General features: G+C 34.0%; 1 protein-coding gene across 3 annotated transcripts; it reads left to right on the top strand.

The window, feature by feature from the left end:
• Positions 1–25,595: 25,595 nt before the first annotated feature.
• Positions 25,596–68,328, top strand: LOC121410118 (IQ motif and SEC7 domain-containing protein 1-like). 3 transcript variants are annotated; one of them, XM_041601998.1, is made up of 13 exons: positions 25,596–27,222; positions 43,988–44,669; positions 45,560–47,550; positions 51,011–51,172; positions 54,623–54,737; positions 58,585–58,759; positions 59,162–59,307; positions 60,341–60,457; positions 60,969–61,065; positions 61,374–61,523; positions 63,747–63,944; positions 64,930–64,976; positions 65,340–68,328. In XM_041601998.1, the coding sequence occupies exons 1-13, from the start codon at positions 27,062–27,064 to the stop codon at positions 65,484–65,486; spliced, it is 4,188 nt and encodes a 1,395-aa protein (XP_041457932.1). In that variant the 5' UTR covers positions 25,596–27,061; the 3' UTR covers positions 65,487–68,328. The 3 variants fall into 3 exon arrangements, with proteins under 3 accessions (XP_041457932.1, XP_041457934.1, XP_041457935.1); XM_041602000.1 differs by lacking the exon at positions 25,596–27,222 and adding an exon at positions 30,991–31,599; XM_041602001.1 differs by lacking the exon at positions 25,596–27,222 and adding an exon at positions 35,808–36,373.
• Positions 68,329–72,089: the final 3,761 nt, after the last annotated feature.

Below are 72,089 nucleotides of genomic sequence, written 5' to 3'. Positions count from 1 at the left end.
AGTAAAAAATGAAAATCAATCTTGGAATTGTTGCAGAAAAATGAAAGTACAAGTCCTATTCTATTCACAACTAAATTTCTAGGATACAATTCATTTCAGTTTCTGAGATATGAGGGGATTTTCACGGCGATGTCATACAAATTTTTGAAAAAAATGTGCAAATCCCATTGGAAATGTGTACTGTACACAAAACCAAGGATTGGAGAAAATATTGCAAAAGGGCTACATGCTTGTAATTTTGGTTTCAGCAGTTAAGGTTTTCCCTGTACAAAAACACCATAGGGAAAAAGCGATTCAACGTTTTGAATGACTGTGATTTCAATGTGCATGGTCAGCCAAAGCATCGTGTCAGCACTGCATTGACTTTGCATGTGAAAAAGGGACACAACGCTTTGACTGATTGCGTGCATTGAAATCGCGTCAGTCAAAACGCTGTATCGCTTTTTCCCTATGGCATCTTTGTACAGAGAAAAAAATCTTTTTGTGTAAAATAAGGATTCCAATGTCAAGCAATTGTCTTGGTCTTTCCAACCATGTATTTTTCTAGCAATGAATCTGTTGTAAGGCTGGTGAACTAAGTGTGAAAATTATAGTAAACTTTTAAGTCGATTTTCTCTGAAATGGGTTTGCACCATAGTCGTATGAGTGATAGGACGGTTCAGATGACCGCCAACGAATTTAGTGTTGCCTTCAGTTGAAACATTCTTCAGAGAAATTCATTATTTCAAATCAAATTACTTCTTTTCCCAGGAGAACTTGAAGGCAGAAATCGCCCAGAGGGTGATATTGTGTCTGACATTTGAGGGCTTGGATAACAGAAATATTTTTCATCTGTGATATTTTCTCGAACATGTTTGTTCAATCATAGTAGAACTCACCTAGGGTAACAAGAATTCAATTGCTGATAGGTACAGGTTGAGAAGTGTCCCTGAAATCACTGATTTTTAAGTTAAAGCTAGACTTTTCCCAGCTATCCAGTTTGTATTGGTTGATTATATATCTTTAAAAACTTGATTACAAAGCAAATCAAAATGCTAGATGCTTTAAAATGCTAGAACAGATATATTCCAAAGACATTTTAATTTCTTTTTGAGTTGAGTGGACAAGAGATTGAGAGGGTGTGACAGGGGCTATTCTGTATCATGATGGGTTGGTATGCAGACCTTTGATGCAGATAACTGTCAGATAGTTATTGTGGAGAGGTTGATGAAATAGGTATCAGAGGATGAGAGTTAACATTCCATGGCCAATCCATGATGATGAGGGTGATGATTAGAATGAGTTTGAAAAAATTAATGTCATTTGACATGGGTGTCAGAAATTGTGTATTGTGAGGCATTGATGGGAAGAAAAGGTTTGATGAGGATAAATATTTTTATGGTTAAGGTGATGATGGTGAAAAGAAGAAAAGAGCTAGATGTGACAAACAATTAGATGGTATGGAAATTATGGAGTAAGATGGGCAGGGGATATAAGGCTAATTAAATCAAAGTGGAACAGAATGAGATTATTGGAATATGAGATTTGGTAAAGGTTGATACATTGTAGGCAGAGTTTAGAAAGAAAGTGAACATAGAAGGAAAGCGTATGGCAGAAAAGTCATTCAATGGATAATTAATGGGCTCTGCCATTAAGCTCTTGTATAATAAAGGAGGTCAAATACTATATGAAAATCAAAACATTAATCAATAATAGTTAGACTCAAAGTTCAATGAAGAAACTTAAAAAATGTTACATGAAATTGCAATGGAGACTAGTTTGGCTTATTAGTTAAAGACAAGCTGTCAATAACATGATATGAATGGCCAAAGACCTATATAGTCAAGTAAACTTTGCTTGATTGAATGTCATGTGCATTATGGATATGTTGTATGATCATTGTAAGGAGAGAAAGGATCTGTACTTTATCTTGGCTGGCATATGGTGTATCTGAATCAGGACTCCAAAGAATTTTGAGAAGTTTAAATTACCTGTATCACTTCTACAGCCCATGTGATCTTTTCCATGTCACATCTTGGTTTATTCTCAGCTCAACTGTACGTAGGGGGCCATAGTGGGGTATTGAGGGAGGGTTAGCATAGCCATGCACCCAGAAACGACAGCTTTGAACCATTGAGATGTCCCTGGCTTAGGTTTGTATTTGGAATTCAGGCTAGTCTAAACATCACATTAATCTTCAGTAGATGACGACATACCGTACCTTGGCTTGCCCTCAAATTTCGCCAGCTTATAGTTCTCGCCATCTTTTTTTTTCACTGGAGAACATCAAGATTATACAAATACCAAACCTGTGACTGCACTAGGGTTCGTAAAGCTACCATATATGGATGGGTGCATGATGTGTTCACTAAAAGAATATTATTCTTCTCCAACATTCATGATTTTAAATTGAATTCTGTAGACCTTTATTTTATCTTGTTGGATCTTATTTAAAAAGCTGTCAGACTATTATTTGTTATGAATTCAATATGTAGACTCTTAACATCTGAGGAGTTCTTGCAAGTTTGGTTTGTAGTAGTTGCATACAAATGCCTTTAATGAACTCTATAACAACAGTCAGACCATTATTTCGTAAGATAAGACTAACCTAAGAAATTTGCTGTCTCCAAATGTTTCTTAAAGTACTTCACGAAAGTTAATCTATGGGACTGCATTATCCATTTCCATTATTCCATTCTTTCTAGAATCTCCTTGTTTTTGTGTAATTGAATTGTTTTGATTTTTTTAATATCTATTTAAAAATTTATTAGCATCTTCATTCCTGAGAAATTAACATGCTAAAGGATTATTGTATTTTAATAAAGTGAGGAAAAAACATTGTTAGGGGTAGAGTATCTCTAATGGATTTAAAGGTTTATTTAAGGCTTATTTCTTTACTTTCAAGCTAAAAAATGTGTAGCATTTGGAATTCAAATATTTGTATTAAATATTTTGAAATACTAATTGACCCACAAATTTGAGATTATTATAATGAAAGTGCAAAGAAACAGATAATTATTCACCTTAAAGTTAAAGCAGCTATATTCATTTCATTAACTGTATTATCTTATCAGTTGCTTAAATGATAACTCTTTTGGGTTAAAGACTAATAGGTCTACAGAATTCCAACTTTTTTATGATCGATCAATTATTGATATTTTGATTGAATTCAGGTTGATAGTGATAAATTACAAACAAATCATACTCATATGAGATCAAGCATGTTCTAAAGCTTTCTTCTTCCTGAAATTGAGGATACATTTTTCTTAAGATACATATTATGTTCCAGAGATGAATGTTGTCTTAGCTGCCATCAGCAATGAAAAAACTATGTTTGCTATTACACAATCAGATGAAAGTAAGTTGGGTAGACAGATGAGTCAGATATATTTATTGTATCTGATCATTAGAGAACCCTTTCAGGTGAGGTCTGGTATATCATTTATTTAGGACCAGAAGGACATAACTCTCCAGAATCATCAATGACCTTCATGCTCTTCTGAGATGATAAAGGAATGCTTTTTGGAATGCCTTAGACTGTCCCCTTTAATTGGATCATGTTATGATGCCTTTTATCTTGTCACCAGACTGCCCTGGTGATGAAAGAATTTGTTCTTGATGACTGGCTATATGCAATCCGATAGAACTTTATAGAAGGTACTGATTAACGCCCAATGGGATTTTACTCTAAGCATCTGTACAAAGTTTTCTAAGAAGCTGCTGGTTGTTTTTTTAATCTTGATTTTGTATATTTGGGGAAAGTGGTAATCTCCTTTATCTAATCTGACATTGTTTTGTTGTAATATTGAATGTTTGTATTACACTGATTTGATGAGCAATCACCATTTCCTCAATATTCTGCTAGCCATTGGGATTTTAGATGCACTTCATGTACACCAACTTCACTTTGTGTGTCTGATGTAAGAGTTAATTTTCTTATCTGTAGAATTAGTACAGTCACATAGTTTATATCTAGATTTTCATCTTAGAATTATAGCCTACATTCCATGTCTTTGTGAACATCAGTTACAATTTATTATTATCTTTCTCCATCATCATCATCATCACCATCATTTTCATCCTGTAGAAAATCTCTTGCTTTGATTAAGGTCAAGTTATCAGTAGTAGATATGGACATAGTCAGCATCTTTTCTAAAATTCTATTATTACTAGAAGATGAATGATATCAATGAATTTCAGTTTTTTAATTGAAATTTCCAATTTTCCTGTCATTCACATCTCTTGAAATGCAAGGTATATTACATTGCACTAGGAGATATCTGCATATATGTATATTGCAGTTGCACACAAGAAAAATTGTTAAGGATCACCTCGCACACATGACAATATTTGTGTCTTTTTCTGCTGCCTTTAGGATATTCCTCTTCATACCATCATCTCCCTATCTGCTCTCCTTTCCCTGCTTCCCCCTCTCTCTCTCTCTATTCCTCCCCCCCCCCCTATGTTGCTTTTACTCTTCACTCTGTTTCTGGCTTGCTTCCAATTTCTCACTTCTGTTCTCTCAGATTTCCAAATTTTATAAGTAAAAGGAAGGAAATGTCATTGGTGGCTCGAGAAAGTAAGGGATAGCAGGAGACATACGCCCCTCTAACCCTGGCTAACTCATTCATCGGGTTCCCATAAGAAGGCTAGTGCCCTGTTGCTTGTGAACTGATTTTAGTTTGACTAAATGTTTGAGCTACTAGTACGCCCTACTGTCCTATTAGTGTTCATGATTGACAGAGTCCTTTCATGCCCATCTTCATTATGAGGTGTGATTATTATCAGTTTGCTCCATCCTTACTTTGACCTCTAACCATTTCTCATCCCAGCAAACTTTTTCATCCAATGCCTCATGGACAGATGAAAGGGAAATAGGGCACAAAATTATAATTCTTTAATTCAAAATTCAGTTTTCTAATTTGACCTCTTAAAACTCTTAAAAAGCTACTTTGAAATGAGACTACCTCTGATGGCATTGATCTGTTTGAAGATGGCTATCTTTCTCACTCATCAAAGTGTCATCTAGATGGTCAAAGTATTCTAAACATAGATGAGGACATGGTCTTTGTCCTTAGTTCACAGATTATCACAGTATACCAGCTGTGTTTCTTGATTGATGGAAGAGGGTTTTCTAGAGGAGAATATTACATGTTTTGTAGCTTGAGTTTAGGATGTACCAAATATGACATTCCTGACTGATTCTTTTGTAACTGTGTACTTCATTAAATTTTAACACAATAAATTTTTACCAGAGCATGTTAAATCATTTGGTCTCATAAATTTCTCAAAGTTTTCCTCTTGCTCACTATTTTTCTAACCTTTCTCCTGTAATTTCTTCTGTGTAGTCACACTGTCTTTCATCAGTTTGTGCTTACTTCCTCATCTCAATGTTTAATCATAGATCTATCTCTGTTAGCTCCATGGTTTAATGATATTCTATGGTACTGTATCCTTAGGCCCTAGATTTACCAAGCTGGAACAACATGGCTACTATCGATCAATAGAGCAACCTCACAAAACATTGTCATTTTTGTTTAGTCAACTGCATGCCTTATCTACATCATGATGCAAAGGAAGAATTACAGCCTGTGAAAAAGCTAAGAATTTATGAGATCCAGATATAAATAGACAAATTGGATAGTTATAATGGCACATCCACATCTTCACAGGGGATGTCACGTTTGTAGGTTGTCAGTTATCTTGTGGCGTGATTGGAATTGATTTTCATGGCAGTGGATTGGCAAAGACAAGAAATGTTATTGATGTGGTTTGATATATAATATTACTAGGCATGATCTTTGGGAATTGACCCTACAGTGTTGTTATTGATGATTTGAAATTGAAGGAATATAAATGATTATAAACAGTTACAGCTGACATGAAATATTTGTTGTACAATACCTGATAGATTTATTAGGGAGAAGTGATATACTCTATGAGTTAATTTGATATATTATTGTCTGTTTTTAACTTTATACTGTTTCAAACAAACAAAACATGGGCTGTAATTCTGTCTTTATCCATTTCCTGAAGATAGCAATATCATCTGGTTACTCTGTGTCCTTGTTTTTCAGTACAATGGATAAAACAACCCCACATGTGTAGCTTCTGAATCTGTATGTCAGAGCAAGTCATATTTTACTCCAACCCACACTATCCATGCAGGGTCTGAAGTGCCATATATGGCATGTATGGAAGCAGCTCCTGCCAGCGCGCCTCTTAAAATTCCCCTGATTATACCAATCTTGTGCTCTTGCTATCTCTCATGCAGACGCTTGGCCTCTCAATGCAACTTCAAGTTCTCATTCTGTCCAAGTGTATAATATTGAGGATAAATCATGTCTAGATTTGTAATGGCTCAAACCTTACTGGTAACAAAGTATAAACTGTGTGTACTGAGTAATGTTTGCGTATGTTGGGGCTTTCTCTTCTTGGCCCGCTCAGCACCCCCCCCCCCTTATACAGTAGGCTACATACATACAGTGCCATATTCAACATTGGAAAATTATTAAACTGATGGAACACTGCAGGACAAACTAAATAACAAACTACTGAATCTTATTTTTTTATCTGTTTACAATGGAAACCTAAAATGAAAATAAAAATCTTTACAAAATCTTTATCTTTTGAAGTACTTGGTAAATGTCCCTTTAATGAATTTACGAAAATAAAAAGAATCCCAAATTGCCTTGTTTTACTTTGTTCTATTCATGTCAACAAGGAAGTTGGAAGCACTTTTTACTTTAAAATGTATACATCATTTATCAAATTGCAATTTATCAAAGATAGAGTGTAACTTTTGTTGATATATGTCTCTGATTGATTAAGGGTGTACTTATCTGTAATCATAACTCATTTCATACAAGACTTATTTAAACTCTGTTATTATCTTGTTTGGTTAAGTGGTTATATAAACAAGGAAACATAAGGGAAAGAGGGAGAGATGAAAGTGTAATTTAAACAACATTACAACATTATAGACTTTCAGTTTCCTCTGCAATCAGACAGCCATTCTAGTTCACCCCTGGCAATGTTAGCAATTGGCAGCATGCAAGACAAGAGCGCTACTTGTATCAGAGATATATTGAATTTATTTAGGAAGAGTTGCCTTTCCTATGATTGTATTGACGAGGTTCATCAGTGAACCATCTCATCAGCAAGCCTACCAGGCGCGTAAGAGCTATTGAGCACCCTTCTAGCTGGTATCATGCCCAGGCATGAAAGGAGGAGGTAATTGTCTTTGATTAAACTGCTTCTTTCTCTTTGGTGTCTTATTGCTTTATAGCATGCACAACATGGTATTTGGAAACAAAATTTATTTCTTTTAAGCTTTAATTGTGCAATTGCAATCTCTCTTGTGAACTGGATCTGGTTTAGTTGGAATCATTATAGGGAAGGTGAGTGGGGTCTAACAACATTGTCTGCTTAAAACAGGAATATTACATTATATTTTTATTACTGCAATGGTGATTTCAAAATATTGATCGATAATGGTAAGGTGTATAAGCAAAAAATCTTGCTGCTAATGTTTGTTAAACCAAAGGAGCTATTACTCTTATGAAAATAATCTTACAAAAGCCAAGGATAAGATACTCTATCTTCTTAGGAAGATTTCAAGTTTAATTCAGGTCCTTTTGTGCAGACTATTATACTACAACAGAGGGATTTCTTGTCCTTTCTAGTAAAGGATTATTGATGCATACCTATTAAGCTTTTGGTTTCACTTAAGAAGAAATTTAGTACAATCCTTCGAAGCTTGGTCACAGCTTCAAAATAAATTACTATTTTGAGAAATTCCCAGGTACGTATTGTGTGCAATTTGTGATGACTCATGGGATGAAATGGGCCTGTTGAAATTTGATTGTTACTTCTATAGTCAAGATATTGAATCAGCAACCATATCATTAGAAGTAACCTAAAAACACCCATGTACTTTATCAATCTATTAATGCATATTCAGTGAAGTGAATAAGTTGAAAAATATAGAAAAAAATATTGAAACCCTTAAACTCACAATTTCATCAGACAACATCAAACAAAACGCAGAATTTGAAATTCCAAAAGAAAACATATTTAGTATAGTTTTGAAAGAGATTCAAGAATGTGAGTATTGTGTGTCATGGGATTATACCTATTAATTATGTCAGGGAAAGGTCCCTGTCAATTATCTAATCCACCTAATAATCCAATTGACTTATTTTCCTCCTCTCTAGCTGTCCAATACACCTTTAATTACATTAAGAAGGGGAGCTTATAAGTCACACTTTAAGGCATTGACCTTAGGAAACATCTAGATATGACTCCGCCCTTACTTTGTTGCCATGGTGATAGTGTAGGAAGAGGATTACTGCTTGACACCCTTGCTAATGTTGAAAGATGAGATAAAGAGTATTTGGTATCACTAAGATTTATACATAAGCTTCTGGAGATATAGCCTTTACACCTTTCTCTCCATATGATAATTACCAAGAAGGTTTGTTATGCCATGAATATTTACAAACACTTACATAATTAAGAGCATAAAGCATAACTTTCATCAACAGAGACTTATATTAAACAGGCAAATAACACAATATTTTTGTTTTGTCTGTATATTTTATTTGGCAATGGATTATGTAAATTACACCATGATCCTACTACTTACATTAACTCTGTAATCTGCTAGTTTAAACATTCAAACATTCTATCATTTTTTGTCTCTGATCTGGATTTTGGAAATTTCCTACATGTGTGCCATTTCTTTCTCAATGCATATAAGCTGTGTTTTTCCCATCAGCCTCTAATGATGATGACCTCTCCTAGCAACAAATTACTTCCTATTGACCTTGATGTACACATCAATCAAAATCAAATGCAGTTATGCATATTTGTTAATGACAATGGCATATTTATTGTGGAGCATTCATTAAATTAATCATGAGATCACAATCACCACTGCCAAAAGTTTTTATATAGCCCTATATATTCATAACAATGAAATCATGTATCATGCACAAATATTTTTTGTATCATTATCCTTTATTATGTCAATGCAAACCGCAACATTTTTCGCTCATTCTGTTTTCACTTTTTTTATTTTTTATAGCCCAAATTCAAAATTTCCCTTTAATGATATACATTGAACCTGAATTGAATTATATAATAGTAATCTTATGTTAATACCCTCCTCATAATTTTTATAGCTATTGAATTTTAGTTTGTTAATTTGCAAATATTTTTTTAAAAAGTATTTTTGTATATTTTGTTAACTTCATACGTGTCAGTATTCTGACTGTAATATACAATGAACCAAATTGAATTGACTTGAATTGAATAACCCCCTATTCATATGTGACATTTTAATGAAATCTGTATTATTTTTCCACTTGCTAAATCATGTCATGATTAAAAATGAAAATGTTTGTATTTTAACATCAATTTGACCTTAATTGTTACCAAACTTCCTGGTGTACATAGATACATACTGTTGTAATGATTGCCTTGAAATCATTGTTGATATCCATGGTAACCCATGTTAGGAGCTCAAGAAGTATGGGAGTAGAGTCATGATAAAAAGGAAATAATCTTCATCCTATTCCTCCCCCTCATCCGCCTTCACTCAGTCTACTTCAAATCACATCTTATGAAAATCAATGCTTAGATCTGTACGAAGGACCTCCTCAAAATAGTTTTAAATCACAAATTGATAGAATTTCACCTTGAGCTTGAAAAGAAAATAACTTTGTGGCAATAATTTATATTTTTAAATATTAGAAATGTTTCCTCACAACATTCAAGTTTAGATTTTGTTTGTCATATCTGTTAGGATTGTATTATACTAAGTGCACCATTACAAAGTTTAGCTCTCATTTCCTATTGCTTCATCTTATTACAGGGGATGATTATATATTTAGTGTTTTTTTTTTTTTTTTTTTTTTGGGGGGGGGTATTTGTCTTTTTTGTCTCCTGGTCATTCAATGAGAACATTTTGGGTCAAACATTACCTTTAACTATGTGGGTTTGAAGCCTGTTAGCAGCTTGAATGGGAGGAAATATCTAAGGATCAATGTCATAATGTTGGCTGGCAAGTTTTCTGTTTCTTCAAGTGCTTTTAATTTCCTGTAATGTCATTTTCTATTATGAACCACTGTCTTAATCAAGAGGACATGAAATCTATTGAAGACGGTTAAAGTTCATTCATCAACTGGATAACTTGCTGAAAGGTGTAGGAAAAAGTAATATCTGCTATTGAGCTATATTGTGCTATATTGTTCATCACAAGGAAATGAAATCACATATTTACGCTAGATTTTTTTCATGAACATCTCATGCATGTTGTCCTTTTGCTTCCTTGTGTGTTTGATATTAATTGAAAACTCACATATTGAGATCTGGTTTTTAATTGGCACCGAGATGAACAAATCAGATTGATGTCATGGTTAGGCTAAAGCATCATGGGAGTTTCCTCTCACTTCCTGCCAAGGTCACATGATTCATATCCTCCAATCCTTTGAGGTGTCTTGAAGATCTTAACATGACTTTATGCTGGTCTGGAATTGAGGTTACTGGTATTTCATTTTGTGATCGTTTTGTCCAATCAATCCTCAATAATGTAGACTTTTTTTGCTGTTTAAATGTATTTCACTTTTCGTTATTTTTGTTTTCTCTCACAGACCATATCATAAATGATCAAATCAGATATGAAGCAATTTGATATGGGGACAGTTATTTGTCAGCACATCATATAACCAGTCCAGTACCTTACTTTACAACAATGAACAATATTGGAAACCAAGGCAATCAGGGAAATGAATTGTGTAACTCTAGAAATATATAGATAGAATTATTGAGATAAATGTTTTGAATACAATGACTTTCAGAAACTGAAAGTATGCACAAGATACAATGTTTAATTAATTTTTTTTCCTGGATAAGAAATCTAAGCCTGATCCCACATGATTGTTTCCCTTTAGTTGCATTGTTGAATAAATATCTGCTCAACTCGTCTGTAAACCAAATTTGGGGGCGTTTGGAAACCTATAATTATCATAGAAGAAAAACAATGATTAAGAATGTAAATTACTGGAAAGGTGATTGGTGTTGAAATGCACAATATAGATATACTGTGCAGATAAACTGCCCCATATCTGGATATCTATTCTGTACTAGAAACATCCTGAGGATGAAAACAAAATTATCTTGTTAAGATTAATTTTCTAGAAATGTAAAAACCAGTCACATGTTGATACATGTGATGATGTACTTATCATCTTGGACTAGATATTTGCATTATGCTATTTTATTTAGTTATACTCTCATAATGTAATCTCTTTTTGTCTTCCATTTCTTTGTGAAAATTATTGCCAAGAATAAGTGAGAGAATTTCAGCCTATGGTGTTGCAAATTTTTATGAGTAAGCTATAATTGTTATTAGACTGAAGCAGTGCCATGCTCGGAGCACCTTACTATTTTGAAAGGTGCTCAAAGTCAAAAGGTGCAAAGTTGCAGTAGCAAGGTGCTCCCTGTGTGGCATTAGAATGTATTGTTCATAAGATTCTTTTCCCCAGATACTCTCTTCATAAAATATGCATATACAATGAAATATATTTCATGAAAAAAATAGATATAAGCTTACTTAGTGGACCTTTACTCAAAGTAATAGGATTTTGAAGTGATTTTCCCAAGAATCCAATTTATCATCTCAGTCATTTACATGCATGTTTGTGTCATGACTCAAAACACATTTCCAAGATAGCAGTAGGGAACCAATAGTACTTAAATTATCATGCAGATGTAACACAAACATTACGTTTGGATTTTTGTGCAGGCTTTATGGCTGTCCCCTAAAACAAAAAGGAGTTGTACCAACAAAGATACTGGTTCTCCATTTCTACGAAAATCAATAATTCAGCCAGCCAATTAAATGGTCTGTTCCATTGCAGGCTCATTTTTGCTGTCCAGAGAACATACCTTTGATGTAGTCTTTGCATATAATTTGCCTAAAAAGCAAACCCGTCGCTCAATTTTGTCAGGTACCCCGCATAGGAATTCTACAGATCTAACGAGTATAATTGATTTGGCAAATAGATAGAAAACCCATCTGCCGTTGCCGTGCGGTAACATCACCATTGCATCTCACTGCCTTGATGATGATGCAGTTTATCCCTCCAGTTGTTATGATTTATCTCCCCCCATCATGTTAGAGGTTTGGTAGAGTCCAATAATACCTAATGGACAGTGATGGAAGTGTGTGTATGTGTGTGGTATGATACACTCAACATCAATCTCAAATTCACCTGCATTGGACCCTACCATCTCAAACCAATTTTTAAAATCCCCCTTCTTGTTTTCCCTTGGTTTTTTTCTCAGTCCCTGAGATATGTCATTCAGCGCTTACCCATAGTGCACCTGTTCGGCCTCTGCTGTCTCTCTGCCAACATCCATCATAAAATCTAGTTTTGAGAGAAGAAAGGGAACAAAAACTAATATTCTCATTTATTTGTTTCCTGTCAGGCATTCTGTATTTGGCAATGAAAGAGACTAGATAAATTGTTTGTTGTCAGGAATGGAAATATTGTTGCCAATATTACTATGTGATCTTTATGTAGTTCAGATGGAGATGGATCTCATGTTTCTATAGACTACTGTCTTAACTTTCTTATGCAATAGTGCTTGTATTGGATGATATTTGAGGATTATAATATTGATGCTGCAAAACTTGCTTCATAATGGATCATAAGCCAATAGCATAAGCTGTTGTTGAGAGGTAAGGAAACTAACAATCATGTTTTTTTTTTTGGGGGGGGGGGTAATGCTGCTGCAGTTTAACAGATCTTAAAAAAGTGACATTCAATGATTTTATGGATTTACACCCTCTATGTTTTTGCAATGCATTTTACTATGAAATTTGGTACCCATTTGCTGATGATTGGGCCTCTATATTAATTTTAAAGAATGTAATGAAAAATATTAGGATGTATAATGTCATGTCGGTAAGTTTAAGTTATGAGCTACAATCACTTGAGAATATTAACAATAGATTTATGTTGTGATTATGCAGGATAATGCCTATCAAAAATTGAATTGATGGTTTAACATTGTGAGTTTCATTTTCGTTCAGCCATTATATAAAGAAAAATAATGACAATGAATTACTGGCTTCATGTATTTGCAAGAAGTTTACAAGTATTTGTGTTAAATGCTCATTTATGAAATAGAGATTATTGTCACTTGGTCTTAACATATTATTAGTTTGCCCCCCTTACCCCTGTTCAAAATATCAGTTACTATAATAATAATAATGCAGTTTTTGTATAGCGCATATCACATTATGTCATAATGTCCCTATGCGCTTCCAAAAGACTTTGATATTATTATTCTATACTCAAAGCATACCATGTATTCACCACTTGATATCTGTTCGATATGATAATCTCATAAGAACTGTCAATTAATTATTCATAAAAACAAAAATATATCTTTCATAACAAAATCTGTTATTTTGGTAATGCAATCTGAATCTAATGAATTGCTATGAACTCACCTGAACTAAGTTCAATTCAGTTTTCATTTCATTCAAAGAAATCATGACTCCACAAAACTGATACTTTTTTTTCAAAGTCATCATCACGTTTCAATATAGACTTATACTCCCAGGGAGGGTGATGAAAAGTCTGGAAGTCTGAAATGGACTTTCAAGGTGAAAGGTTATTGGATGATGGTTGACTTTAGCATCTGACATGAAAAACCCAAGTTCAACAATTTGTGGTATAATATCACAGGTTCCTGGAGTACAGGGATGGAGGGGTAATATTGTGGTTTGTGGTATCGGAAAGGGGGTCCATTTTAGTATTTTGATTTCTTATGGGGGGGTGGAGTAAATACACCTTTAGCTGAAAATCAGTGATGAAATAATCTACAAATTGTGTTTGTCTATCACGGTATCTATGTGCCCTGTTGTAGATAACTTGCTTTTGAGTGCAACTCAGAAGATTGAACATATCTTCATCTTGTCAGATGAGTCCTTTAAGGACTTGTAGGTTTTTTTTTCTTCTTGAGGTAATATTCAACTATGTATGAACTCATATTTCTTGATTTCAGACATTTTGCATCGTTGCCATGGTATATCAAATATTTACAGGGTAAAAGTAAGTTTAGGAAACAGAATCTTAAGTTCAAATGTTCACCTTTATTTTGTGATCTCAACGAGTGGCCAAACTTAAATGACTAATTTTAGGGTAGCCTCAGAGGTATCTCTTCCAATCAGTCTTTAAAACCATTGCTGATCATGCTGGGATGGTTCATGACCTAAGGTTAGTATAGGGTCATGTACAAGGTTTCATTTGTCTGCTCTTATTTTTCAGTTTTATCAGAGTCATATGATTTTTTGATTCTCAGGGAAAAGGATGGATGAAGATCAAAACAACCAGCTTTCAATTTCAGTTAGTTTGTACTTGTATTCCTTGCTTTCCCATACTTATAGTCTATAGACCCTGACTGTTTAGTATCTGGTCACAATACAAAAGATTTGGTGCAATAAAGCCATTGAGCAAAACATTTTTGCTCCCTGTTTCAGTGCAGGAAAGGCAGGACTCCACACTCACCCTTTTTTCTACTGGCCCAATCTGATCATGTCAGACCAGTAGATAGTCAGTTCTACCATTTTTTACTGATCCAACCTAATATTTACTAGTCTCTAAAATTAAAGAAAAACATTAAAAAGGCTTGAAATAACTTTGTCGTCTTTTATCGCTTATAAAATGAAAAAGGCTTGAGTTTATTTTGCTGTCTTTTATTGCTTATTGTTACCCCCACCCCCCCACATAAAAAGAAAACAATCAAACAGTACACACATGCACAACATAATTCATGAGAGCCAATTTCTCAATTTTGTAGAGCATTTTTAGTGAGACACCAGAGCTATAATTCATAAAAGAAAATATAATTTTTACTAATTATTTCGGACCAGTAAATCTGGCTATTTCAGTGCCAGTGTCGTGCGCTGACTAAGGGCATTTTTGCGTGCATTCGATGCATGAAAATGTGGTTTTAAGGATGTTCTTGCAATGGACACATTGATTTCCATTTGCTTGTTGTTAGATAAGATATAGCTTACATAACGATCATTAGCTCATCATATGAATCTCTTTGCAATCAAAAGTAAACCATGAGCTCTAAACATGATATAAATACCAAATTGTACTGATTATAAGAAGTTTGTATTGAAGATCTACTATATGAGGCTATTTTCAATGCCCATCAAACAGACTTTTCACACTTGTCTATTTAAAAAATATATTAAATGATTCCCGGGTGTACAGTATTATTCAATGTTCTTAGATTATCATGGTTTGCCAAATTATGTAAATAGTAGGCATGCATAATTGTGTTGTTTATTAAAGTAATGACAGCAAAAACTAGCAAAATTGTACCCCACATTTTGCAATTATCTGTTGCTGATTAGAAACAAACATTTGACACATCACAGGTGTTACCATGTTCATAGTATTATTCATAGCATGCCATCTTGAGATACTATGTGTCATCATGTAGTCATCACCTTCTTTCAACAAAGAACATTAATGCTCATTCTCCTACCCTAACATCTTCTCTTTGTTATTGTAATGAAGGATGTTTGCTCTAAATTATAGTCACAAAATGTGATGGTGTCATCTTTAAATGCTCTTTTTATATGGTTTCAGTTATTACAAAAAATATTCAGCATTTACATGATTCATCCATAAGTTGAGCTTTATCACCCAGTTTCTTCTTATTGTTTTTGCTCACTTTTCATGAATCACTCGTTTTCCCCTTTTCACCCCCCCCCCCCTCTGTCAAGCTGTGCTTGCCTGAAGCTTGTTTATAGGAAGGTGCACTTTACCTTGTAATTCTAACTTTGTGGTGTAAACAAGAATCATAAAAAATCTTAACAAGGTGTGTATCATGTCAGTCAAGTTGTCATACTTGTCTCGGCTGCATTGCAGAGCGAGACTATAGGCGCTGTTTTTCCGATGGCGGCAGCAGTGACGTCGGCGCTGGCGGCATCAACATCAAATTTAACCGAAGGTTAGGTTAAAGTGATTGGTTAACATTGGTTTGACTTTTTAAAAATCTGAGCTAGAAGGTCACACTTGTCACCTGTGTCTGTGATATGTTACAAAAATGAAGCCCAGAAAAAATTGTGTTCGAAAATAATTATTTAGTGCTTCAAAAATTGAAATATAAAGTGACCGGAAACACCATCTTAATTTCATCCCATACACTTATGTGTACTATTTAGGTGTCTATAAGATGCCTATTTACAAAATCGGGGTTTGTCTTGTAGTTTTAGCTCTTCATTCTCAATAATGGTTGTTTTCAGGGTTTATTAGTTCTAATACATGCCCTTGTACACATGTTTCATCTTGGTTTGAGAATTTTTTAAATCGGCCGCTCACAAAGTTAAACAATACCTATTAGTATTGAAATGACATCATAACTCAGAAAGATATGGACTTAGTTCATGAAAATTGGACATAAGGTCAATCAAGTTTTACTGAACATCCTGCCTGAGTTCCAGGTCACATGCCCAAGGTCAAAGGTCATTTAGGGTCAATGAACTTTGGTAATGTTGAGGGTATTTGTGGAATTGTCATCATAGCTTAAAAAGTTTATTGATCTAGTTCATGAAACTAGGACATAAGAGCAACCATGTATCCCTGAATATCCTGTGCGCATTACAGGTCACATAACCAAGATTGAAGGTCAGTTAAGGTCAATGAACTCTGGCCATGTTGGGTGTATTTGTTGGATTGGCAACATAACTTAAAAAGTTTATGGATCTAGTCCATGAAACACAGGCACAAGGGTAATCAAGTATGAATGATTGTTTTGCACACATCTTAGGTCACATGATCATGTTCAAAGGTCATTTTGGGTCAATGGACACAGTATTTCATTATCATATTCTGTTTTCTTTTGAGAATAATTATTAAAGAGCTGTTTTCAAGTCTGCACTGCTGTTATATTGAATTGCGTAATGCAGGCGAGACTGCCGGAAGCGTTCCACTTGTTTGTTTATAGGTGAAAATATCAGAGAATAAAAAAATGGGCAGTACAAAATAAATGCCCCCATCTCTCTCTGTATGGCTCTGCTGTCTCTCTGTTTCCTTTTTTAGTCTTTCGTGTGTTTTTTTCAAATTCCAGTTTTGTTTTGTTTTTAAATTGTGAAATAGAAAAGGACATGTTTAGAGCATTTTAAGTTACATGATTTGCAGCTCCAGTATATTTTTTGTGCTGCTTTACAGCATTGTTGCGTGCAAGCTTGTCAAAGGAAAAAAAGCTCGCTCTCTCTTCTCACTTTGTTATCACCAGAAGAGAAGAGAGCAAATTTACTCCTCAATAAACCTCTAAACAGGGAATGATTGAAAAACTGGTCTCTTCTACTATCCAATATTCAAATCAAGTTGATCTTCATGCTGGTGGCAGGCAGAAGCTCATTACTGTGCCAGCTTCATGTAACATGGAATCCTGAGAACATGCCGATAGGGATTGAAAATGCCACAATTAAGAAAAGTGCAGTCGTACCTATACAGGCATGCAGCAATATTGTTTAAGCCATTTTGCCTTAAATTAGTACACTTTCTACCAATCTATGTGTCTCTTTAACTTCCTGTTTATATTCATAAATTGATTTTCTATTGAATGCATAGAATCATCAAGATAATTAGCATTGTGGTTTGCCTCCAGCTTGTAAGATGTCAGTAGTTAAGACACAAGTTTGTTAAACATTTGCATTTTATCATTCAAAGACTTCCAGTTTATCAAATTTATGTCTTTCATATTTGTTTCACTTGAAGGGTATTACTTTATAATGCACATGAGGTAGAGTAGTTTAACATATTGGAACTGCAGCAGTGCATAAGTTGAACATTTGAATGTGAACGGCACACTTTTTTCCAGGGATAGATCTTGATCTACTGCTTTGGTAATATTACTTCTATGTAAATGAGGTATAGAAGAGTACACAGAACAGTCAGGCACAGACACTGGAATATTCATGACAAATTTTCAAGTACTCGTTTATCCATTTTATCTGATGAAGTCTGAAAGAGAGGAGCCTGGTTATCTTTCACTTCTCTTCTGTACTGTTTCAGAGTGAACAAAGGGCTAGGAAAATCAACGCTGTTGCTGTTTTTTATGTCCCTTGATATAACTTGAGCTATCTAATATGCACATTTTCTTTATGCTAGTGTAAACATTGTGATGAAAATCTATTTACTTACATAATCTGTTCTTGTACTAAGATATCAGCTCTACAAGGAAATTCCTTAGCCCATATTATGCAATGGTTGCACAAGTAGAAATTTAATTTAGATTATATTGTGTTTAACACTTATATCATAGGGAAATATTTCAAAGCAATAAAATCATATTAGAGCAGAGTTTAATGACTTTGATAGAGCGTGCGAGGTTGAAGAGGGAAGAGAGTAGGAAGGAATTTGAACTTTACTTAGTAGGGACTATCCATAAAAGGCAGTATAAATGTGTTCTTATTTCTAAGTCCACTTAGCAAGGGGTCATAATACATGTTTATATGAGTTAATATTTCATTTTCATTCTTTATCAGATTATATTGTAAAGTTATAGGTATTCATATAAAGTGGAATAGGGTTTTCATGGGTATACCATGCCTAGCTATTGTGTGACAATGTTAATGTTTATTTATGTTCTTTTGGAGACTTCATTATTCTTTCTAATCACTGTGCTTTTATTCATTTATTTGTAACATTATTATTGCTTAACAAGCTATGAGACCGAGGTTACATGATAGTGTATAATTTGTTAATGGTCTTGAATATAAATTTACAAGTTTCTAGTTGTGTCTGAGATGTTTTTTGTGTAATAACAAGGTAGGTGGTAGACGGATGGTGTCTTTACTTGAGAACTTGGTTACCACTTCCATTCTTGTTGGCTAGTGTTTCAATGTGTTCTTTGTAACCCCCCCCCCTCCACGTTTCATCATTCTGATGCAGTCTTCATTACAGGGATTGAAAAAAATCCAGATCCTGTGTAGATATTGATCAGTGGAAATCCAGATTTAGATTTATATATTAAGAATTTTTTTTTAAATCTTTCAATAATTAGAATTAGATATCTATGTGAGATTTAAATCTATATCAACACTCACTTTTCATAACTAATATGGATTTATGCAGAGTCCATGAAATTGAATGTACCTTCAACATTAATTTAGGTTCTAAAATCAATTGTAAAGAAACACACAATCATGGGCTTATCAAATAAAGTATTGTATGTTTTTCAGAAACAGTGGAATCAGATACATATATCAGAGTTGATAATCATAACTATATCTACTGTCGTGTTATTTTGTGTTTGGAATGAAGGGAGGGAAAGATGATTGTGTTGATTCTCCCCTGTTGTAGTATGCTGTGAACAGGAAAATGAAGTGATGTGATATGTCTGACATATGTTTCCTACTTTTTTTTCAAGTGAATAGCAGCAATTTGTCATTTGTAGAATCAAGTCAAGAGGCCAAATTGTGATTCATTCACAGTACTTCTTGGCAGGGAACAAGATTTTACCCATCAACTTGGTTTTTATGAACAGACTGTATAAGACCTTCTGAATATTGCAAAATCCATTTTCCCCCTGTGTATTAAAAGTATTTAGTCACATTTCCTGCCTAAACAAAATTATGTCAACTGAACACTTCTCTTATTATTTTGGATTTTACAACTTTAGCATAATTATAGTATGTTATCATGAATTAGTGTTTATCACCCTTCTTTCAGAGAGTTAACCCGATCTATATATTATCATACTCTAAATATGTACCTTTCATTATCGAAATATAGTACTAAATTGTTTTCACAGTTTTCTTCAGGACAAAATGTTTTTTAAAGTAACTAAGCCTTGACACCCTAGCACATTAATACCCAAACCTTTACAAAGGTTCCCTGTGAGTATATAAAGGCCATCAGCTGTTAAAAGGGGCAGGAGGGGGAGGGGTTATTTCCTGTGACTAACCCTTACTCAAGTCATCTGTATCCATTCATATTTGAATTCTCTACGTCTTCAGTGTATTTGAAATGTTAATTTTCAATTATACTAGGCATTTAGTGAAAGAGCCATACCACCCCCCCCCCCTCCTAAAAAGGATGAAAAAGTCTCACCAGTTTTTGGAAAGGTATGATAGTTTTGTATATTCATGAGTCCAGCAATAATAATTTACCATCTATCACTGCCATGTCACTTTGAACTATTCCTGAAGAAAGGAGAAGAAAATAATAGCTCTTGTGTCTCCACTTGAGCAGGACAATGCAGGATGAAAAAAAAATTGTTTGGAAAAAGAAAGATGCATGGATGTTATGACTAATAAGCATGCCTGTGAATGACTCAGTCTCATATCTACTGCAAAGTTAATGTAATTATAGTAGAGCACCATGTGTTTTGGGGATGATTATGAATGTGAAAATTACTATAGTTGGTGTTTTTCCTTTTTAGGCAACAAGCGACTTCAGTACATGTAATAAGATGTATATGTGCAATTGTGTACACACAGCCTGTTGCACATTGAAAGTTGAATTCAAGTAGTTACTGATGAATTGAATTTTCATGTACAATGTGGAAATGATTCATGAATATTATTATACAACTTTGAAAGTTATTTCCAGACTGTGGTACGTAAAGTTAATTCCTAATTTGTTATACTTAAAAGTAAATAGATTATTTTCAGTCTGACCTTTCTACTTTCTAAAGAATATTGAAATACATTACGAAACATTTATGAATCAAGGGGATCACCAAGCTTTTATAACAAGATGAAGCTTTATATATAAATGATATTTTGATATTTGATAGTTTCACATCTTACACTGATTAGAATGAGCAAACTCTGGTTTGAATAGTTGAAGTTTTAATTAAGAGTAATTTTATGTCTTCTATATGAATTGCAATACTGTATTCCCTATCATTTTAGTATACCTGAACATAAATTACCATTGGCTTTATGATGAATCATCAATCATGATGTATTCCATGCACAACCCTCATGCTTCTTTATTATGTTTCTCTTAGAATATAAATCAGTATGACTTGAATGTAAACCTATACCTTTGTAATCGGGTCATTTCATCAGGTGGAATATAGATAACCTTACCATCCCCTATCCTCCCTCTTTAAGTATTGATCCATATGGCACTGGTGTGGAAGAAGGAATAGCTCAGGTGAGAGAAAAGAAGTCAGGGTAATTGGTGCAGTGAAAGGTGGTGGCTTCTCTAGGGAAATCCTTAGTGTTCTTTGGAATGCATCTGTTAGATGGTTAGCATAGAAAATGGTCTTTTCTTAAAAAATGGGGAACGGGTAGGAGGTTGAGACTATGGTGGAGGAAGAGAATGAGAAAGATGTTATACTGAATATGCTTTGTACTTAGTGAGGTGGAAGGAAATCAGAGGAGAGGGAATGAGATGGAGGATTCTCTGTAGGATTGATGATTGGTAGCAGGTGATGCTCTCAGCTATGATGTGAGGTATCTATCTTCATCTCATATCATGTTACTAGAGGGGTGCAATCATTCATCTAGTCACACCCTACATTCAATGGGACAATCCACCCACAGATAGGCAATTAATATTTTACCAATTCTTTTACCAATTCTAAATTGCATTAATGATACTTTAGGTTCTATATATTCAGTTTCTAGATTTGCCCCAATTAGAAGAAATCATCTTGTACTTTTCTATGTGAATTGAGCAAAATTGTGTTTATTGCTGGTCAGTTAGGCACCAAATGACATGTTGTAGCACCTGAACTCAAATGTCATTACTCAGTGAAAGTTGTTTTGTCATATCAAAGTGACAAATGAGCTTCCATATGAGAACAATTCATGCATGCATTTGAATATTCTAAAATATTGACCATTCAATTCAATCCAATGTTAATGAAATGATGTCCCATCTTTCATTTTTTTTTATTCAAATCAAATTAGGCATGTATTCCTTTAACTGCCCATGGTCTTCATGTCATTTCTGGTTGTCGACTTTCCTGCATGTTGATAACATGAGATGAGAAGAAGATTTATGTTGGAGTAGAATATCTTCCTAGAGTGAGATGAAAATAGAGATAATTGGGTCAAAGGATAAGAAGATAGCAGCACATCATTAGGAAGGTAGTATTGAGGGGTTGCTTTCTGATAGAGGTAGAATGATTAGGTCCAGCATGAGAGATGTCTATTTTTGTTTCTGGCTTGAATCAAAGCTAGAGGAATGTTTATCATTAGTCTATGAGTAAATGCCTGAATAGTTCCAATATTTATAAAGAAACAGATTATGGCAAACATATATTGACACCAAGGCTCATCTTTGTATTGGTTCAAATTTAGGACTCCCTTTTCACACAAACCAAGCCTTTTGTATAAAAGTTGCTTTCTTTGTTTCTCTTTCACAATTAACTGATCAAATATAAACAAAAGGCTTTGAAACACATAAAATCATTTCCTGATAACAAATTAAAATATGCTACAAAGTTTATGTGAACCTGTGGCCCAGTGTATTAGGCTGCGTTTATGCGACCTCAACCCAGAATCATGATTTGAATCACCATTTGAATCATGATTCAAAACAGCAACATGAATCACGATCCGACAGAATCAGCGTTTATACGACCATCTTTCTAACGCTGTTTCTCCCTGAATTCGGGCCAATCCAGTGCGCATCACAGTGCGCAGTTTGACCCAGGAAGTATAGGTCAACATTTTCGCGCGTGTTTCTAACTTCAAGTCGGCTGCTAGATGTATGCTGCCGCCCGAGCTAACGCGCGATCGTTAGTGCAACGTTTACTCGGCTTCCGAAAAATAAATCTTTTACTTCCAGAATTCCGTGTATTGTACCTCGTATTGTTTTTGTATACTTGTATTCAATCTTGTCGGTTCATCGAAAATGGTGTTCGGTAGCCGTAGTACTGGGCACGAATTCTGTTAATTTTGTCTCGACAGGCGGTGCCACATCTCCGTAGAAATCCCTCCCTCGCAAGCGCCGCTGAAAGGGATTCGTAGATCATCTTATTTCCGTGAATCCCGGTAAGGGATGCTTTTGCTTCAGGCCAAAGCACAAGCAGAGTCCTGAGTTCGTCGTCAGTCCAATTTGTCCCTTTGGAACTTGAAGATATGATTGATGAAAACAATGAAATATACAAATGACGCTACAGTACAACCCCGGGGGTACAATACACAGAATGATAATTCCTAAACGCACGTGACAATTGGCATATACCGGTACTAGTACACTGGCAATACTGCTACACGAAAATTAACCTGCACGAAACACAGCGCGCTCCTTTGAGTCGAACCCCGAAGAAGCACGACACAATGACGTCATAGAATCATGATTCAAATCACGATCATCGTTTATACGACCTTTTTCGTTCGTGATTCTACAGAAACGTCTTTCCAAACGCCCCTTTTTCCGTGTTTCATGTTTGTGATTTGAAAGACGTTTATTTCCACTTTCGACTAAACGCAATCGTGATTCTGCAGAATCGTGATTTGAATCATGATTCTTATCATGATTCTAGGGTAAAAAAGTGTCGAATAAACGCACCCTTAGTCTACTGAATCAGTAGCCAAGCTTATCTTTATAGGAATGAATTGACCAGGTATCAAGGTGAATGTCTGTCTTTTCACTTACCATTGATACCATGTAACAGTAGGTGGTTTCAGACCGCCTCGAAGTTCGCCAGTTCCAGGTATTCTCTGATCGGGAAATTTACCCCAATCAGAAAATACCAGGTATTTTGGTAATGTGAAAGCAAACTACGCGTAATCTCCCCGAAAGAAAATACCCGCTAAATAGTAGGTACTTGGCGAAATTACGAGAACTTTCGCGGGGATTTTTCCAAGGTCGCAGGTATTTTGGCGATGTGAAAGCAAATTATGGGAACTTTTAGCCCAGCGTGTCGTTGGTCGTCGTTGGGCGCGGGAGATGTGGGTGGCTGCTGGGCTAGTGATTTTGAATCTCGCGCCTTGCCTGCTTATCAGACCATACTGCGCATGCTCGTAACTTCAGGAACTTATCCCGAAGGGTATGTTTCAGGGCGGTGTGAATGCAGGAATAATTAACGGGTATTTTTCAGCCTAAAAAAGTTCTCGTAATTTAACGGGGATTCTTGTGATCGAGGCACCGCCTAGTGATGTATCAGTGCAATACCAAAACATGATGCCATGCAGTGTTACTAGTCTGCTATGCAGACTCTGAATGGCTAGTGAGGTCGGATCTGCTACTGGTTTGCTTCGCAAACCAGCCTGAAAGGGCGTGCGAAGCGAGCCACTTCTGCAGCCTCAGTAGACCTAGTCTGCTATGCAGACTCGTTGAATCAGCTGAGGTACACACACTGCAGATGTGGGTCTACATTTGTACATGTAGACTACAATGTAACCATGATCACAGTGGAGTATGTTCTCATCCTAGTCTTAGGATTGAAAAACAGCATGTGCTTGGTTTTTCAAGGGGGCTTTTAATTTTATTTAAATAAAACATTTGAGATTTAATCATGATATTTAGCAAGGTGACAAAATGCAACATGTGATGAGCATTCCATGAAAATATATATACATATAATCTTTGGAAAATCTTTGAGATTTCCCACTAGGCTTTTCATAGGTTTTAAAGAAGTTTCTAATGTCACAACTTTGATGGATGGGAAGTGTATATTCCCTTCTGAAATTCTGAACCTAGTATGGAATTATTATAATTCCCTTTAAATGTTTTTGCCCTAATAATATTTTAAAATTATGTTATGTACATATTTTTAAAGAATATTGCCATAGTTTTGTTTATGATATTTCAGGTTTTTAAACATTCAACAACTTTATTAATCAAAGACTTTAATTGCCACTGTGTCTTGGAGTTCTCTTTTTCTTATCAAAATGAATTATATGTATATTGTAATGTCATGCACAAACATGTGACATCTATGCATTTTAGAATGATAAATTGAAGTTTTATGAGACCAAAAATTGAATTCAAGGACATCTGATCATAGGACTTACCAATTAATAATGTCACTCATCACAGTCGGACATGCGCTATGCATATTGAGAGATTTATATAATATACCTCCTACTTCCTCCAGTATACTCCACCCAAGATCATAATATTCTCTCTAGTTAAGCAAAACTTCTCATGAAGATCAGCTTTGTCACATGGCATATTTTTTCTCACTAAATTTAAGATATCCCTCAAAGTAATACTGACAATTTTTTTATTTGTGACTTTTTCAAATGAAAAAGAAACAACAGATTTGTATAATTTTCATAGGTAATGCAATGAATCATATTTTTTGTGTGGTTTGTTGTGTGGTTTGTTGCAAAATAAATGATTTTTATTTACTTTCCTGTATGCAGACTAGACAATGTATTTACCATACATATTCAGGTGTTATATGATGTATATTCCTGACTTGTTTTGCAACAAATGGGTCAAATAATTTGGACCCTAATGATGGGGGCGTAGAAAGCCTAAAGCATACCCCTGGTCCATAGAGCTAGACTGCTGGGGTGTGACCCATATTCAACTCTGTATAAATATAATGGGAGGAAATCAGATAACCGGAACAGTTTTGTTGACTTCTTCCTGTTCTCACTAGTTCAGTTGAATGCATGTTATAGTATTGCTTCAGTTCACTGAAGAAATCCACCTTTTTGTAGCTTCTATCTTGAATTATCTCTACTAGAGAAGCAGCCAAGTGATTGTGTTTAATTGATTAAAATCTGCATACTGCTTATTGAGGCTGAAACAATAACAAAGCAAAACATTGGACGAACAGCTGTGGGAGTATGATTGTAACATAAATTTTTAAGTTGGATTAACCTGTGTGCATCACACGCCAGTTATAGCATTGGATTGCATTGAACTGCACAGCAATATTTGTTGCACAACAAGTCATTTGATTGTTGAATATTTGCTGCCTTTTTATTGGTACTTGTGGAATTTCTAGAGATAATAAATTCAATCATCGAAGAGCTGAAAACCTGTGCATTGTAAAAGATTCTTTTTACTGGCAATGTATGACATTTAGCTTGCATTACAACAAATGGAAAGATTTCATGCTTAACTAGCTCTTTCAATGCATGGCAAGTTTTCTTCAGAGGATGTTGGCTGTGTGTTTGAGGTACCAAGATTTTTTCTTTTTTAAAGAACAAATCTGTTCTCAGGGAGTACTGCATATTCCTTGTAATGATAGGTGTGGCAGTGGAGTGTGGCTTTTCATGATGTGGTGATCTTAAGATCTAATGTATGAGACACGCGACAGGAAATAACATTGAACCTCAGTCACTTCAGGCCATTAAAACAGCCATCTTGGAAAGCAGATATTTAGAATTCATTCTCGTTTTTTTTCTCGAGGGGAAATCCCAACATCATGCTATGACAGTGTAGCTAAACACCATATGAAGTCTTTTCATTGAAGTATAGAATTTCATGGATGTTTAGGTTTTACCACAAATTTGATATCCTTGTTCAAGACAAAAAGAATAGTGCAGGTAGGAGGACATGGTTGTGAGTAATGTCACAGAAGCGGGGTTGGCAATTAGCTCAAACAATCTGTAGCACTTCCTTATTTTTTGAGTTATTTATCTCAGTGTTAGACTTTGAACTTGTTTCGTTAACAATTCACTTCTCAACGAGGGCTAATTCCGTCAAGTTCATGACTTCAGAGATACTGCTCCATTGTGTTCTGTTATCACTGAAGCTTGTCAGTCATTACGATTCAAGGTATTAGATGGTAGCCATCGTGAGATACTTGCCAGACAGACTGTCATTGCCTACAAGAAGCTTCCATGACATTTCTGGACTAAGGAACTGAGTTACCAGGAAGCCATCAGGGACGTCTGCTTGAGGATCAAAGCATTGTCACCCAACCTTCCATTTGTGCTTTTACAAATTTCAATTCCAACATCGTACACTATTCTGTGGAACAATAGTTTTTTAGTCTGAACAGCAAAACTTTAAGTATTGATTGGCAACCACTGTTGTAATAAAAGACTGTTAGCATAAGGATCCAATTTTCTTGAGTAAATGCCGTATTGTTGAAAGAATAACTAGATATGAATCAACGAAGAAAAACGTTAACTGTTCCAGAGGGAAGTTCACCAGAGACTTCACCACACAGTTCTCCTCGATCATCACCAATCTTCTCCAGAAAGTCCTACATTCGGTTCCGTTTCCACAATTTCTTTGGTGGTGACACACAGAGTCAAACAACAGGGTAAGAAAACTAACAAGGGATTGGAATTTTTGGGTTTCTTGAAATTTTGGCATATATATATATATATATATATATATATATATATATATATATAATTATTTTGATGATGCCTTTGCTCAGGAATCAGCCCATTTCAGACTGAAAAATTCTTGCATGTTGATGAAAGAAAATTGAATTTACATTTTTTTTATGCAGCAAATTTTGTATGCAAAGTTTTTAAATTGTTTTATGATTTGACACAGTTTGTCCAAAGTACATTTTAATATAATAGATGTCTTATTAAATGTACTATTGTCTAGGCATATTGAATTTATACAGTGTACAAAATCAATGCTCTTAATTTTGTGAGTGGGCAAATAATCTACGGTCATGCATCATATATTTAAATACCCACAAGAATGTATTATTTGATTGACAATTACTGAAGCAAATTCTAGTGGCTACATATTTCTTCTCTGTATCATTTTGCTGGCACTCCAAAAGGTGTGTCCAATCAATGAACTGGAATCAAACCATGTTCATAAAATGTCATTTGAGATGGGAGGAATTTAAATAAAACAATCTCAAAAGTTTGAAAGAAATCAGACATGCATTAATTTATGGCTGTTTTAAAATTGAGATTCCTTATATAAATTTTAAAAATTCAAACTTTCGCAGACTTGTTTTTTTTGTGCTTTTCGTTGAAAAATAACTTATTTGGATTGAATTCCCTTTTAAGTCTTTGATTTCAGTAATGTCCTTTGGACCTGTAGACGCCCCAATATCACCCCCCCCCCAATAAAAAAATCACTCCAAGAACAGGCGCAGATCTTGGGGTGGGGCCAAAATGTGCTGGCACTACCAGTAAAATTTTCAAATCTAAAATCAAACGGCGAAGCATGCGAATGCATAAAGTGTGCACCTTATAAAATTCGCAAATGCATTTATCTTGCACCATGTAAAATGACCAATTACCTTTTTTCTTTGTCAAATTTTTCAAAACAATTACAAATTCGTACCGTTATAAAGTCTGACTCTGGTAGATCCGCGCCTGAAGAATTAGTAAAACTTGGATAATGCATCATTTTATTTTTAAAAAGTGTTGAGCAAGCTGTCTCTCAGAAAAGACAATTTGTTTTATAAACCAACATGAGATGATGTGGAAAAGGGTTCAGCATTGTTGAAGCCTGAATGTCCTAAAGAGTCTTTGAACCTATGTTTAGATTACAACATTGATGAAACTATTGAGAAATGTGATGAAGGTAATTTTTTGTTTGTATTGATAACAAGTTATCACAAAGTAAGTTATATTTTACTTTGTAGTTGTGTACACAACAACTTGTTCAGTTTTACATTAAGTCTTGCTGTAAATCTGCATCTGCAGATGTGCATCTGAGTTGTTTTATAGCACAAAATGTATGATATTAGTCAGTTTCTGATTTGCACTTTAATTGAAATTTTTAATTAAAACACATGATCCTACCACAGGGAAACATTACTAATCTCAAACAGAAGTTCTTGTGGTTACTTAAAAGATAAAACGACATTGACTTTGAGGCACGTTTTTATGATTGTTATGGAGAAAATGAAGGTTGAATGGAAATAAAAGACTTCCTGGTTGAAACAAAGACACTGTTCTCATACTTTCTAAAACTTAGTTTACTGAAAATCGGTTCAGAAAGCCAATTTTGGAAGATCGCTTTGCAATCGTTCCCATTTGATCAGCTGAAAATGGTTTTCAAAACCACTTCACGTAAAGTGGCCTTGTTGCCATGGGAACGCTTTCAGTGGGAGTGCCATGATCGCGTGAAATTTCAAACCGCGGCATAGTCATCTACATACAATGTGTAGATTAGCGCGCTCAAAATGTGTGATCGCTTCCTGAAGAACGGTGGTGTCCTCACATATGCTAAAACCAGTGTAACATGGCAAAGCAATCTTGAAAACTACATCGCAAGTAGGTTTTCCAAACTGGTTTGGAAGATTGCTTCCAAGATCGCTTTGATCATTATAATTATACATGTTAAACTATTCCACTAAACTAGTTTCCAGTAAAATAGTTTTAGGGCTATAATGAAAATGGGGTCTAAGAGAGGTACCAAAAGCTGGATGAGTGTAAAATCAGTCCTATATAAAATATCATGTAAATGAGCTAATGGATGTTGTTAATTATTAGGAGAGTTGTAAGTGATGGTTTTGCTTTCTGAAGAGGATAAGCATAATTGCCATTAAATTTTGAAAGCCTAATGAAAGTGAAAATAGGCAGTTTTAATTATTGCATGTGGAAATGAAAGTGAGTTGAAGAGTTTATTTTTTAATTTTAATGTTAGGTTCATTATGGTTTCCTTGACATCAACCCTAGAGAAATTATATCACAAGCATGTCATGATCCATGCCCTATTTATAGGGAGCTGCTGTCCATCACTTTGCAAAAAAAGGTCACCGTGCTCTTTGAAATTTGTGTTTTTAATTTTCTCCCTGAATATCAAACATTCACTAAAAAACACATAATTCATAACTAAACCTTCAAAACTAAACTTTCCAATTCAAACCTTTTTCTCCTATCGTAGAAACTCACAACAATTGTTTTCACCTTTCCCATATTATTTGTTTTCCCTTTAAAAGGCAAGACCACCTCAACAATAAGTGGATTTTGATCAAATGAGAAAAATCAAACAAGGGAAATGTTAAGAATATCATCAAAGTTTGATGTAAAATAAGGAAGACATGACTTTTCAATAATTTGCTTATTAATCCTGGTCGGTATGCTGATGAGGGAGCCAATGATATTACCTATTCACCATGTTTTTTCTGATTTATTATATGAAATTAGTAAATATCTTAAGTTTTCATCATAATTGGAGACAATCTGGTTTTATTCTTCTATGAATATGTCAGATTGACATATAATAAGATTCAAAAGAAATATTGAGTGAGTGACATCGATTTTCCCATTTGCATGTCGATGTGCATAACTGTTTTGTGCACTATAAGTACATAGATAATTTTTATCATATATATCCGATTTGATGAAATTATACTTGTGTGATTTATCTCTTTGTATTACAATCCACTTTTTGTTGGGGTGGACTTGCCCTTTAACAAGAATACATATCACATGATAATGATGCAGGTGCACAATGACTTGTATTAACAGGGAGATTGAAACTAGTATAAATGGTGTTATACCCTTTTTACACAGGCTAAAATTCCTTAACCCCGTACTATAGGTGGGGCTAAATTGCCATTTAGCCCCACCTATAGTACGGGGTTAAGCTTAGCCCACTTTCTTTTTACACAGCATTTTTGCAAAGTGGGCTAACCCCACCTTTAGTACGGGATTATTTGGCCCTGCAAAAAAGCAGGGTTATCCCAGCAATTGCGGTGCTAAGAGCGAAAGTACGGGGTTAAGATCGCTAGTGTAAAATGAAAGTGGGCTAAGCTTAACCCCGTACTATAGGTGGGGCTAAATAGCAATTTAGCCCCACCTATATAGTACGGGGTTAAGGAAATTTTAGCTTGTGTAAAAAGTGTACGAGTGAAGTACTTGTACTACGAATGATCGACAAAAACCACTAGTCCGGGGTTAGCGAGTTTCGTGTGTAAAAAGCAAGCATTCCTTATCCGGGGTTAGCAATAACAATTTGGCATGTGTGAAAAGGAAAAAAAAATAGTACTGGGTTAAGGATAGTACGGGGTTAGCGATAGTCCGGGGTTAAGAAAATCCTGTGTAAAAAGGGTATTAGAATAATGGAATTATGCTGGTAGATGTTTTTAAAATTAATGAACTGTTGAATTGGGAAAATAAATTCTGAAAGTTAAATTTATTAGTTGAATAAGGTTATAATTAGCCTTGTAGGAAATGTGCAATGTAACTTTTAGTTTCAGTAATACACATATTACAATTGTGTGTGTTGTTTCTCTCCTCACCTACAAACTAAAACCTCCCTACTCTTTCTAGAATGGACCAACCCTTCGTCACAACTTACCCCTTTCCCTTCCCCCACCTAACTCAAGCACAAATTGCTCTTTTCCTGTGACATCACTCCCTATTTAATTCTCCTCACAACATCAAATCTGTATTGCAGAATCTTAGGAGTGTTTCTGGGTATCCTAGCTCTTCAACCCCCTCTCCTTCCCGCTGCACCCGTTCTCCATGAAAGAGTTTCTCTTTCAATCTCTCATTTTAGTATGACTTGGACTTTTGGACATCCCTATTTCAGGTGATCATGTTCGTTATGGGGCATGTAATGAGAGACTACCCATGTTGATTATGATATTCTAAAAACCTTGGTCCATAAGTGTTGGTAGTATGTGGCTTGCTAGTGAATTTTGGACTGATCTTGTCCTTAACTTTAATGAATTTGTGGACTTATGTCTTGGATTACCATTAGTTTGGTGAGTAAATGGGATCACTTATACCATTTTTTAGCGATTGTATATATGCATGGCATGGTACAACACTGGACAGTGAAGTATGGCCTACCTCTGTGGAGTTGAACTTGCTGAATGACTTAATATTTCTGTCTGCTTTTGTCATTAAACTTGGTATGCTGAAGCATCTCCCTTCCCTGGACAGTGTATGACTTTTATGTGTCAAACAAGAGACTTTGCTCTTAATGAATGGGCATTTGCACATATTACTATTCATCTCCTCACTGATATAAAATTAAGAAGACCAATATATTGTACAGTAATTTATTACTTTTGCTGATTGTTCCTTCATTTATAGAATATTTTCTAATGTTTATATCAATGTAATGATCCACTTCCAATGGAAAAGAATTTGATTTCTCAACTGAGTACTAAAGAGATAATAAGCTAAAACTCATCTGTAAAGTTGAGCTGTAGAAAGTAGTAGGTATAAGATTGTTTTTAGTGAGGAATGGATCCATGTTTGCATTTCTAACAGACAGAAGTGTCTAAAATGTCTTACTCCTGTTGTAGATAATTGAACTTCAGACAATATGTCAAGTTCAGGCAGGAAATGCGAATGGTGATATCATTACATAATAGACCCCCCCCCATCAAGCTTCCTATAAACACAACGCCATGGCCTTGGGAGTTGTGAGATAATTACTTCCTTACATATGGACCTGACTAGGTGAATTTATGTAAGCTAACATTTTTAAACTTCAGTGATTAAAAATAAAAGGTTTTTGACTTGTAGAATTGTTACTGTGACTAGTTGGGATCATGTACTCTATTTGAGGCAAAATGAGACATCTTGAATTAAATATAACTTATGTTAATTTTCAAATATCCTAATAACTTGATTCATTCCAGCAAATATATACATTTATTTTTTTCCCCAATTCTAACTAAATACAATCTTATTAAAACTAGAAGGTTGTCTTTCTTCAGACCTTTAGTAAAACATCAGTGGGGGGGGGGGCAGTTAAATATATTGCTGTACACATGTGTGACCAAATTATTTCCAAACAAGCCCTAAACAAGTATTTCTCTGTGTGCAAAATATCCCCCTAAACAATTTTTTTGCAGGCTTTATTTACACATTTTGGGCCCTAAACAAGTTGTCACCAGAATATGACCCCGAGGGAAAAACATACCTTAAACACGTTTGGCTAGTCTTTCAAAAAAAAAAAAACATCTGAACGTGAGATTGACCATTGACCAGTTCTTCAAAATCACCCTTTTTAAAAAATATCAGTGTATTTGATACCCTTAACAAGTGCATGTGCGGTCCATGTCCAACACAGAAAAAACTCCCCTTTAAACAGTTACAGCATTGACTGCCCCCTCCCCTAGGACATCAGTTTAGTTTCGCTATTGTTTCCAAGCAACATCAATCTCTTGAAGTTTCTAAAAATGGTTTGTTCACAGCTTGTCTCAGTCACCCTTGATACTTACGTCAGAGCTGTTATCGTTTCTATTGATTGCTAATCATCCCAGGAGTTTGAAAATATTGAAATTATCACCCAAATGCCAAGCTACACTGCTACAAGTATTGATTACAATGAAAGCTAATTGCCTCTCTCTCACCGCATGACTCTGCTAAAAAAACAATGACGCTCTAGCCGAGTGTTATGACGTGATTAACTCTTCATCACCAGCCCATCTTAAAAAATAGTTGAATTTCAGCATACTCGGGGTAAATTATTCATTGATTTTTTTTTAAAGGTGTTTGATTTTTTTTTTAATTTGGGATTCTGAAATATTATATTGACTTGATTTTATTTACTTTTGAGAATGAGTTTATATATTAGACACCTTGGATAAATTCAATCATCAGGACTTGTGGTAACTCGAGCTTAATGATTGATTTTAACTTCTTAATAAAAGAATGCTTCAAGTTGTAGCCATTTCAATTGAATAAATTAATACCTTATTGGGACATTTCAACATTGTTTTCTCTCATACAATTCTGTTTAGTATAATTTTTGTGTTTTCTTTTATTTTTCACCTTGAATCAATCACAATATCATTTGGAAGTAACAGAAGATTCACAACAAAAGTAGTTTATTTTCTAGAAATAGCTCTGTTCCACCAAGATGTAATATTATAATGATGATATTACATCTGACACAGCAACTGTATTGTCACCTTCACAATTGCGTCAAAGCTAACCCCTTTTAGAACATGAGTAGTATTCCTCTGATGATGATGTACCTTCTGGATTTGAGTTGGGGCTTACTTTTTTCCTTGTCTGTCTCTTGTAACACTTTTTTATTCATATCACTTGTAGCTCAACATTTGTGTTATACATTATCTCTGTGCCGATTGACCTATTTTCATTATATGATGAAGTTTTTTTGTTTTTTTTAAAGAAAAAGGTATAATATTTGATAATCAATAGAAGTTTGGAGCTATAAAGCAGTAGTCCACCCCATGTAGAAGGTTAGTATTTTCAGATGACAACTTGAAGCATTCTTTTTATTAAGCATTGGCTCCCTGTAAAACAGCGTATTATGTTCAAGATTTTGTTGTTAACTTTCCATTGTGTTCATGGCTCATCTCCCCAGTACCTTATTTCACTGATCAAAAGTTATACCCCTTCAAGATCCTTACGTTCCTCCCTTTCCAATTCTCTTGTTACCCCCAAAGTTTCCAAAACTTGGGGTGAAAGATCATTTGTTTACTCATCCTCGAAACTATGGAACAGCCTCCCTCATAACATTAAACAGTGCTTGACTTCTGAAACTTTCAAAAATTACCTCAAAACATTTCTGTTCAATTCTTCATTTCTTTTATAATTTCCTAAAAAGCGCCTTGAGCACTCTACAGAGTGGATTTGGCGCGATATAAGTCTTAATTATTATTATTATTATAATCATCCAATGTGTTTTCATCCATCTCAGATTATACTTTTCTCCTAGTTTGTTTAAAAAGTGTTTTTTGGGGGGTATGCTTTTGCAGGCCCTGTATACAATATTTTAACACTATAAATACGTCCATTATCATATTACATAATGGTTTTCTGCCATAGCTTGTTCATGGCCACATACTTAGCTGATATCTACCTTTGATATTGATCAAGATACACCAGATCTATGGTTAACCTTAGCTTAGGTCATTCACACTCTTAAAGATAAATACCAGTTGTAACAATCTCAAAATGAGTTCGAACAGAATCCAATGAAATTAGCAAAATAAGTACAGAATTCCATGAAATGTCTTTTTCCCAAGCAATATGAATAGACGGTCCCACGTATGCTTTTCTGTGTTAGTGAATATCAGAATTACCAGTTTTCAGCTAAGATACATGTCATGATTTCACGAGATAAGTTTACATTAATGTACCAGATCTAGACATATGATAGTATGGCGACAATTAACTTTGATTTAAGACACTTTCTATTGAAATAATTTTTTACCGCAACTTCTTTTTTTGCCTTTAACAGTTAAGCATGGAGTTAAGAGAGTTTGTTTGATAAACACTGGAATTTCATGATAAAATTGGAGCCTTTTGAAACTTCATCATGCATCTGTCTTCCCACAAAGTATCATGTTTAAATTCTTAATGCTGTTTTTTGGCATGCATTTTGTTGTTTTGAGGATTTACACAGAAATGAAAGTCCTTTATTTTGGATAATACAAGCATGTAATGTATATCTGTAATTGGCTGTTGAGAAATATTCTGATGGGCTGAGTGAAGCATCAAGAGAAATAAATTTTAATCTTCTTGTCTGCATACGATATACCACCGACTGGAATTAGATACTATCAAAGTCATCTCCAGTGGACTGTTGAGTTGCAAAAAAGGGAAGAAAGAATAAATTATAATGATCAGTATAATTGAGCTTTACTTTGAAGAGCTGTAGGCTGAAAGATGTGACTCGAGAATATCAACACTTGCCTAAGCAAACTCAAAGCTTCTTCAATAAGTTATATTTTCCCTTTAGTCTGTGATCAAGTACCTTGCTTCCTGAGAAATACCTGAACTTGTGTGGCCAAGGCTATATATAAAAATGACCTGAAGGAATTTGATCTGGCCTTCTTCCTAGAACTGATTGTGTGACCTCTATTCACCTGACTTATATCTGACCCATAAACCTGCCCAACAAAGTATTGATGATTGTAAGTATGAAATTAATCAAATCTTTTGTGATGCCCATCATCAACACTAATATTTCATCCTGCTGTCAGTATTCATATCTTGAATTGTATATGCCTATATTATAATTCTTCCAGTAAAAAATCTGAGCTTTTAGGCTGTTTGTTCATTTCTGTGGGTGAATAGTCTTTGTGTCTCTTCACCTATTCTTGGAGTGTGTATTATCAATATTCATATGGACTAATCCAGTGTTTCATCTGTGGTTTGATACTTTGATACACTAAATGGTGTATGGTTTTACAAAAGAAAGAGGAAGTTTGAATGGGGTGGTGTATAGGTTTTGGCCTTTAGACTTTGGTACTATAATGAAGGATATCGTTAGGGATTGCTGCCTACCTGCCCTATTGCATTGATGATTCTACTGCGACCATGACTCATTTTTAGAATAAAAACTGGAAGAGGATTTGGTTGTGATGATGGTATTGTGATCATTTTGGAGCCCTACCTCATAAAGTGTGAATGGTTCATATTAGGTGAACATTACCAGTATTCATTGTTTGATATTGAGATCATTGTAAGCATACATGAAGGATTCACGTTGCTAATAATCCTGTTCATTTGCTTAAAAATGATTTTGGAAGACGATATACAACAGAGGTGAGAATGTAGTATTTAAGTTATTGAATTTTTTTACTGCAACTGATCATAATTGTGGGACCTGTCTTATTCTATAATGGCAGTTTTGTTTTCTAAGGGTGAGTGAAACAGTGCTGGATAATAAGCCTAAATGTAGAGAAACACATTAGTTTGTAAAAATAAGAAGATTCTCTAGATGTAGTTGATTACTATTTCGACATAAAATTTACCAGATGTAAACTCAATCCATAGTCAAATTTCAGCAATTTCTACAGTCAACTGCCATATAATCATAACTTCAGGTTCTGTACACATGTTAAATAGCTCTGTTTTCAATTTATCTTTCCTTCAGCTATTGCCGAAAGAAGAAATATGAAAATAGAATTAAGCTTCAGAGTTGGGGCAAATTTTCCAATAAAGCAGTACTACATTTCCAGTGAATCATGTATAATCTTGTTAGATTGTGACTTATACAATCTGGGAATGGATTTGTCATATGGGATGTATTTCGAGAGTCTTGTCGGTAATATTTCTTCCTCCTGCTCTGCCGTCATTTTCTCGCCATGCTCCCAAAGTAATGATAGTGCGAGAGTTGGATTTACAGTAGGCTTGTGAACTGTGATAAGAAGCTATGTTTAGTGTATTTGAGTTTGTGAATGTATAATGAGTATTTCCCAGTTGTCTGTAGAATGAATTGATAATCTTTATTCAGCTACCACAGACATGTTTGAATAGAATTTATTTTTTGTGACAACTGGGATAGAATTGTACACCTGATTGTTTTTCTTAAAAAAAGAACAAGTGAGAAGATCTATTCCTATTTGATTATGTATAGAAGATGAAAATGTTATTTTCATGAAAGTCTTTAAAATGCACAATAAAACATTTTCAGTTATTTATTTTGAAAAGCTTGAAATTTAGCTCTGTAACTTGAAACTTAAGAAATTAAACCTTTTTCATCTGGCTATCAGAATCATTTTGGGGTTTTTGAAGTCCTTTTTAAATTTGAAGATGTTTTATAGGCATAGAAAAAGTGTTATTTTCATCAGCTCTGTTCTTTCATGCATGAATAATTGTAATTCTAGTTTAGCAGAAGATGTGTGAAGCATATGTTTAGGAACAGGAATTGGAAATCATCAAATTATCCAAACAACCATTTTTCCTCCTTAATTTTCAATTTCTCTGTTGCCTTGACAGTTGTATACCACCATATATTTAAGCGTGTTCTCTTTTCATATCTCCTATCTGATCCAACATTTCTAGCCTGTTTTCATATAAATCTGGATATGACTAAATCCAGAACACAATAGGTGGTTTCAAACCGCCTCGATCACAAGAATCCCCGTTAAATTACGAGAACTTTTTAAGGCTAAAAAATACCCGTTAATTATTCCTGCATTCACACCGCCCCGAAACACATCCTTCGGGATAAGTTCCCGAAGTTACGAGCATGCGCAGTGTGGTCTGATAAGCAGGCAAGGCGGGAGATTCAAAATCACTAGCCCAGCAGCCACCCACGCCGCCGCGCCCAACGACACGCTGGGATAAAAGTTCCCGTAATTTGCTTTCACATCGCCAAAATACCTGCGACCTTGGAAAAATCCCCACGAAAGTTCTCGTAATTTCGCCAAGTACCTACTATTTAGCGGGTATTTTCTTTCGGGGAAATTACGCGTAGTTTGCTTTCACATTACCAAAATACCTGGTATTTTCTGATCGGGGTAAATTTCCCGATCAGAGAATACCTGGAACTGGCGAACTTCGAGGCGGTCTGAAACCGCCTAATGTCTCTCTCTTTAATGATGAAAACATAAATGGAAAGTTAATACACTAAATACAGATTAGTAATACAGAGCGGAGAGGTACAAATGTTCATGCTAGGAATGAGTAATTTTTTTGTAAATTATTTATATTTCCACTCTTTCTATGTTAATGTCTTCTGTACCGTATCATTATTTAAGGTGCCATTATAGTTCGACTTATTTAGGCATTTAATACTTAATCTTCTACTTCTAATAGACATGATATCAGAGCTATCTGGTTCCAATAACCAAAATTGGTTAACTAATTCATACACCCGTATTCAGAATGTTACCATCTACTCTGGATATGTAACTAGGAAAGGGGATATATTTGGGGGTTTTTAACACAGGCTGTAGGTATGCACAAAGCTTGTGTTCAAAAATTAAAAAAGTCTAGAATCCAAATAAATTAAATGATTGGAATTTCAGTAAAGTTTTTTTTACATAGACTTAGTATGATATTGAACTCTATTTTCAGGCAAATCAATCTTCAACTGATTCTGAACTTATTTAAGAAATATGGTTTTCATGAATAAAGTTTAAGAGATTTTGGATAAGGGATGTTAATTCTACAGGACTCTGAGTTAGTCAAGCTTATTATGAGTGGGTGATGGTGATTGGCGAGCCAATGCTAAATGTTTGTGATAGCTTTATTAAATCCTTTCTAATATACTATCTTTCTTCACAATGGAAGAAGTGATCTATGCCATCATTAATCATTAAAATGAGACAAGGAAAGACGTCCCTTAAAGTTTAAATGACAAAATCTATACCAATATGATTTTAAACAATTTGAGGCATTTCTATATAAAGAAATGTAAAAACAAAAATAGCATGTTCTCTTTAGGATGAATGAAGTGGTAAATTGTAATTTCGTTTACATTATTTATTCATTGAATTAATAGGGGATCACTTCTTAAAGGTCAAGTCCACCCAATGTTGATTTAAATCAATAGAGACAAATCTAGCAAGCATAACACTGAAGTGAAAATTTCATCAACATTGAATGTAAAATAAGAAAGTTAGGTTTTGCTTATTTGTCACAAATCAGTTATATGCACATCTCGATGACATGCAAATGAGAGAGTTGATGATGTCCCTCGCTCACTTTTTCTTTTGTTTTTTATTGTTTGAAATTACATTTCCATTTTTACAGATTTGATAATAAGGACCAACTTGACTGAACCATAAAATGTTAAGGTGATGGTAATAGAGGAAATGGGAATAAATCATATTTCATGTAATAAAATACGAAACAAATAGTGAGTGAGTAGTGCACCAGTCCCATTTGCATGAAGACCAGGATGTGCATAATAACTGTTCTGTGAAATTAAGTGAAAATTGAAATAAAAAACTTATTTTACAACCAATTTTGATGAAAGTTACAGTGTTATAATTGTTGGATTTTTCTCTTTTTATCCAAGTTACCTCTTTGTTGGGGTGGACTTGTCCTTTTAAGGGACATGATAGTATTTTTCCTTTACTAGGACCAAACTGGGACTAATATACTCTCTCAATTGACTATCTTCATAATCTCATTAAAGGCAGAGACATATTAAGATGCCTAGTATGCTCTTTATTACAGGGAACTAAGGTCTGTTGAGAGAGACAGCATGTGCTGAGAGGATAAGTGAATTTCCCTTTTTAATTTATGTTGGTAGACAAAGAATTATTCAAAAATTAAAACAATTATCTTAATTTGTATCCAGGGGCCTATGGTTGCATTGGAGACAAGATAATAGCACATCTACTGCATTTTAAATGTACAGTAGAAATAGAATACCAGACAGTGATAATGACTGCTGGATATTGACTGTTTAGGTGAAGGCCTTATAGACATTTAAGGAAAGGAACTGGCTTTGCATATTATGAAAATTACTCCAGCCGAGTCTGTAGATTGTATATCAGGCCCTTGAAGTACAGCTTCAAGAGTCCATTACCATTAATGGCACATGTGATGCTTATGCAGCTATGTTGCATCATGGATCCTACTATCTAGTAGGATCCATGGTTGCATAAATTCAACAGTTTTTGAGTTGCCTATGAGTGGATTTTATGTTGTGAGTTTTATACTAAACATGCATCAGTGTGGGTAGTAAAGAAGTCTGGAGAGATAAATTGACTGCCTTAGCATAAGACTAGCAGTAATATTCATTGATTGAAAAAAAGGGTTGAAGGATTCTTACTATTCAGACTCTGCTATTGAGATTAAAAGGATGAATGCAGTGATTGGGACATTGTGTCTTTCCACCATTAAAAAAATGGTCATAATTTAAAAGAGAAGGCTTGTAAAAGACCATGATCAATCACTGATATACCTTACATCAACAGGTTATTTGTAAGTCCAGGAATGGATATATTAGCCTGTAGATCATAATAATTGAGATCTTTTAAACTTTGCTATTAAGAATCTGTCACTAAGAGCTTTAGGGATTAAGATGACTGAACAAACTGTGTCCTGTCTTAAATCACCAGGTCAAAGAATAAAAGACAGGTATTTGAAGCCATTAGGTTTGCTCTACAGGAAAGGGTGCCATAAGCCTTGGTAGCATACCCTAAACCTGAAAGGAAGTGAATAATTGTATCTCTGTCATCTGTCAATGCCTTACTGTTCTTAGCACAGCTGGGTCAATACAAACTAAACTTGAACTAAAAACATCTTCATTAGAGACAGGTGAAAGGTTTTTTGGAAAAACAAAATAATAGATTATTGAAACAATTTTCCCCATTTTGTATTGATTCCATAACAATGTAGTGAGAGATTTGAGGTCAACACAACACGGCCAGTTTTGAAATAATTTGGACTACCCCATACTCTTTGCTAAAAGGAAATGCAAATTAAGAAGGAATTATACTAAGAAGTGCAAGAAATGTTCATTATAAATTTAGAACAAAATATTACATTAAGAATTGAAATAAATGTTCATTACAAAGGCAGTTTTTAAATCCATTGATTTTTTACTTATCATTCCCCTCTGAGAGAAGTGCCTCAATTGAAGAGATAACCTGGTGTTGAACCTGACAAAATTCCATTCTAGAAATACAGGAAAATGAATAACAGGCATGGGGCTGTGATACTCCCTTGAGCATGTCTCAACATATTCATAGATCCTGAATATAATCAAGTTTCTGCTATCTTGTGTTTCCTAATGGTGTATTGCCATCTTAATATAGTCTTAAGAGAAGAGGAATAAAAATGCAGACTCCCTGTTTGGGATGCTAGGAGACACATCAGCAGTAGAATTTTTTTCAAGAGTGGGAGCTGAATCACTTGTCAGCTGACTGAGCTGAGATGACAAATTTAAGAAGCTCCTTGATTTAACAGTATATGTTCCCTTTACTGCACTCCTTCCTTAATTGTAAATGCATATTTGCAAGTCAATTATGTGCTATTGTTTCCTATTTGTTTGAATCAGCATAGATTGAATTTCATTAAAAATTAGTTCAGATGATATGATTGTTTAAATTAAACACAGAATTATAAATGCTAGACATACTCTCTTTTATATAGGTCTACATAACAAAACTTCATCTGAATAAAATGATGCAGCTATGTATTTAAAAGAGATAATTTGTTTATATACATGTGCAGTTGTCATCTGATTATCATCTGAAGCCTATACTCAATAGGTGGTTTCAGACCGCCTCGAAGTTCGCCAGTTCCAGGTATTCTCTGATCGGGAAATTTACCCCGATCAGAAAATACCAGGTATTTTGGTAATGTGAAAGCAAACTACGCGTAATTTTCCCGAAAGAAAATACCCGCTAAATAGTAGGTACTTGGCGAAATTACGAGAACTTTCGTGGGGATTTTTCCAAGGTCGCAGGTATTTTGGCAATGTGAAAGCAAATTACGGGAACTTTTAGCCCAGCGTGTCGTTGGGCGCAGCGGCGTGGGTGGCTGCTGGGCTAGTGATTTTGAATCTCACGCCTTGCCTGCTTATCAGACCACACTGTGCATGCTCGTAACTTTGGGAACTTATCCCGAAGGATGTTTTTCGGGTGTGAATGCAGGAATAATTAACGGGTATTTTTTAGCCTTAGAAAGTTCTCGTAATTTAACAGGGATTCTTGTGATCGAGGCGGTTTGAAACCACCTAATTTGGAGCTAGCTAAGTTTCTCTGTATGGATTAAGAGGCTAATCAGTATGTCACCTAAGTAGGATACCGATCCTCAGGTGTGACCTTATCTCATCCTATTAATACTCCTGACACCAAGGATAGCTGGCTGTTTTATCTTAACAGTATTATTTTCAGATTTATGAATATTTGCTTACTTTTCAGACATATTCTTTGTGTATTTTTTAGGGGAGCTTTTTTCATTTTGAAAGATAATGAGACTTGTTTCAAAATGAATTCTAGACATTTATTCAAACAAGTCATGTTATCAATAAAAAATGCTCTATCTAATCCATTAGGATTTCTTGCTTTCATTTTTGTAACCACATATAACAATGCAAACAAAAATTCAAAATTGACAAATGAAAAGAAGAAAAGAGTATGTCTCTTTTGATAGTTTTGTGGTCTATTATCCCAGAATTTCTGTAAACACATCGACCCATTTAGGGTGTTTTCCAAACAGTCTTTGCTTGAGCAAGCAAATCCAGAAAATTTGAAATAGTGGCATTTTTGTTCTCTGTTTTTTATTGCACATATTTGGAATACCATATTAAAATGTCAATACCAGTTCTTATTCGTAAACAGCATTGTTTTGATATACATGTATTTGAAACCAAGACTGGACTTGCATTTGCTTTATAAATAAAATTAAGTCGTAGATTTTACTGATCCCGAAATTACAGATACAACTTTAATATTTCTGATAAAATATCTTGGTACGAATACAATAGAATTCTAACAAGTGGAGATATAGAGAGCTTCTGGGGAAAAAAACAGCAACAAGGAGGCGTTGCCAATTATAGATCCTTAATTTTTGGAGTATGATACCACTACATTTACATATCACTGATTTACGTCACTGATACTTCCTCCTGCCTGCATGGCACACATAGTATCCCATTGACTGTGTGTGCATGTATGTATGTGTGTGTTCTTGTATTAGGCATTGGACTGTGACGCATGGTGAATTTGAAATATCGTTTTAAAAACAAACACCGGTACAATGCACCGGTATGTGTGTGGGACTGGAGATATATAGCAACGGGAATTATATGCAAATAGATATAGTTTCACATGTGAAGTATTTTGATCCTACTTTTGTCTTGGTTTGGTGATGTTTTAATTGGAGTTCACAGTCATTTTGTTTCTCACTGTCACTGGGAGTGTATCTGTTTAGTTTTGAACTGTACAATTTCATTTCTTAACTTGTGAGTATACTTTTCAAATTGGCCCTCTACCCTTCAAGATTTTATCGATAGCTGTTATTTTGTGCAGATAATAGAATTGAGAAAGAAAATAGGACTCGGAAGAAGATGGATAAAATAGCAGATGTAGAGAGAGCTAATTCTCCAGTTAAATGTCAACTGAGTTAAGGGGAAAAGATTTCACACTCATCAGTATTCATAGATCTTGGATACAGAGTGTGGATAGATTAACTAGATTCAGATTTTTTTTTTCTTTTGATGACTCTATGTTGTTTCATGAATTAGCAAGGGAATCCTCTGTGCGTCAGCAGAGACAATGAATAAATCCTGGTTTCCATAGTGATAGCATGAAGACAGTATCCAAAAATGTTCATGAAGTAATGATTGAATGTATGGATTCTTCAATTTAAATCTTATCTTATTCATTCATAGTGAGTGTGAGACCTTTTATTTTTCTATAATTGACTGCATTACTTATTTGTCTTTATTTCTTTTTGGCTCCTTTGCAGTGACCAGCAACTGGCTGCAGATCCAGGTGACCTGTTAAAGGATTCCAACTCTAACACACCAAAGACTGCAGAGTCTACACCTCCAAAGGATATCCAGACAAGTACTCTACAATCGCCCAGTACAACCCCTCGTGGAGGGAAACCAAGTCCACCACCTAAACCAAATACAACACCTAAAACACCCAGGAGAACTCCCCCACCTCGTCAAGACTCACTGCACACCTCACCAACCCCTGAGTTGGCTGTTAAAGGAAGTCCCCGTCCTATTCCAAGAAGAAAACCAAAGCCAGAAACCAGAACTATTGCAATTCAGACTGATAATTCCCATACACCATCAACCTCGACAGATTCACCTCAAATACAAGGATCACCAGCAAGGGTCTTTCCAACTCAAGCAAGTATAACGATTCCTGAGCAGGCTGTTCTACGACAGTCTACACCTCACACTAGGGTCAGTCGAGCTGTTTCTATTGCTGTTGATTCTCCTACTACTCATCTTGCTGGTACCTCACAGGAGAAACCTACCAAGATCAGATGGGACCTCTCACCTAGTCCAAGGAATAGGGCATCATTGAGAAGAGAAAAGTCAATCAAGCAACGGAGAGAAGAGGAACGTCTAATTAAGCAGTCTAGAGTTCTTGGTAGTTCATATGAACTATCTCCTGATCTTCAACAAAAACAGGTATGCCTAAATCATCATTCCAATCATCTTGGTCAGCAGTTTATTTGCATTTTAGGTCTACCTTTAAAACAATTTTTTTTTGCTTTCCTTTGCAAGACAACTTAAAATATTTTGTACAACAATCGGCTACAAATTATATAATGAAATACTATTTTCTTTTAAGTTGTGAAATGCATTGTTAATTTCTCTCATATTAAGTTTACTTTTGATCAAAATAATTACAATGCTTATTTATATTTGTAGTAATGAATAAGGGTTTGTTTATAGTCCAGACTTCCATGTATTGTTGTATTTTCTCCATTCATCAATCATTTACTATCTTAAGCATTATGTAATATCCAAAGTCCAAAGTTCAAGAATGTACTTTTGTACACCACAGAGACGATGCAAATGAGTGCTTGATTTTTTTATAATAGATCTGTCCATTCTTTAAAAAAAAACCTTAGCAGTCATACGATTTCCATTTTCATGGTCTAGTCCATTTTGAAAGAATAGGGAAGAGCAGCATATGTCAATGTCAATGAGAGGGAATGCTATGAGCCAAATGACAGGTGTGAGTAAACAATGTATAACAGTACAGTGTATCAGTGTATAGTCAACATGTGTTGGGCGTACAACAGGATGTTAATTTGTGGCCCACAAGTAGGATTTTAACCAATAATTAGCTGTACATTTGATAACACTGGGTGGAGTGCAACAGGCATTTTCTGATTTCACTTGAAGAGAGATAGGAATATAATCATTTTCTCTCTGATCAGGTAAGTTACAACTTTCCCCCAGTTTATTTTTTGTAATTTGACTTGAGATAATGATCTATTGACTACAAAATATTTTTCATATTAAGAAATTAAATGTGTATTTTTTTTTTACTGTTTTTCATTTTCATACAGGTTGAGATGCTAGAGAAGCGTTATGGTGGTCGTGCCAAGGCTCAGAAAGCAGCTCTAGTAATTCAACAAGCATATCGCAAGCATGAACTTCAGAAAGAATTTCAGCGACTCCGGAGAACACGTTCTGATTCGCGGATCTCAAGCTATCTAAAGAACTACTCTGCTAAGGTTCACTCTAAATATAGCAATCGTGCAAGGGTAATGGTCATAGAAGATGCTGATTCATCAACTCCTGTGATCAAAGATACAAAAGGAACTATGAGAAAATTGGAAAAATCAATTGATGAGGGGGCAGAAGAGCTTGCCAGTATAACTAGAGAACTTGAGTCCCAAGCTAAACAAGCTATAAATGAGAGCAGTATATCCCCTGTTGTGCGATCAACACCAACAGAGCAGCATCGGAATAATAGCAATAACGTCTTTCCGAAGGGAATAGTGACTCCTAAAGACAAGGGTAGCAGTGGAGAAGTTGATGAAGTAAAAGAGGGAAGTGGGAAGAAAGTTGTTGTCACTCTGACAATGACAAAGCACAATTCATCTACAGAACTCCAAGAACGTAGTACACCACCCCGATCAGAAAAGACCATCATTACTCAGAAAGATGTTATAAGAGTTCAGTCACAGGAGGTATGGAAGTCCCCTCCCACCAAAGGTTCTTCCTCACCACCACCACCAATCTCACCTGGTAGTTCACCTCCAAGTGGTGGTAGGGCAGTCACTAAAATTATCACTACAAATAGTACAAGTGAGAAACAGGTAGCAAGGAAAATATGCATACCTGACATAGCAGGGAGCCCTCCAGTAGCTCAAAACATTAGCCCAGGAGCTGGTGTCCATGTTCCAAGTCCAGTGGTAGTAAGGGCAAGTGAGATGCCATCAAGTACCCATTGTGGGTTTGTACTGACTGGAATCAAAGATAACTCTATGGGTAATGGAAGTGAAAGCCCTAAAATCAGCAGGCCTATCAAGACTGTTTCTGTAGGTAATGATGTCATGTCTCCTGTTATTGATCGTAAGATTGTCAAGAAAGAGAGTCCTATGGTTCAGTCTCCCCCTATCGGGGTACTTAGGGAATCAAGAAAGTCCCTTGACCAGGCAGCTGAGAAAAGTCATGTTTCCCCATCGACTGAACATATGGAAGTTGGGCAAGATAGCAGTTATTCCCGCCACCCAACAAGGACAGATTCAAATGTTGTAACACAGGAAGTGGGAGACAGGAAGCAGCGTGTAGGTATTGAACAGTCAATAGAAACCAATTCTCTACGAGCCAGCCACACGCCGGTTAGCATGAGACAGGAAAGCAGTACAGATAAGAAGAGAGAGTCTGTAAGTAGTGGTGGAAGTACTTGTACAGAGGGTGATGTAAACATGGAATACATACTAGGTGGTCGAAGATTGACCAACATACGAGCAGATGATAGTGTATCAACTACATCAACTGTTAGTGGTGAGAGCTTTGAGGTCATCAATGTTGAACATAGTAGCTCTTCAGATGTACCATCTGTTGTTGTGGCGACGCCTGAGGGCTCACTCATGGATTTTATCCACTCAACGGATTCTGAAGGATCAGATACAGAGGGTGAATTTAGATCACGTTCTCACTCGGGATCATTAGGCAAAAACCAAAATGTTGCAATCACAGCTAAAAGACGCATGGCCAAAGCCAATAGCACCGGACAAATGAACTCACCAGTGTGGAAACGTAAGAATCAAGATACTAGGATAGGAACGCGGAATGGAACACTTATGAATGGATCAGCTACTCCTGTTAGAATGACAAGATCAGACACTGGTGATAGTATGAGCAGTGAGAGTAGTGGATCATCTAAATATACCTTCCCCGATGACTCAAGCATATCAGAGAGTAATGACACATTACCAGGAGAGATAGAAGAATTATGTGAAAAAAGACCATTAGTTCCATCATTATCAATTCCTATGACACCATCCAGAAGAAGGAGATATAGAGTTGGAATAAACCTATTCAACAAGTGAGTATGCATTCATTTATGAATGCTAAATCCATTGCTAAACAATTTTGAATCGTGTATATATCCTATTGTAAATTCATATCATTTACTAAGCACTCATTTTTTTTTTAGTATTGGAAAGGCAAATAAGTACACCCATCTAAAAACAATTAAGGAATAGGGAGAAGGAGTTTAACACAAATCTTCCTTTACTATTTATTTTAGCATTGAATATTCACTATGTATATATTATATGACTAAAAACATATTTAAAAATTGTACCGGTTTAAAAACTTATGGTTACAATTTATTAGGGGATATCAAGAAGAGGATGATATATGGTCATATGATTGTCATAACAAATACATCCAGTTAATAGTAATAGGAAAAATGAATTGTTCATTATAAAATTCTCAACAGTATTTTTTTCCCTCTTCCACAGGGATTTTATTTATCATTCAACATAACAAAACATCTTTTCCGTAGCAAATCAAATTCATGGCAGTAAAATATAATAAAACAGTAATAAAATACTTATATTTAACTGTTGGTTCACATTATAATGTATGAAGAAACAAATAATCAGTATTTTGTATCATGACAAACTTAACATTTTTTATTTTAGATAGGTGTAACTATATTCAGGACATGTAATCTTTTATCACAATTATAAATTTGATTTAACTTCTGGTTTATGCATTAATAGCAAAACTCTTTTTGTCTTTCCAAGAGATTTCTATGAATGAAGTACTCGTTCTATATCCTGTTATACAAGGTTTCATTATGAAAAAGGATATGATGGAATAAAACTATAGCCATTTGGAGATTTATATCAATTCATGATATGTTTTAGGAAATGAAAACTAATTCATTTTTTTTAAGATAGGGGCATTGCCATGATTGATACACTAAAAGAACCCACCTTCAATTTAGGTTGTAATATGTGTGTGTAAAATTTACTTGTGATTGCAGTACCATTACTTTTTAAAATGATTAATCAACTGAAAGCTTGTATATGAACAGGGTTTTCCCCATTTCTTATGTATGGACAAGTGGAATAAATTAATCTTTATTTAATTTATTGTTAGATCAGTGGGTTTCCTAATATTTTAAACCTTTAATCAATAAATTTTAATCCAAGTGTTAAATATATCTTAGGCCTATAGATACTTTGTTATGAGGTCCATTAAAATACTTGGTACACAATAATAAATCTGGTTCTGTTTTACTTAATCACCGACTGAAAAATGATTGAATGAAATCATGGAAAGTGTTCTGGATTTCTAGATATTTATCTGTAAGCTATGTATTCAAATTACCAGGAATCATTTCGGGTTTCAGGGATTCCCTATTCATATTTTGCAAACAGGAAGGCAATAGCATCCAGACATTTTTTCCTTAGCCTTTTAAAAGAAAGTCATGCTGTAAAACGTTTAAATGAAATCAGATCATAGAGCAGGAAATAGTTTTGACGTCATTGTGGGTACCCCCTACCCATCATGCCATGCTGTGATCTTCCTTAACACTCAACAATCAGGGTATGGCTTTAATGGTCTTACCATTAACTTTAGCCTACTAATTCAGACTACACAATTAATTCCCTGTATTTTTTAAAATTCTTTTACATATGATATAAGTAGTGCAGTTACAATTTAACAGTTATTATTAAAGCAGTTGGGAAATGTATTTAGATCATAATGTCTTTGTTTCTTGGCCTTACTAGATGGAAGTTCAGATATGGCCAATCGATGGATGTCTAAATTACAGGGTGGGGTCCAGTTTGAATACTTCAAGTCATGATAGTATTATCTGATTGAGTTGGAATGCTCTATATGCTTGTCTTTAATTAATCAAACATTCCAGATAGGCATTTCTTTGATATTTGTATGATTAGTATCCTTCAATAATTAATTGACAAGGGCACTTGTTTGAATAAGGGTTATTGTATATATTGTAGAGCGTTGTGTATCATAATCCTTCAGAGATATTTCATTCATTACTGTTTGTAGATTCCCTACTTTTCGTTAGTGAATACTAAAGGAAGGATGATACATGGAAACTGATATTGATACAGCTTACATCCTCTCTGAAATATCTCTTCCTGAGACTTAGTGCTAAATATTAATGCTAGCAGCTACAGAGATTAATTGGTACAAAGTTTATGTCCATAATGATAAGACTTTCTCGCAAAAGCTCTATGCATAGTAAGTTTCTGTTTAATTGAACAATTGGCAATGGAACTTCACAATAACATGTACAAGGATATTAAAAGGTTGTAATGCATGACATGTGTGCAACTACAGCCGTTTTTATTAATTAGCAGAATGGGATATTTCATGTCTCCTACTTGCTAGTAACCAAACCAAAAACCCAAACAATATTTAGTTAATATGATTATAATTTCCAAAAATATATATGCTGTATATTATTATGTTTGATATATATTAAATTGTACTTTGCATTTCATTGGTTCTTTTTGTTGATTACTTGAGTAAATATAAATGTACTGAAGATTGCACAGATGCAATAAACAACACAGATTTCTAAAATGATTAAGGATCCAAATCATAGAAGGGAGCATGCCGGTAATTGGTTCTCTTATACTCTTTCCTCTTGCCATTTTCTTGTTCAGTTCCTAGAGACATATTTGTATTTATTTTAAAAGAATGAATGTACTATCTTTGTATTAACCAATATCTACCATCAATGTCCAAAGCCCTGATATCATTGAGCAACAAATTTATATTCCCTAAATAAAACTGTTTCTATTGTATTTGCTAGCAATGTAATTATCAGGCTTTTACAAACTCTTTCGCAATTTGCCCCTAAACTAAATGTATGATATAATTTTTATTCAAAGATAACCAGTGTGTCACAATCTCATAATATAATGCAGTCAAATGTAAATTGGTCCCTGGTGTCATTATGACAATTAGTTAACCAAAGTCTGCGCAGTCCCCTGTGTCTGCGCACATGCGTATCTGTGTGATTCTAGTAAAAGAAGATACGCAAAAAACTATATACATGCAAGACATAGACAGATATTCATGAAAATAATCTGACTCAAAATGGTGGAAAAATAATGAATTTGGGGCATTTCTTGTGATGGCCACAAAATGCAGCCTTTCTCATCTAAATTCCTGGATCGCATGCAAAGTTGCAAAGTGAATGGGTGCACAGACATGAGGCACCATTTTTTGGTTCAATCTGAAAATGACTGCCTGAGCTTTTTTCCAAGAAAATCATTTATTTCAAATTTTTATTGAGATATTTGTCACACTTACATAATATAAGGACCATTTTCAACTGAAAGATTTTGTGAAATAAAAAGAAATTCCTGTTCAATCTTAACTCAAAATAAGTAGGTGCGCAGACTTGGGGACCACCATCATATATTTATAAAAGAAAAAAGGATGTACTCCTGCAATTTTTGAAGCTGTTTGCCATTGTATTAATTGATTTTTTTTTCTTTATTTGACAGGAAACCTGAGAAAGGAATCAAGTTCTTAATTGAGAACAGGTTTATAGAAAACTCTCCTCATGAGGTTGCGAAGTTTCTTCTGAAGAGGACTGGATTTAGTAAACAGAAGATTGGTGAATACCTTGGAAACCTTCAAAAAGAATTCAATCAGATGGTGTTAGAGTAAGTCTGTTTTAGTCAATGGGATGATGTCATAATCAGTTGGTGCTAGAGTAATGCTATATTCACATTTGCTCTACAGTCACATTTGCTCTAAGGCGGCTGTATGGTGAGTCGAAAACAGCGGTATTATTTATTTCTATTCAAACCCCCTGTATGTAGCTGGTACAAAAATGTTTATAATGACTGTTTTCAACTCGCCGTATGGCTGCCAATGAGCAAATTTGACTGAGATATAAGTCTCATTGTTTAAGTCAATGGGATGATGTCATTTAGATAGTTTTCATTAATCCTCAAAGATGTCAATGACATTGGAACCACACAATACACATGAACCCCATAGCCAAAGAGGTTTTAACTAGGAGGGGTACATAGGTCATGAACTGTAAATTTCCTGTATCATAATCACACATGCAAGTATGAATTCAGCACCTTCTGCCAAAAGTGTGCTTTTCTATTTGGTCTGTCTATGTTTACACACTGAATTCTTGCCATTATGAACATAAAATCTGCATACTTCATTGCTTTGTACCCTTCTTAGTTAAACCTCTTGTGCATTTGGGCCATAAGGTGGCAATATATCTTGCATGTTAGAATTGAGCTACTACTTTGTATAATTGTTTCTAGGATCTCAAATAGAATGGATCTATACCACTAAAACTGTCTGCTCATCTTCAAGTTTCTCTACATTTCCTGCTTCCATTTTCTCTGATGAATCTTAAATATTGATTTCAAGTTTCTTTGTTACCGATACCAGTGGTAATGCAATGTTTGTTTCAAAGTTATATATCATGTTGATTGGCATCCATTCCTCTGGCTCTGAGCCCATTCTGTTGGAGGATATAAGGACCATGCATTTTTACAGCCTGGGACCATACAAACCGCATGGATTCACTTTTATACTTAACAAGCATTCACAAATCCTTCACTGATCTCAACTACACAGGGCATGATGGGATATTGTGGTTTCTTTCACAGCCATGTCCTGATTCCCATAGAAATGAATTCCAAAAAGAATTCTTATCGCTTTTATTTTTCTTTCTGCTTTTAAATATCAAATATTCTTCTATTATAAAAAAAGTCTCTAACTTTGGTGTTAAGAAGATAAAGAATGAAGGAAATTCAGATGTTTTTGTTTTATTATCTGATAGTTCAGTATCTAAGAAACTTACTTGAATTATCAATAATCAGTTTGCATGTTTGCTGCTATAAGCATTCAACAAAGTAATACAAAATAAATTCAGAATAGGATCAGAAAAATGATATGTGGATATTTTTACAGGTTCCACGGCTCACTCAGTTGTGTACTAACTACTAAGCAAGTTATGAGAAAAGTTGAAAGTTAGTGATTTCTTCAATGGGTGTATTTCCTTTCTCTTAGCCGAACTCAGTTTGGTTATACCTCCTAAAACATTAGAAAATGTATGATATTGATATGTTACTCTTCATAGGAAGTGGTGGTACTTCCTTTAAAAAATATCACATTGAAAGTTGATGACTCATTTCAATACTAGGTGCTTTCTGTATTAAATTTACATTTTACACATGTTTTTCCCATCCTTCCACCTCCAAACATTTTTTGTTCTTTTGCAATGCATAAAATATAAAATTATCAGTGAAATGGCATGATTAGATTTCATCTTTTGTTTCTTGTCTTTACGTGCCAAAACTTAGTTGGCCTATATCAAACTCTCTGCATCATATTAAGTAACATTATCATATCTTTCAATATATACACGAGTCTTTCAATTAGTCTTTTAATGTACCCAATTTACTAGGCCAGTTGAATTTTCCAGTTGTTCCATGATTAACTCTTTACATGCCAATTTATGTCAATCGCATGAAAATATATTTCTATAACAAGAGATGGCATGGGGTCTTCATGACTGATCAGTATAACATGAATGGATATTCATTGCAGTAATGAAACTAAAACAGTGAAAGAAAAGTTTACTGGGTCAAGTATTGAGGATATATGAATTACAACAACTGTTAGAGGAATTGATTGTTATCAGAGAAATAAATTTCCTTTTTTTTTGTTAGCTTAAAAAAAAATATCAACATCCTGTTCAATATCTAGATTAATCAAACTTAATTACTTGTCATTAATTAATCTGTATCCTGCCCTGTATTGTGAGATTCTATTTCCTCTTTATATTAAAGGGCATTGGGAAATGCATCAAATTAATATTATTTATTAGCACAGCAAAATAGCTAAATTTTGACTTGGGGAAAGATTTTTGTTTAATTATTTGTCTGTTAGCAGTTATTTTATGCTTTTCATTATTCCAGTATCATTATGAGGAAGTTGCTTCTTTTCAAATCAGCCCATCTAATTTTCTTAAGAATATATTTTTTGTTCAAAATGTTTTCCTTGTGAAGAATTCAGTGCCACATCTCACCTGGTGGGTGTTTCATAAAGCTGTTCGTAAGTTAAGAGCGACTTTAAGAACGACTGGTGATCCTTTCTTGTGGTAAATGGTATATACATTAGCGATGGTTAAGGGCATAAGAAAGGTTCACCAGTCGTTCTTAAAGTCGCTCTTATCTTACGAACAGCTTTATGAAACGGCCCCCAGGAACTGAAGAATGGCATGGAATGAGCATGGAGATATTACTTACCATCATAAAAGAATCATATCTTAAGGCAATCATAAACTCAAAATAAAAACTCTTCTTAGTTTCTGACCTGGGTTTTGTTTCAATTTGCCCTCAAAATTTTCCCATCATAATTTGAAAACAGATCAATTCACCAAATGCCTTTCAATACCAAATGACCCAAATTCACAGATTTTTTTTTTGCATGTTTAACTGAAGACCATTTTCCTTATATTACACATACAAGGATTATTTCTAAAAGGCTGTCCATCAAAAACATCTGTTGTGATATTTCTCAGGTTTACTAACACTTTTTAATGTATGGTCTATAAAGTATAGTATTGATTTCTACCTGCTTTGACGTCTGTATTCAAATGATTGCTGCAAATGTTCAGTTGACAGTAAATTAATACACTGCTTGACCTCATACAAAGTGGAGTTTTGGAATGGAGAGTATCGATTCGAAAGTGACCGATTAAATAAAAAACTAAATTAAGTGGAAGATGCTATATTCTATATTGAAGATATTCATGTGCCAAACACCCAAAGCTCTCACAAGCAGTTTTTCAATACAATATAATTGTAACAAAATGAAAATCAAAGGAAAAAAATGACGTACAATTGTTTCAAAGAGTATATAATTTCTTAACTTAGTTTTTGTAATGCAAGAAATTTTCTAAAGATGATCTTGTTTTTTTTCACCTCACTGTTTTTTCGTTCTTTTTCGTTTACTTTTTTTAATTGCATACCCTTATTTTCTTTGAATATTCCCCTTCTTTTTCAATAATAAGATTCCTCTTGTCAACCTATACAGTCCCTCTCATAGCCTCTGATGTCATGTTTTATCTCTTTCAGATGTTTTGTTGAAGCTATGGAATTCAAGGGTTTGACCATCGATGAGGCGCTGAGGAAATTCCAGATGTCTTTCTTGCTTCCTGGAGAGGCACAGAAGATTGAAAGATTAATGGAGGTGAGAAAGAGATAGAGGCCATTTCAAGCCATGAAATATAATCAAATGAATACATGAAACTTACATTTTATCACAAGTAAGAGTCAATTTAGTGATAATAGTGTGAAGTACAATGGAAATGAATTAATTATTTTGGAGAGAAAGATAAAACGCTATGCAGACAAATGAGAAAAGAGTGGAAATCAAAATTTTAAAAATTTTAAAATGGAGCAAGAGATCTGTTCCACTTGAAGATGTGAACTCAGATTAAGGATTTGTTGAAAATAAAATAACAAGGGATTCAGACTACATCATTTGTATTACCTAGTGGATATTGTAGTCATGGATTTGTAATATCTTCAGATCAAAATTTGCCACGATAATAAGGGTAGACCTGATTCAAAAAAGCTTTCCCACCCAACATTCTGTTTGTAATAAAGACAGTTCATTGAAGACAGCAGTTCATTGAAGACAGCAGTTCTCATTGAGATATACTTCAGAAATCAGACATCTAATTGATTAATGTCTCTTTTCACTATTTATTATTGAAATGTTAACTGAAACTTAAACATAAACTGCTACAAGTTTTAATTTTATTTCCTGGATCAATTTTATTGTGAATTATAGCTATTCACTCTTCCATTGAGGCATTTATATTTATTTACAAATTATTCCCTTAGTGTCTGTTTGGGTATTAATAAATTATTGATAATTTCCTAAATCTCTTAAATGCACCACACCTGAGTTTAGTAAAGAAGAAACCTTTCTGTATTTCCTCATCTGTTCTTATACACCCCTGGTCTCAAATCCTCTCACACATTATGGATTAGATCAGGTAGAGCTGGGGTGTGACCTGACAGTAGATCATGAGGTAGAGATTTCAGTTTAATCCTGGGTGTCATATATGCCCTAGATATATTGCTCTATTCAACAGCTATCATCTCTTTTTATTTGAAGGAATAGATAGATACAGGGTAACTTAGATGAAGTTCAGAGTTGGTTGAAAGTGTTATTTAAGTACAGTCAGTTGAACTATCTATGTCAGTGAGACCTGATGTTCACCATGATGTCTGATTTGTAACCAATATCATAGAGGCATTAAACTATCCAACTTGCCATGCTGTATTGTTTTGTAAAGTTTTTTTTTTTCATTTCAGTTAGTAGTAGGTGGAGGATTTAGATACAAAATCACTGCATTATTAGATCAAACTAAAGCTAAACATTACAAAGCATAGTAATCCTTCAATAATCTAATTCTGGAAGTATGCATTCTTCTCTATTTTAATAAACTCTCTAACTTTTGTTTGGTTGAATATTTCAATAAAACCAATTGATTTAATGTGCATGGTTTCGCTTGTAAGAATTGTTTTACCCGTTTATTTCATTATACATATTTATGACAGGATAAATCAATCACTTATCCCTGAACTCACAAGAGAATCCAATATTTAGGTTTTCTGAATGAAATAGAAATAGATAGAAAAATATTTGGTGCATAATTTAGTATTAACATTACTTACCTCAGGTTTGTAAATGAGCAGTAACTATTCTTATTCTGTAATCATTAATATTAAAAAATAAACTGAATTTCAGGGGAACAGAAGGCTTGAACTTTAGCCAGAAAACACTAAAAATGGACGTCATGGTGGTTTAACCACCAGGAAATCACTTGATCCCTTTTCCCAAATTTATGAATGGTATAGTGATTGATTTTAGAAGGAAGGATGGAAAAAATTGTGAGATATCATCATTTTGAGATAAATTGTGTTCTGAAACAGTTTCATTTCCATTTAATTTAATCCAACTTCTTAGAATTACAAAACCAGAAAGCAGATACTTTTACTGCCATATAGGAATGGATACTCTGCATCATCTTTAGATATATAACAAATAATTGAAAATCAATTCAATTCAGTCCAAAGACTGACACATAATTAAAAGGTTAACAGGAAAGGGAAAAATGCATGAAATTATATACCTAAGAATTAACAAAATATAATAAGAACATAAGAGTAAGATTAAATATTGCTCTCAAGGTTCATACACATTACAGAAATATCATTAAAGGTATTGTTTAACTTTGTGAGCAGCCGATTTAAAAAATTCTCAAACCAAGATGAAACATGTGTACAAGTGCATGTATTAGAACTAATAAACCCTGAAAACAAACATTGAGAATGAAAAGCTAAAACTACAAGGCAAACCCTGATTTTGTAAATAGGCGTCTCATAGACGCCTAAAAAGTACACATAAGTGTATGGGATGAAATTAAGATGGTGTTTCCGGTCACCTTCTAGCTCAGATATTTTAAAAGTCAAACCAATGTTAACCAATCACTTTAAGAGGGATAATGCTATAAAAATAAGAGAAAATAGAATGACCGAAAAACACACAAAAATATTGGGATTCAGATTTAAGTAATTTAACTGGAGGAAAATTTTTTTTTTGTTTAAGATTCTCAATGATAGTGCCATGCTATGAAAACTGATGTATTATACATTGTGTATGTTAGGATGACTTTTTTGTAAGGATATTTTCATGAATAACATAGCAGTGCCAAACACATAAGGTCATACTAGTATTCATGTTTATATTAATGTTTTAATATTGACAACATGTATGCATATCAGCATATTTCGGTACTTTGGTGCATGTGTATTATGCAAAGTGAAATCAATCTTTAAAATATGTCTTTAATATTCTATAAATGAAAGAATTATCCTTATTAATTGCCAGTTTCAAGAGTGTATGTTGAACAAATACCAGTTACCCTTAATGCTGTACTCTTTAAAAGCCAGTTATCTGATATATGCATTAGAAATAGAATATATTACACAGGAATTCAAGTCAGGAAATTGGTTGTTTTATCATTGGAACTTTGGAAGTGAAAAGTAGACACATTATCATTCCATTATGTAAACATTAATAACACTGTTATGCAGAACTGCAAGTGATTCTTGTTCTATTTATTTTGGGAAGAGTTCATAACAAGGCAGTATTGCATCTAGAATTTTGTATTATTGTTATCTGAATGTTATCTTTAAAATTTCTTTGCATGATATAATCACATGTGCAAAACATTTTTTTTATTGCTATATAAAACATGATCTCCAAAATTAAAAAGAATATTAAAGCGACTCCCTGAAGTTCATAGCAAAGACAAAGCTCTTGCTATATTTCATCTTCAAAGGGAGTGTTTCCTTTGAAATTATTTTTAAAAATGGGGTCTGAATTTTTTAACACTCGTCTCCATATAAATGTGAATATATTATGAGAAGTTCAAGAAACTGGAAATTGGCAAAGGTCTATTAAAGTGATGGGCCTATATTTATAAGCCTTAATAAGTGTAGTTATAACCTAATTACATAGGCCTTATTAGTTAATTATGTGACATTAATTTTGTTATGAATATGAGCATTCTCTCTGAGCTGATGATATTTCAAAGGAGGTGTTACATGTTAGCTGTTATTACCTCTTAATCCGTATCAAAAAGGGATCTAGCACAGGAAAGTCAAGTAGTTACGATGTGATGGCTTAATCTTTGACATGTCTATTGATTGGAGCCTATGTAGGAAGTTATCACAGACACTGAAGTGTGTACATCCTATGATAAGGAACCAATATAAACAAGTTATTTTAGCTCACCAGAGACCAATTGAATTCGGGATTTTTGTTGTAATTTGGAAAGTTGTTTGTTATATCTTTTACACAGGACATGATCAACTTTATACACCTTTATGAAGCAGTGAGTAAAAAGTTCACTCAAAGTTAAATGGTGATCTAAACAATTGATGAATAGGAAGTTACTTTTTTTAGGTACCATAAAGATTAATGAAGTTTTGTTTGTTCTTTTTGTTTTAATTTGCAGGCTTTCTCCAAGAGGTATTGTTACTGCAATGCTGAGTTTGCAAACAGCTTCCATAATTTGGATACTATCTTTATCTTATCCTTTGCTATCATCATGCTTACAACGGATCTTCATAATCCTAATGTTAAACCTGAGAGAAAGATGAGAATGTCTGACTTCATTAAGAATCTCAGTGGTAAGCAAAGCGGATACAGTATCTTTAGGAAGGGGACGTGAATCCATGACATATATGATACCTCAAGGCTCAGTATTATATACCCTTTAGATTCCAATTGATACTATTTAATGCCCATTTCATTTTTTAATTTTTATCTTTTTATTTCTGTAGTATCTATTTGAACTTTTGAAGGACCTTTGCCGATAAGAAAGGATACAGTCAAATAAATAAAATGGAGATATAGTTGGATTCACTGATATTAATAGTAATAATATTATCAGAAGTTTAAGAAATGGAATGAATAAAATGTACATTTAGAATGTATTTAAAAAGAATAATGCATCACTGTCTTAATCCAAATACCCATAGGATTGGACAGAAAAAATGTGAATGATTTGATCTTGATTCTTTTACTTTTAGGTATTGATAATGAGCATGACTTAGACCCTGAGCTGTTAACAGGGATTTATGAACGGATTAAGAAGAAAGCCTTTCAACCAGGTGAAGATCATGTGACTGCAGTACGTAAACTAGAAGCTAACATCATGGGAGAGAAACCATTCCCTGTAAGTCACCTTACACTCATATTACATTTCCTCTTTGAAAGCATTAGAAAAGAAATTTCACAAGAATACTCATTTTCTACATCAAAAAAGGAGAATAAGAAGGGGGAAAAAATTGGAAATAAGAAAATTGGATTGAGAAAAGTGGCTATTGTTATAATAACAGTAATATACAAAACTTCTGAATTGTGTTCCTAGCAGATCAATTTTTTTTCTATTTACCTGCCTGTCAATAAATATTGATTTGAATTAATAGCATATATGCTAGTTAAGCATTTAATTTAGAAATGTATTTTCATCGTAATCGTAATTTGACATTACCTTTCTTAAAATCTTTTAAATCACAGTGCACTAGAAATGTGCAGTGGTGTAATCTGAAACAGACACAGTTTGAGGTTGAATGTACTATATAAGCACAAATTGGTAATGGTTATTTACGCTCGCTACTTTTTGCAAAAATTCAACATTGTAAAAATGTTTCTTTCTTTATTGAATAACTGTTTCAAATGAAAACAGAACCAAAATCTTGAATACACTAAATTTTCATGGGAAAATAGAAGTAAAGATATTTTCCCTCAATTACTGCATTTGGTGTTGATGAAGAAATATTTTCTATATCCTGATGTTGCCATGAAATTCAATGCATAATCTTTCACTGGGAAATGTTTTTTGTTTACCTTTCATGCTTTTTGTTAAACCATTTCCCTGTTTTCAAGCTTGATTTTCAATGTATTGTTGAAACTTAAAGGAAGTATAGACTTCTACTGATATTTCCGTTGCCTTGGCCTATATCCTGTTGGTTTCACCCAAATAATGAAAATTACCTTTTTCTTTTTTTTTCTTGTTTTACCTGTTGCAGTGATTATTATTAGATGACTACATCACGTTAATGAGAGACATATTATGGCAACCTTTTCAAAGTCTCTATATCTTAGGCTTTATTTATACATTTAGATGCCCAACTACCCAATGGTGGTAGGAAAGTGAGGATATGTTGTATAATTTTATAAAAACTTTACTTTCTGTTCTTTTTCAGCTTGCTGAGCCCCACAGAAGACTGGTCAGCTCTTGTAGTCTCCTTGAGGTTAATGATCCCACAAAGAAAGATAAGAAACACATCAGAGAAGTCTTCCTCCTTAATGATATGATACTGGTAAGATCTTATCACACATACATCCTTCTTCTACCCCCCCCCCTTCTTTCTTTATCAAAGATTAGTTATTTAGTTTAAAGTTATACAAGAATTAAAGAGAAAATTCGATATTCTTCCAAATATTTTATGGACTATAGAATATGAAAAAAAATGTAATAATAATTAACAAATTACCCATAATATAATCATTTCAGTCCCCACCCCTCCACATCTTCCCCTATTTTTTTTTAACCAATAAAAATTGACTTATTATAAATCTATAATATCAGCTTTGGAATATACCCAAATACTGGGCGTTGTGGCGTGCGCCTGTAATCCAAGCTGTTGGGAAGTTACAAATTGATGCAGAGGTTCGAGCCCTGGTCACATCTTTCGGATGGTGACGTTAAAGGTCGGTCCCAGACGTAAATAATCATATCTGATTGATACACGTCTGACAAAACTCAAATACACACACACACACACACACACACCCCTATAACTTTCTCTCTTTTGTATTAATTTGCCTTAGATCACCAAGCTATACAAGAAGAAAACTGGGGCTATCTTGGGATATAAGAAGAAAGTACTTCTACAGGGAGCTACTGTACTAGAGTTCTCATCACAACGTAAGTAATATCATGCATTATTACTATCAATATAATTAAATCATTGTCTTAGTGCATATCCTGGATTATAAAAAAAAATACAAATGCATTATGTGTACATTAGATGCTACTGTATATAGTGTACAGATGAGTATTGGTTTCCTGTGTATTTCATTGTAAAACAAGAAAAGGTAATAAGTGGGTTATATTCAAGAAGATTGTTTATCATAAATAAAAGATGAAGTGAACATTAAATAATCACTTCAGGACCTGGACATTTTGGGATTTGTCAACAAGTTAATGGTTTGTCTTTGTTCATGTTTGTTCAGACTATCCATATGGTATCCGCCTGGTTTCAAGACAAGACAAGACGTTAGCATCATTCTGTGCCAGTCATCCTGATGATAGGACTAAGTTTGTAGGTGATATCAGAGAATGTATCCTAGAGATTGAAGAGATGGAAAGTCTCAGAATAGAAGGTAGGTCATATCATTGATTGTCTGTTGGTACATTATCTGCTTACATTTATTGTCAAGTCTATTGCTAGGATGTGCAAGCTTACATGTTTCAGATTTCTCCAACACCTGCCGTTAAGATTAGAAATGACACCAGAATGTTCAGCAAGATGTATACTAGGTCTTTCTGATTATGAATCTGGTGTAATATTTATTTTTTGTATGACAACCCCCCCCCAAAAAAAAAAGAAGACATTACCAAACGTCCCAGAATTTAATCATGTGTCATGCATTCTATGTGCTTATAGCATTAAATATAGTCATTGGATTATGATAGATGCTTTGTATGTTATTCCAGAAGTAATGATTATGATTATTCTAGCTATGACATGCATACAATAATAATAGCAGGGCCCGCTGGTAGAACAGTTTTCAAAACTGAAGTGGCTTCCCTGGGTAAATATACCTATATTATTCGTAGTATTATTATTATACTTAATACAAGTTTTTTTTTTATTCATATTTTATCTTTTGGACTTAATTATTTTTTTAGTTAATAGTGCATTATTGTTGGATGGGATGCTGCTTAGTATTTCTGTACCTAAATGATAGCTATTTGTATCAAAAGAGTAACCTGGTATATACCCATTTTATATTCAGCTGCCATACCATATAATAAAAGGAAATTATGGGCAGGTAAGATTTTGTTTGTGGCAAACAGAAGCACAGCATTCATTGTGATTTATAAAATGCTGCACAAAATGAAATATCTTTCAATTGAGGAGAGTGGTAATATAATTGAAAGGTTAGAAATGAATAAATGTAAGAGACAAGGATGTGTGAAATTGAAAAGAATAAACATGAAGTTTGTTAAAAATCAAATATGTTATTTATATCTTGAAAATTATGATGCATGGATTGCTGTGAAATTAGTCTATGTAATAAAAGGAAAGCCTTTTCCTCTTGCATAGGTTTTCAATTTTTCTGTTTATGTGATACTATGACCAAAAACATATTTTTGAAAGTTATACTTCTTGTTTATATCATCCTGCACATACAACAGATGTCATTTTTTAAAACAATTATTGCATTGATATTGCTCAAGCAGCTTAAACTTGATAATGTTTATCATAGCTCTAACAAACAAATTATTTGCATTATTTTTGTGAGATAAATATGTAGATTTAAAAGCTGTCTATGTTGTATAGTCTTCTATGTCTGTCTTTTGTGTAGCAAAAGCATGTATATTGTGCAGGTTCTAATGCATTTTCTTCCCTTATGTTATTGTTAAAAATTAAAAGTTATTTGCATCACATAAAACACTAGATAAAAGTATTGATTTACTTCAGCTCTATTGACATTGAGATAAATGTGTCAATGTACATGTAAAATAATGATATACCTTGTCATCTTATAATGTAAAACCCCAATCTGGATAATTATTTTCAAAGTGTGTTTGCATTTTCTGCCTGTAAATATCGTTTCTGAAATACTAGAGGTGTGTGCATTCAGATGTAAGCTATAGCTCTTGCTTTGTGTTTGATAGTATTAAGGGCAAAAAGGCTATTTTAGTGTTCAAATCTGTCTGTAAAGCCTGTAGCTACATGTGTTATAGCAACCAGCATTATTTCAAGGTTATTATTGCAAATTGAAACTGATCTACATTGCCTTGTCTACAATCATCACCTGATGATCGGAGCTTGACTGCACCTTAGTTTGATTTCCTTTCAACGGATATTAGAATGATCTTGTAAATCCATGTGACATACTTTGACTTCCTACATTCTACCTTTAAGGTGAATGCATGGGATGGAAAAAAAGATTGGTATATGAGTGAAGTAATATCTATTCACATTCAGGGAATATTATTCTATGGTACTAACAAAATGGAAACAAAAATTTGTAATAACATTGAATTTGTGAATCTTTGGTTTGTGAAAATTTTGAAGTATTCTTTTATTGCAGTTGTGAATAAAAGTGGGATAAAGAAATCAGTTGAAATAAATCTAAATTTCAAGACTGTTTTGAACAGATTTTGGTCTGATTGTGATGTCACCTGAGTAGTAACATTACACATGTATGCAGATGAAACCCTTTCATTAGCTAACAATATGAAATGTCAAAATGCATGAAAATCCTTTCAAAATGCAATGTGTATGTTGATAATATTGTTGGAAGTGTTTTAATGAGCTTATTGACGTCACAAAATCATGATTCCTTTTTTTCTTTGTCTGTTTGTGTCTGCAGCTGAACTTGAGAGACAGAAGATGATTCGTAAGAGTCAAGCGAGTACATCTGATTCTGGAGTAGGATTGGATACAGAGAGTTTAGCTAGTACACAGAATCTGAGTGGTAGTATGGATTCATTAGCACCACCTCTCAAAGATGGTAGTCTCAAGAGAACAACTCTATCAAATTCACTCATGGATCTCAAAGAAGCAGCAAGTAATTATAAACTTCATATAGTTTGTTAAATCAAAGATGACCTTTGACCTTGCTCATGTACAGATAAGGTTTATTTCCTATGATTTACAAGTTATTGATTGTAATATCAGAAAAGAAAGTCAAAATAATTTTTTTATGTGACAAGGGGTTTGGGTTAATTCAAAGGATTTTTTTCACTTATAAATTACAGTCTGCTGCCCAAAATAACATTCTAGAAAGTTTTATCAAATATAGAAATAGAGTACTCTTTCAGTAATAGTTTTTTATTCTTTTTTTTTAATATTGATAATTGGGTACAAGTTCTAATGTTTAAAAATGAGCCTTTTTTATTGATTTAAATATGAAAGGTCAGTGCAGAAGTTTTTTGTTTTTAGTGCTGATCACCAGAAATTGAAAATAAGGAAAAATCTTGCCAATTAGCTTTAGATAGTGTTGGTATGCCCTTTATGGATTAGGGAGGTGCATTAAAGCCTACTAATTGTTTCCTGTTTCTGAGGATCATGCATTGATGCTATTCTTAGGTGTTGTGTTGGTATGGAGGATGACTGATATTAAGTTGAACTTGTAGAAGCACGAGGATAGTAAAAATAAACATGTCAGCTGATATTTGAAGGATTTTTAACTCTCTTCCTATGCCAAAACTTCTATTTTTAAAGAGCATCCATGCAATTATTGTTTGCAATATAACATTGAATTTAGACAGTGAAGAATGCATCAGCACTATGTATTTACACCTCATGTGAAAATCATTTTGAGATTTCTAGTAGATAAGGTGACTCTTAAGAGAACATATCTTATCCTGGAAATTATTGAAGAAGACAATGTTATATTCTTGACTGTCTGCAGTATTAGTGGAATATAAGCAGACAAACATTTACATGCTAATTTCTTGTTCTGTCTTTTATCCTTGAATAGAAATTAATTGAATGTAATCATTTGTATTATTACTCAGTATGTTTCCTTTGTTCATTTTTTTCACCTGTAGATAAGTCAGACCATAGAAGCAGTGTAAGCTCTCTAGACAGTGGTGTGGTAAGTCATTAATCCTTTTTTTAGAAGAGGAATTATTTTGTTATTTCATATTATAAATGAATTAATAGCACATGTCAATCAGTATACAAGTTTTGAACTTGAAATGCAGTCTTGATAAAGTTTATTATGAACTAAAAAAATATGTAAGAGTGCTAAATAAAGAAATGCTATCATATTTATAGTAGAGTGAGACCTTGTGTGCAGGCGGTTACTGATATTGAGCTAATTTTAGATCAGCTGAAGTTTAAAGTTACACAAAACTTATAAAATATGTGTAGACAAGAAGTGATTTCTGAACATTGAATTCACTTTTCTTCTTTGTTTGATTTTAATAAGATTGATTGCATTGTATGATTTCCACAGCCAATTGATATCAACGCCACCATGCCACTACCAAAGAAGAGTCGTTCACCTCTTCCTAGTTCCATGTGGGGAAGAAAGAAGCAGGTTCCTACCAATAGAGGTCCACCTGGTATAACCCCATCTCCCCATGCAGAATCTAATGCCTGATGATCTACCCCTCATATTCACCTGATCATATTGGTTCAGGTGAAGCTAGTCGATGGTGCTTCCCAAGATAATAATACGGGAATGGATGGTGTGCTATCCTAGAAGCGGCAGCAGGTCCAGTGCCAAGCTGTTCTCAGGCTGTCAGCATTTCAAGAGTTGCAGGAGCCACTGCTAATTTGATGAATGAGATGATGATCAATCAAGACAGTGTCGCTGGGTGTATCTTACATGTAGCAGCTTCAGTGGTGTATGGCTGTAGGTTGATGAAATGCTCAATACACTATTGATCAGTGCTCAGAGTTCATTGCTTGCATAATAGATTAGATGCAATAATACTTATGAACAGTAATAGGCTAGTGAGCAAGATTTATGAACAAATTGCTTTAATTATTTATATAACAAGCCATGAAGAGAAAACTGGTACAGTCTTCTAGCATGTTACAGTGTGAAGACGTCAAACTGGTGTGAACTGGTAGATCTTGAATATAAATCAATTCCAAGGTAATTTCTTCCAAGAATGGAGTACCTTGACATTGCACGATTTGTAGGATAGAAGAAGAGCTCTCACATAGTTCTGAACACTGTGTAAAATGCACCATATCTGTTGTCATAGTGCTCTATCTTCATGTCTTGCCAAAGATTGAATATAATAAGGTCAAAGGTTAGTTTGTGATCAGTTAGAAAACAATAACCATCGAGTTAAGATTAACTGTCATCAGAAATTACCAGCGAGCATTGATCAAAGGTTTTATAAAAGAATTCAATGCTTCAATGAATGATGCAAGAAAAATAGTGATATGCACTAAAATAAAAAAAAACAACAATATTTTCTATCTAATTTTATAACAAAATCTAATGTAAAAATTTGATTACATCTGTGCAGCAAAGGTAACAAGGGGAAGAGAAATAAAGAGTAGATCATTGTAAAAATTTCTAATGCCTTGTTTGTATTCTTAGTTTGTGTATTGTGGAGATGATTATGATGGCATAAAGACATCATAATTAGTGATTCAAGAATTTCAGCATTAGTCTACCAAGAGACATTATGATTTAATTGTGGTTCTTATACACATAAACTAAAGCACAGAACTAAATAGCAGTAACAGGGATCTCACTTTCCAACATATTTTAGCCATAGAAAACACCTTTTTCATCTAGGAAAGGGGTCATTTGTTTAGGATTTTCAGACCAGAATTTTTTAAAATTAATTTTTAAGTGGTATCCCTGAGTAAATACAAACCTCCTTAATTAGTTACTTTGTTTCTTCATGAGTTAACCCTTGTATAGCCCATGTATAGCTTATGTATTGTAACCTTCAGTATTTTTTCATTTTAATAGAAACATATTGGCTTCCCATACAAACTCTTGTGGACTCACTTGAATTTTGAGATATTGTTTGGGAAGTATAGACTAACCTGAATTCATACATGTGTGGTATTAGTTATATCCCAGAATATATTTTAATTCAATCAGTTTTAACTTTTAACAGTCCTGTGGATAGAGACGTTCAATTTGTATTGACTATTCAGATTTCACTATTTATCAAATGGAATGAAAACCAAATCAATGCACAACAAGATGTTGAAGGAAGCAGACCTATTAAGTCTATTTGCATTGTTTTGAAATTGGAAGTGAAAATAAGAATGAAATTGAATGCTTGTTGTGCCATTTCAATAATGTAGATATAGATTACAGATCGCTTGTCTTACAAGTGTATTATTTCTATTCAGAAATATTCTATACTACATAGAGCAAGGTAAACCGACTTAACATGTTCATGAATATAGTTCATTGACGCCCAAAATACTTTAACTTACATATTCTGTTTAGATAATTTATTATCCTCTTTGTATTAGAAATATATTTTATGCATATTATATATAAACTTTTCTTTTATACTTTCAAATACAAATTTTGAAAACAAAAAATCTGAGAAATAAAGAGTATGTCAAAGAATGTGATGGTCATCAGAATTTTTTTTAATTAAAATTGCATTTAATAGAAGCCAATTTATCCTATTAAAAATGAGATAAATTCTGCACCAGGTGGCCATTATAGTAAGCACCGCACCTCCACCCCGAATAGTTGAAGCCAAAAAAATGCTGTTTTCAATGCTGGCATAAATTGAAGCTGTGGTTTTTTTTTTTTTGGGGGGGGGGATTAACTATTGTCATCCCTGACTTGGATAATGTGATGTCATGTATGTATGCCAGGATTGTCTGTGTTTAAACCAATATCAGCCTATTCTGAATGGTATCCACTCAGTTTATTGCAACAATCTCTCAAGAAAGCTGCACTTAGAATAGAAGAAATAAAAAGGTAATAAAAATATATATATGAAGTAACATTGAAAATGTACCTTGCCCAGATTTCTGATTGTAAATCAATGTATTTTAAATGTGCAATGATTATCATAGTAACTAAAATGATTACATATGTTTATTATTATATTATGCATGCATACCCAACTTAAAGAAAAGAATGTTATTTTTCAACAATTCGTCTGTTGCTTCAGCAATTTTAATTTATTGTCGCTTTACAAAGATGTAGCAATGATATTTTGTTGAAAGTTGAAATAGATATTTATAATTTTGTCAAACATATTTTCATTTTTATACATTTTTTTTCAATTGTCACAGCTCGTGCATATAATTTGCATTAAAAATTGATAGCAAAAACATATATTAAAAGTCATACTGTTTGTAATTTATCTTAAATAGTCTGTGAATGTTTGTAAATTGTAACACTTGCATGTAAGTGTACTGTAAAGAGAGCTTCAAAATTTCTTTTTGAAAGGAAATTAAAAGAATTGTCTATTATTTCAATAAATTATGGAAATGAAGACTAGTTGTTATGAGGTGATTTTTTTACATGTTTGTGTTGAAATATAGATATATACAATTTATTTAAACCCATTGCCTAGTGAATTCATAATTCCAATACGCAGTCAGTCGGCAAGTCCTCAAAAAGGAGCATCATTTATTCTAGTGATATTCATGACTAGACAGGTTTTGCATATTTAATGAGCTGGGCGCGGACCAAAACATCTTTCTATTCAGTTATTGCTGCTCTAAATAGGCCTATATATCAAATGTCACCATCTTGGTATCATTGTAAAGAGGAAAAATCATTCTTTCAGGTCATGTTTTTTTTTTTTTATATTTTGTGATGTGATAAAAACTTTTGATCTAAAACATGCTACAAAATAATTATTTTCACTGGAAAAATATATTTACACACTTATTTCTGTTTGAGCCCAAATGATTTTTTGATCATGATAAAGCTGCAGATCTAAGCTTTAATATGATAAAGTATAAGAAGAGAATTTGTATAAGGGTCAGGATCCACCTATTAATAGGCCAAGTACATTCTGCAGCTTGAAAGGAAGAACACTGCACTCCAATTGGTCAATGTTCATGCTGAGTGTAGACATGTAATCTCTTCAAATTACACGAGCATGTTTTTGAAACATTCCGCCAATCAGAACTCTGGGGCGGTATTCTGAACATTGTCTTTTCTCCGTATTTTATCTTTTCTCAGAGATATGACAAATTCGGTATTCTGGTGGGTGTCGTAACTTTTGTCACAAAAATTGTCATAAATTTTGTCTATAGCACGCATCAAAAATATGCGGCTTTAAATGTGCGTAACCCTTTTATACAAGCAAAAGTTATGATGGGATTAGCAGTCATAAATTTTGTACCAAATAACCCAATACCCTGCCAACTGAATGTCAAGCATATCATGATATTACTTAGATTAGATTGTGGTATTAGTTAGGCCCTACATTTTAATTCCTCATTTTTCTCATTTTTTTCCTATTACTCTTTTAAAAATGTTTGAAAACTCTGTCTCTGTTTGTAATTAAGCGCATCAATATACGCGCAGTTTCATGATGCCAGCAACTGTATTGGGGATACACCCTACCTGCCACAGGGCCTTCCTATTGGCTAGAAGGGCTCACACTGGGATCTAATGATGATTATGATTGGTTTGCATCCAAAAGATGGGCGGGAACTTAGAGATATGACAGGGAAAAGACAATGTTCAGAAAATCAATTTGTGACAATAGAGGTCGACTCAGAAATTTCTAAAATCTTGTATTTTCTTGATCTTGACCCATTTTCAGGGTGCCACATATCAAGATTTACATTGTGAGAAAGTACAGATAATAAAATTTACGATAATAAAGATATTATTTGAGCTTAAAATAAAAAGTCTTGTTGAATTTGCTAGAGAAAACAGAGGAAGAAAATTCCATTTTGAGCCATCCTTTCAGGCCTAAAATTCACTTGAAATGATTTGAAATGAATTTCAAATCATTTCATTTGAAATAAATGACCATTAAAAAGAATAACTTTTACTCTTTCCAATGATACAACAAAATTTGATATCACTTGAAGATATAAAAAGTGGTTAAATTCTTTGAGAAAACAGTTGAACAATTCAAAAGTTCTGCAGTAAGGCTGCATTCAACTATGAGAGTGTTGGATTAAATCTTGCTTATTTGCTCATTAGCATAGGGCTGTGCAGTTTGGCTGTAGGCTTTGTACAGGAATTAAATGTTTAGTATGCTATGGGTTAAATACAGTACACATAGAGTGGGTTGTTGCTATTTAGGGTAAGCTGTATGGGACAGAGCATAAAATCGTCATACAAAGATAAGTGATGGATGACACCGTCTGATGAATTCAATACTTTATTTTTACTTTTTACGTAGACAATGTGATTCCAGTCCCAGAGGAATAATGGTTATGAAAGGATATAGTAATCAACTGGTTAAACATAACATGGAAAGGGGGGCAGGAGTGGGAAATTAATTTACAAGAGACATGATAGAGTAGGAGGGAGAAGAAGAGAGGGATAGAGAAGAGACAGGAAGAGGAGATATTACATCATACAAATGGAGAGGAAAGATGAACAGAGGGGAATATACAGTGGTGCTTGAAAGTTAGTGAACCACACCAGGAAATGAAAATATTTCAGTGTTCAAGTTTTGCCATATTTAAGATATTTCATTGTGAAGTCAGGTGATGATATATTACATTCAACAGTTTGTTTCTCTGTGCTCACCAAACATTGTTGTCCTGTTGTCTACATTCAACACTCGGCATGAACAAGGAGCTTCATAAAGGAGTGTATTTTGTGGTGGGGTTCAACACTAACTTTTGAGCAATGTACATATATGTTTTCATTTTCTGGGACACATATTAACCCAAACCAGGCCAAGCATTTTTGGCTGTCCTATGGTGGGGGGAGGGGGATTCATTAAAGTCCGGGAAATAATTTTTCATCACATTTCAAAATAACTAATCCAGGCAAGTAATTTATTTGATCTCAGGCCAGAGTGCCCATTAAAATTTTCTAAAAACAGTTTTCACACCGAATTAATGAATTTATAACGCAGTTTGTTTCAAAAGCTGTTTATATTTAAAAATTGGTCACAATACTTTTTACATGTTTTAAATGTCAGGCAATATCTACACTGTACATGGATTGTATTCAGTTTAGATAGGTACATATATATATATATATACCGTATCTTCACTATATGAAAGACATAGGGCTGCATTACGTATTTATTGGTAAGCTTAATATATCTGTATTCAGGAGTACAAAATTGGAAATCAAATTATTGTATTTCTTAGCACTGGGATTGTAAATGAGAACTGAACTTACGGAGCTTAATCAATCATCAATTCTAACTTTCTTTCTAATGGTAAATATGAATATCTTGAACTTACACTGTACTTCAGCTTATCTTAACATAATATTTTTAGCATGAATATCCTCTTATTTTGACTATAGCATAATTTCCAGCCACTTGTTGTGAACGCTAGGGACTTGTAATATTTCATTCATATCTTTTAGGTCGAAGCCATCGTGTCGTCATTGGAAGTGAGAAATCAACTTTCCACTCTTTAACTCAAGGTGTTCCTCAGGGATCTGTACTGGGGCCGATCTTATTTACACTGTACACTTCCCCACTTGAGTCAATCATTGATAAGTTCAAAATACAAAAAATGTTTTATGCGGATGACACACAACTGTATGTTACCCTTAAAAAGTTTAAGGATTCTGACCCCACTGCTGAAATTACACAATGTATTCAAGAGATTAAAGAATGGTCACAGATCAATAGCCTCAAACTAAACGGTGAAAAAACAGAGTTTTTACACATTTCCTCACGTTTCCGAGAAACAGAATCAATCCAGATGTTAAAACTTGGTGGAATGGACATACGCGCAAGTACTTCTTGTAGAAATCTAGGAGTTATATTTGATGATAAATTGACATTCGATGAATTTATATCGCAAAAATGTCGCTCTGCATCATATGCCTTATACAAAATTGGTAAACTTCGTGAATTCTTGGATAAACCCACCACTGAAAAATTGGTACATGCTTTTGTTTTATGTCACATTGATTTCTGCAATAGTCTCCTTTCAGGATTACCTATTAAACAAATTAAAAAACTGCAAACCATTCAAAATTCAGCTGCGAGATTAGTAACACGAACACGCAAGTATGAAGCAATTACTCCAGTTCTCAGAGAATTACATTGGCTCCCTGTCCGTTCCCGGATTGTATTCAAACTTCTAG

The sequence above is a fragment of the Lytechinus variegatus genome, chromosome 3 (assembly GCF_018143015.1).
Source record: "Lytechinus variegatus isolate NC3 chromosome 3, Lvar_3.0, whole genome shotgun sequence".
Lineage (NCBI taxonomy): Eukaryota > Metazoa > Echinodermata > Echinoidea > Temnopleuroida > Toxopneustidae > Lytechinus > Lytechinus variegatus.
This window is presented reverse-complemented; position numbering and strand designations above follow the sequence as displayed.

What these genes read in the sequence shown, in the direction of transcription:
- LOC121410118 (XM_041601998.1), top strand. Translation starts at nt 27,062, where the DNA reads ATGAATCAACGAAGAAAAACGTTAACTGTTCCAGAGGGAAGTTCACCA. An exon ending in ACACAGAGTCAAACAACAGG is followed by an intron (nt 27,223 to 43,987) that starts GTAAGAAAACTA and finishes GCTCCTTTGCAG; the next exon opens with TGACCAGCAACTGGCTGCAG. An exon ending in CTGATCTTCAACAAAAACAG is followed by an intron (nt 44,670 to 45,559) that starts GTATGCCTAAAT and finishes ATTTTCATACAG; the next exon opens with GTTGAGATGCTAGAGAAGCG.